This window comes from Pinus tabuliformis, chromosome 8 (genome assembly GCF_031772625.1).
Source record: "Pinus tabuliformis cultivar Carrire ecotype Pingquan chromosome 8, CPIR1, whole genome shotgun sequence".
NCBI lineage: Eukaryota > Viridiplantae > Streptophyta > Pinopsida > Pinales > Pinaceae > Pinus > Pinus tabuliformis.
The window spans coordinates 1,693,465,971-1,693,538,059 of NC_142294.1; the positions used below are offsets into that span (position 1 = coordinate 1,693,465,971).

Sequence of the window (72,089 nt, forward strand, 5' to 3'; positions counted from 1 at the left end):
ATGAAGATGGGCATGGTATGATGGTACAACATGGTGCCACACTATGATAGGGTGATGGAATCATATGAGTCCATATCAGTTACCTCACGAGACATCTTCTTAGAGAAGATCTATGTTTATTTATGTTCTTATCTTGTCAAGTCAAAGTGTTGACTTTTGATGTATATGTACTATCTCTCTCTCTATTGAACTATTGAAGAACATATAAGAATAATTAATCAAGGGTTTCCCCACATTGGGTTTTGTCCCTGGCTAGCGCCACATCTTGTGTCCTCTTGTCTTGGCTTGTATATTGCGATTTATGTTTATGTTCTATCTACAGTTTACTTTAACGCTGATGTGATTGATAATCTGGAAAAGATATCGAGCTAACTATGAAAATTGAAATAAATTGTTCTAAGCATAGAACATACCCAAATTTAACAATTTATAACAAAGGGTGGGGTGACCCTTGACATTCCCCTTTGTGACAGTTCCTCTACCCTCATGAATCTTCATCTACTCTATCATTGTTGCATCTAAATATCAACACTTGACTTACACTTGGCAAGACATTACATTACAATGCACATGTACCCATGTGAGACAAAATGGCTTGAGCAAACCATGCTAGACATCACTATGAATTAGACAACCATGGAAGTCCAAATCCTCAACATCCTCGCGATGATCAACAGTAACGTACTGATGGCAAGATCGGTAGTCAGTGATGGTGTCTGTGTGCGCTCCAAGGTGACATCTTTCTGGAAACTGACTCTTGCCTCCATAGCATCTGGGTACGTTACTCGGGCTCCTTTTTCCAACTCATCTGAAACCATGCACATCATTGTCTTCAATGCAGTTGTACCAACAACATACTTGTGCATGATGTTTGCGTTGATGGGCAAGTCTGGGCTGGTGGCAATGCACATCAAATTGTTGAAGTACGAGTCAATCTCTAGTCGGACTTGTGCCTTTGTCTTCTGCTGGGTGAGAGTCCCAATAGATGGGATCGCATGTGCGCACACCACAACATCCATACTCTTGAATACACGTGCATGGGAAGCCTGTATGCTAGTGGTGAGCTATGGGAGCTCTTCATAGTTTCAGATCTGACTCCAGATACGTGCCTTTAGCTCGACCACTCTGGCCTTCATCATCTTAGGCAAGTGAAGCAGTGCTCCCTTGTATCTCATCCTTCATGTTTGCATGTAATCAACAACAACATGCAATTCGCCAAGATACGTGATATTCTAGCACATCATCTTTTCGATCCTTTGAGATGGATGACTGCCTTATGCATGGTACTAAACTTGGAGTACAATGCCTGCATAACTATGTCAAGGGACAATACTTCATCCAGTATTGCCTTCTTCAGTTCAAATTGGGCGGATGCTGTCACCAACTCTCCTCCTTGCTTGGTCGTCTGAATTTCCTTAGCCATTCACTCATTCTCAGCTGTCAGAAATAGAACACCCGAGCGAGTGACTTCGACATACACTCTGGTAGCATTGGCCAAATCTGCTGGATGCTTGCGCACATTAGACACGATCACCCGTTCCTCAACTTGCGCAGGAGATGTATGATCATTCGGAGTCGACACTCTGCGAGACTACACAACTCTATGTTGAGACTTGTCGAATGAGATTTTGTGCATCTCTCCTTCCGTCTGATCTCAAAGGATCTCAGTGCCTCCTTGGTCACTTGAGACTTGCTCATCTTCTCAATGCGGTGAAGTGGGTAAGTCAACCTCTTTGTGATGAGTCACGAGGTCAATGTCCTGTTCCAATTTCTATTGGTCCATATCTGTATCTAACTATTGAATTGCTTGCTCTATCTCACGAGCGCATCTCTGCTCCTGCGATGGTTTACCCTATCTACCTGATGCTGACTGTTCTGATGAGTCCACTACCTGTACGAGCGATGTTTCATATGTTTGCACATGTTGCACCCCCTGCTATACCTATTTCTATTGCTCTTCCCTCTCCTATTTGCACACCTTCTGGAGTTGCTCCTGTTAACACCCCAAGAAACTCTCCTAGGTTGTCTATCATAGATGCTCGAGAACATTACAAACTCAACAAAAATGTTGGAAAATGGTGGATGAATGAAAGAAATGATGCATATTCAAGCCAACTAACACTTCTACTATGCTTAACCCTAGACATGGGTGAACACCCCCAGACTACAAGATTTTTAGAACACCAATTACTCACAGTTTTAAGGAAAATGTGATGATAGGGAATACTGATCACACCAGCAGATGTGCAGGACCCTGTGATGGCCAGCTGCAACCAGTGAAAAGGTCTGTAAATCTATTTCTTAATGCACATAGAGAATGACAACTCTCTAGCATTAAAACAATAGAAACCTGCATACGTATTCAATAATACATGCTAAATTCTAACACAGAGGTGGGATGACAACCCCTCCAATGCTAAACATCAACAACACATGAATACATGTATAACAGGCACAGCCTGGAACAAAGGAAAAGAAGTGGAAAGTGAGCAATTAACAACAAAAGAAGCTTGCATTAGCTGAAAATGAAGACCAGATGCTGCAAGTATCACAGTAGTTACAGTTTCCAGAAGTTGAACCTTACATCAAAATAACACTCATCAACCATCAACCCCTATTACATTTTGTCTTCTGGATATATATAGAGGTTGGTTACAAAAACACTCTGCTGTGTTAGACGAGAAGGGGTCATAATGGACCACCTAACACTAATTTTTAGATATGGGATCTGTTAAAATCTAAGTGTTTTAATGAAAAAAATCGACCTTTTCTGATGCTCTGTTGTCCTCGTCTAAGCAGGTAGCATACTCCATAAGTGAAACTTCATAAAATGGTAAATTCCTTTGATTGCTCGAACTTCTGGATTTTCCTCTTCGGCCAGGCTTTCCTTTAAACGCAGTGGTTGAAGCTTTATTATGCAGAGTACTTGGTAGCAGATGGCTTCGTCCTTCAGGAGCTCAAGATAGTCAAAGGAGTAAATATAGTATGGTGGAGGCGTGCACAGGACGAGAACAATTAACGGCCGTCGGATCCACAGATGAATGGCAGAGGATGAATTGCAGGGGCTATCGGGAGAAGTGGGTGGAGTGCATCGTGAGTCGTCGGATCATATAAATCAATGGTGGACATCGCATTGGAAGGAGGTATCGGGAGGAAATATAGATGGAGGAACGAAGGCCATTGGATCTGGACGTGGCATATCTGATGGTTGACGGAGGCGGAAGACGCACGAAGATTAACAGGCGGGAGAAGGGTACGATAGCGGAAAGTGGTTTTATCGCACCGCCTATCGGAGGAGGCAGTATTCGTATATGATCGCGCGATTCAGTAAGATCATGACGTGTGGTAGACAAAAACCATCGCCCACGCAGGTTAATGTGTGCGCATGTCACGCGAAGGGGGGAAGCATCCACCATTAGATCTGGCGATGGATGCGATCAATGGTGGGAAAAAGAACGAGGCTTAGCGCGCGCGAAAAAGGCAGCAAAGGGTTATGGAGGGGTGGGTCATGTGGGCACGGGCTCATAAGTTTAGCGCCTGGGGCTTAAAGAAAAGGAGCTATGCAGATTTTATAAAGATAAAACAAAGGCAACGGGGTAAAGGAATTAAGTGGGGAATAGGGAAAGGCGAGGGATGAAGAGGTTTATGAGAGAAATAGAGATAGCGGAGGTTAAGAGGGTGTGAGGAAACCGAGTGATTAAGGAGGAGAACGACTGCTGCGAGCACCCTTCTCGGCACAAACCAACCATCAGTCCTGAATTTGACCTTTTAAGCACTGAAGTTTATAGCAGAGCTAACACTGGCTCCTTCTGGGGATGAGATCCTCCCTGTGAGGTCTCAAGAACTACAAACCAATGCCTTCATACAAAACTCAGCTTTAAAAACATTGCGTGGTATCCATTGGGCATGGAGTCAAATTAAGTCTATACTAAAAGAACACAATTACTCAAAAATTGGCCAACTGATAGGCCATCGAAATTGTTTCTCCTGCTCTCGGCCCCTTTGTTATAGAGATGCAAAACATGATTGATTTGATCATCTACCTTAAACAATTTAGGACATTTGAGCTTTAGAGGTAGATATTGATCAAATTTCATCTCCCTTCTGTGTATTTTCCTCCTTGGACGTTCTTCATGGGAGCTTGTGTACACCTGTTGAATAATCATGACTGCTGTGTACTTGTCTGTGTCTTTTGTAGTCTGCACAACTAATATGAAAGATGCATCATTGTATTCTTGTGCAGGGGACACAGAGACATTATCTGCTCCTTCATTTTTCTTGAAACAGTCCACATCCAAGTAGGAGTTCCAAGACTGTACATCCTCTTCCTCTGTTATCTGAAAAGCTGCCTTTTCAATCTGTGTGGAGGCCATCTGAGCAGGTTTCAGAAAATCAAAACTGAGGTGATCAGTCTCAGCCTTGAGAGTAGAGCTATTTCCTGCCTCAGTGTTCAGGGGGCAACTTGTAGGGCTTCTCCTTTGAGCAGACAGAGAAACAAGAGATGATGGGGAGCTTTCTTCTCCCTTATTGATCACTGTGCTGGGAATGATAGCAGGCTAGCTAATTTGCAGATCTGCATAGCCATGTGAAGATGAGCTGGCTTCGGGCACAAATTCTTGGAGGTTGATAGGACCAGTTGCTGATTGTTGCTGCTGATCAGCTTGTTGTTCTGCAACTACAACAAGTTCACGAGCAGTGCCTTTGGATATTGCTTCTTCATATGCAGCTCTGGTTAAGAAGGGGGCATTGCCCTTATCTCCTAAACCATGAACCTCCTCTTCATCTTCAGGATGCTCTTCTTCCACGACTATATTCTGAAAAAGGGTCTTCACCCCTTTATCTTCATTTGTATCTCTACTTCTTTGCAGAATCTGCAACTGCTCCTGTGTTCCTCCATATGGATTTGACTTTGAAAGAGTAAAGGAACAAGGAACCCCTGCTACTTTAGAATGCTGCTCAGCTTTCAGTGTGGAAACTTCAGAAGCTAATGCCTCTATCGTTCTGGCTAATTCATCAATCTCAGGCTCTGAGGATGATGAAGATTCTCTTCCCTGTCTTCTTCTTTCAGCATCATCTTCGAGTCTTTCTGCAGCAATGATGTTTGCTTCTATTTCAAAGGCCGCAGTTTGCATATCAGCCAAAGAAGCACATCTCCTTTCTCTTAACGACACGCAGAACTGAGAATTGAAGGCATTAGCATAAGTGATCATAGCAGAAGTAGGGGTAGGTCTTACTTCAGCTGGCATTCTGCTGTACATATGATTGAATCCGATGTTGAAATCAGACAATAGTTCACCATCTTCTCTTTGCAAGTTCCCAAATTCAGTATGATAAATGAGCAGATCTTTATTATTCCCCCGGTGATTTAGGAACACATCATCTAGGGCCTCAATGGGGTAATTCTCTAAACCATTTTCTAGCCTCCCCATCTAGGCTTTGAACAAAAACCCTCATCCAGACATCCTCTTCATTGATATCCATGTTATCAACATAGCTGTAAAAGGACTCTAAATGCTCTTCAGCTATTACTCCTTCTGTACCAATAAACTTGGGTATGTATTCTTGATAATCTCCTACATGCATAGCATTCAAAGGGGTAGGCAAGACCAGGGGTCCATACCTAGCAGCAACTATTCTTTCTATCTTTGTAAGAGCTTGTTGGCCTGCCATGGATGAGGTAAATGGAAGGATACTGGTAGACTAAGTGATATGAATCAATGAAAAGCATGACAGAAACAGAGAAATATGATGGACAACATGGATGCTTCTTCAACTGAGGTCCGAAAGGGAAATGAATGAATAAGGAGCTAAATGAATCTCTGAAGGTGACATTCACTAACAAAGATACATGGAACTTCTAAGGCTTACTTGGTCCTGATGCTCCTTACTGCGATATTTTCTTCTGCTGAACGATCTTCTCAGGGTCAGGCACTGGTTCAGATGGTGATTTCTGAAAATATCTCTGAGCATGCCTCATAAACTGAGCCAGAACTTCAATGTGGAGTTGCCAAATGTTGGTCTTCCTGCAGTGGAGTCGCCAGATAGATGATTACAACCAAATTATGTGCCTAGACCTTGTCTATCATCAAAATCTGGAACTGTGTCGTTCTCCTAGGGAAGTTGAGCTTCAATCATCATCCCCCGGCAACATCGCCAATTAATGTTAACACCCCAAGAAACTCTCTTAGGTTGTATATCAAAGATGCTCGGGAACATTACAAACTCAACAAAAATGTTGGAAAATGGTGGATGAATGAAAGAAATGCTGCATATTCAAGCCAGATAACCACTTCTACTATGCTTAACCCCATACATGTGTGAACACCCCGAGACTACAAGGCTTTAGACCACCAATTACTCATAGTTTTAAAGAAAATGTGATGATGGGGAACAATGATCACACCAGCAGATGCACAGGACCCTGTGATGGCCAGCTGCAACCAGTTAAAAGGTCTGTAAATTTATTTCTTAATGCACAGACATGATGACAGCTCTCTGGAATTAAAACGACAGAAACCTGCATACGCATTCAATAATATATGCTAAATTCTAACACAGAGGTGGGATGACAGCCCCTCTAATGCTAAACATCAACAACACATGAATACATGCATAATAGGCACAGCCTGGAACAAAGGAAAAGAAGTGGAAAGTGAGCAATTAATAGCGAAAGAAGCTTGCATTAGCTGAAAATGAAGACCAGACGCTGCAAGTATCACAGTAGTTACAGTCTCCAGAATTTTAACCTTACATCAAAATAACACTCATCAACCATCAACCCCTATTACATTATATCTTCTGGATATATATAAAGGTTGGTTACAAAAACACTTTGCTGTGTTACACGAGAAGGGGTCATAATGGACCACCTAACACATTAATTCTCAGATATGGGCTCTGCTGAAATCTAAGTGTTTTAATGAACAAAATCGGCCTTTTCTGATGCTCTGCTGTCCTCGTCTGAGCAGGTAGCATACTGCATAAGTGAAACTCCGTAAAATGGTAAATGCCTTTGACTGCTCGAACTTCTGGATTTTCCTCTTCGGCCATGCTTTCCTTTAAACACAGTTGTTGAAGCTTTATTACGCAGAGTACTTGGTAGCAGATGGCTTCATCCTTCGGGAGCTCAAGACAGTCAAAGGAGTAAATACAATATGGTGGAGGCATGCACAGGACGAGAATAATTAACATGCGTCGAATCCACAGATGAACGACAGAGGATGAATTGCAGGGGCTATCAGGAGAAGCGGGTGGAGTGCATCGTGAGCCGTCGGATCATATAAATCAATGGTGGAGATCGCATTGGAAGGAGGTATCAGGAGGAAATATGGATGGAGGAACAAAGGCCGTTGGATCTGGACGCGGCAGATCTGATGGTTGACGGAGGCGGAAGACACACGGAGATTAATGGGTGGGAGAAGGGTACGGTAGCGGAAAGCGGTTTTATCGCACCACATATCGGAGGAAGCAGTATCCGTATATGATCGCGCGATCTAGTAAGATCACGACGTGTGGCAGACAAAAACCACCGCCCCCGTGGGTTAATGTGTGCGCAGGTCGCGCGATGGGGGGAAGCGTCCACCGTTAGATCTGGCGATGGATGCGATCAACGGTGGGAAAAGAACGAGGCTTAGCGCGTGCGAAAAAGGTGGCAAAGGGTTATGGAGGGGTGGGTCACGTGGGCATGGGCTCATAAGTTTAGCGCCCGGGGCTTAAAGAAAAGGGGCTATGCAGATTTTATAAAGATAAAACAAAGGCAGTGGGGTAAAGGAATTAAGCGGGGAATAGGGAAAGGTGAGGGATGAAGAGGTTTATGAGAGAAACAGAGACAGCAGAGGTTAAGAGGGTGTGAGGAAATCGAGTGATTAAGGAGGAGAACGACCGCTGCGAGCACCCTTCTCGGCACAAACCAACCATCAGTCCTGAATTTGACCTTTTAAGCACTGAAGTTTATAGCAGAGCTAATAGCTCCTTCAGCTCATGCAACTCCTTCTCTGTTTCTTGCATTATTCTCTTCTCCTTCTGCCTTTGTGTGATTCGCTTGTCGCGCTATTGCCTCTTTTCATCTATAGCCAAATCTGCTTTCTCCACAAGTGGGTTTGCTTGGAACTTGCAACTTTTCTCTTCCTCCATGCGATTGACAATCTTCCTCTTGCCCTTGTTGCGCACTAGTATGCTTGCTTTTGCTGCTACTGTTGCTTCTGGTGTTGGTGCTCTCCGGGATGCTGCTTCACGTTGCTTCGCTAACCACTCCACAATGAAGTCGACCAGTTCATTGAGTCTAGAGGAGTTGTAACAATATCTCCATGGGTCCTTCTCCGCCCATTGACATGACCCGTGGATCCAATTGAACTGTACTCTCATGTAGTGATCTTTCACAAGACAATGTGGGTCATACGGATTGTAACTTCGGAGGTCGAATGGGTACTTCTTCATCTGTTCTGCTTTGACATCTGCTTGCTTGAAACTCTGGATCTCATATAACCAAATCCGCAACGAAAGAGTGGGCCAAGGTGCCTTCTTCTTCCGGTGTAGTCTAGCTGTCAATCCTGCCGAGATGTGATATGCTACTTCCTGCATGATGAGTATGTTCAAGGAAAACTTTGATAGAACATGCGGAGGCTTCTCCACGCTGTACATCCATATGAAGGTGTAGGATAGTGAGGCATACCAATCAACAATGTCTATCAGTGCCTCCATTGTTGCCTTCGACATGCAGGGTTGATCATGTTCGAATATCATCTTGTAAACTTGGGTGACAAAATGATCAGACAACTGCGTGATAACTCCTATGAAGCTGCATTCGGACAACAACTTACAATATGTATTCACAACAGTGTTCGTCGGTGACCATGCCCACTCCAAGCCCAAGAATTCCTGTCGGGCACAGATTGCATCTAAGATGTAGGCGAACATGTAGAGCTCTGCTTGCATACCTTCAAGTGACTTTCGAGCCTTTGTTACCTGTTCCTTCAATTGATGAGCCAAGGTGCTGGACTAGTTACATGGTTTTCCTTTTCTGGCCAGTGGGTCCAACATGATCACCCAACTCTGTGGGAAGGTTTCTGTGCTGTCTTAGCCATACAGTTGACATGAAAATATGACCAAGTATTGATACGCCTTCCGCAGTATCTTAGTCTTGTAGATCTAGTTGGGCGTCATCCTGAATCTAGCTAGTTCTTTTACCTAGTTCTTTAGAATGTCTCTGCAGTTGGCATTGCTGCTGGGTAAGTTGAAAGGAGTCTCCATGATAGTCACGGGCTCCAATATCTGATACATATCATCATAATCCTATGACCAGAAGGTTGCAATCTTCATCCCGCTGACATTGCTCAAAGTCATCATCTCGGGATTAGTGTGCGAGACGATCCAGTGTATCATGTCCGCACATGGGATTGAGGGGTATCTGCATGCAATCCGGTACAAGTCAGACTTGTGAATGTTCACATACATCTGATGGTCTTCGAGGTCTTCCCAAAAGTGCCTACAAATGCTTCATTTACCTCTTTCCATTTCAACTTGATGTCCTTGTCTAGAAACAACTTGGCATCTCCATAGATTGGTAGAATATAGGACACTCGCTCAACTACTACTCCAGTTGCATTCTCTTGGAGGCCATTGATCCTATACTACTAAAAGGTGGATGAACGCCTGCAATATCTGGAGACAAAGCAACATGCATGGTAAGGAATCTATTAGCAAAAACCAAAGCAAATTCAAGAATGACATAACATATACCTCGGGATTGATAGGAAAATATTGCACAATTTCTTATGGGAGGCTAGGAGACTGGCTGCTAGACTTGCACAAAAAGAAATTTAGATTGTCTGGGGAGGCTGTCTAGCTACTAGGTTTGTGCAATGCACAATCCAGGCTAATTGATCACTGCTAGGATTGCGCAATGTGCAATTCCAGCTGGCAATGACTGCAGGCTCAGTGACTGCATTGCACAATTTTCTGGGCAGGTAGTAATTATCCCTCATAAATGTGCAAAGCAGTCATGAAGGATAGTTTTTGGGAAGAAATGTGCATTTCTGGAGAGGAAAAAAGAGCCTTCCTTCCCCGGATTGTGCAATGCTATCTCGGTGAGGCAGAGTCCAGGCCAAGGTTGGCCAAACTCGTCGACGGGCAACTGAAAGAAAATGTGAAAGTGAATGCATGACGATACTAAGTGAAAGTAGAAGTGATTGATTGTGCATGCAAACATTGAATGAAGGATTTAGAAAATAGATCAACATGCATGTGGGTGAAGCGAGTCTCGGATTCGAGGATCGTTCCTGCATAATAGTTTCATGCACGCGACAGTAGTGAGATAGCAACGAAAACTGAAATGGTGCTAGTACAAGCTAGTATGCATGTAAACGACAACAAGCGATCAAAAAAATCAAGCAAACAACACTCACATGAGAGAAAACACAAAAAACTACAGAAGTGCTGAAAAAGACAAGTTGAGACCACTTACCCTTGAATCGTTGCGTCGGATGTGTTGAAGAGTCTTGGATGTGCTGTGGGATGTCAGAGCTCCAAGATTGATGTGAAAGAATGAGCTCTGATGCATCGAATAAATAAGTTTGAGTTCATGACGCTCATGCCACAAATCTAGGAAAAAGCGACACTTGGAGAAAAGATTCTAAAACGATCTTTGCATGTAACCTCCAACTGCTAAAAATAACTCCCTGAATCAAGGGATGCTTTTTCCATGTTTCCTTTATCTATTTTGGGAAAAAGCAAGCCATGCATGCAATTCAAGTTTCCTTGGTCCTAGGTGGAACTGATCAACCCAACTACACATGCAATACGCTGCTCAACTACTGGGAGAAAATGCACATTTCTGGATGGGCGCTGGGTTGGTTGCCCAGGAGATTTGCACAATTTCGGAGCAGAGCAGCTGACTGTTGTGCCAGATTGCGCATTTCCTGGGCTGAGCAGCCCTGCTGGGAAGAATTACACAATTTTCTGGATGAAGCCTGATTGATAGAATTACACAATTCTGGAGCCTAGCAGGCTATTAGACACAATTGCGCAATTTTTGGAGGGAAGGCTGGTTGCCCTCAAGAATTGCGCAATTTTTTGAGGGAGTTGTTCAGCGTGCAGCTGGACCAAGTTCAAAGGAACAACCTGTGAGGGGAATGCATCAAGATTTGACAGATAGGTTGTCTTTCTGCAAGGAAAATACTGAAGCTTGTCTACTTGATGAAGCAAGACAAGTTGTTGTGAAATGTTTGTAGGGAGGCTCCAAAGCGAAGCTAAGGCAAAATTTTGGAGGGTGGTTGTAGCCGCTACAACACTTGGCGACACATTGGTAGAACTCCAGCTCTATGAATGGACCTTGTTCGTGAAAAACAAGCCTAGCACCTCTGGAAGTATTGTTCAGTTCTTAGTTCGACTTGGTTTCACACTAGCTTGATTGTAAGATGTAGCATCTGCCAAGATCTTGGTTGATTGACACACATTCCAAGACAAGGAAACATAGTTGTTTCAATTGGGGTTTAGGGGTCTATTGGTGCACAAGCAGTATAGTCGTCAGAGTCTTAGTTTCATTTCTGGTGTTGTTCCACTGCCAACAGGCTTGGACAGTACCCTAGCAGAGTCACATAGGGATACAAGCATGGCTATGCTGCTAGCAAGTCTGGTCAATACCTCGGTGGAGTTACTTGCATTACCTCTCTGCGCAGGAATCCTTTCTCTTCTTTCGCCTTATTCATTTTTTATTTTTTATTTTTTCACTTTCCATTTTTCATTTTTTCATTTGTCATTTTTTCACAACTATGCATAGCACTTATTCATTTCAGAGGCAAAAGAGGGATACCGACTTATTGAGAGAAGAAGAGGTTGCTCCAACAGATTAGTTTATTATACCTCTGATGTGCCTGTTAAGGTTTTCCCCGTCACCTTACTCTACTTGACCGAGCTAACAAGGGTTAACCAAAAAACAACTGACTATAGTAGGTGATACTAGTTAACATGCAAGCATTGTGTTTTCACCAAGGTTCATTTCAAACAGTACATATTTTCTTTCGATGTATCATGGACTCAAGGAACAAGTTCTTCATATAGAGGCAAGATGACAGATAACCAAGTAGTGATAGCTGTGCAAGGCCTCTTGTATTTTACCCAGCTTGTTTTAAGAGTCATATATGGTTTCATGCGAAATTAACCTACAAACGAAAAAAACAAACAAACAAACAACAAAGCAAAGCAAGAGCAGAAGCAAAAGGGAAAGAAAAGCGAGTAAGAAAACAAACAAACAAACAAACAAAGCAAGCAAACAAGAATGCAAGAAAATTGACTAAAAGAAAACACTACTCCTACTCCTAAACTAACAGTGCATGGAGCTGATCACGTGAAATGATATATCCATTGCAGCCACTAGCGCATTGGTTGACCCATGTTGGTGAAGGCTTGGTCCGTGAGCAACCTAGTTGTGCAAACTAGCAACCAAGAAAGATATAACAATAAAGACAACCGCATTTCGTGTTTCAATGTGTCCACATGACACGAGTGCATGACAAGCAGTCCATGGACTTATCACGATGTTGTGCGACAGTACGTGCAACTTTGAAGAATATTCACACTCTTTACTGTGACATGCAAGCAAACGAAAGAAACAAAGAAAACTTGCGTCATGCATGTGTGCTTACAATTTAAGATTCCTCCAATGCACGCGCGATGGGATCGTGTAGTTCGAGTGGAGGATGCATGATCTGTGTGTGAGATTGATCTGCAATGCATACAGATGAGTGATGAGGACCCTTGGGTGATTGAATAGTTTCCTGATCGGAAGTGAAAATAAACCCAAGAGAGAGAGGGCCTGACATAACGATTAGCTTGGGCTGAAGTGCCTCGACAGTCTTGGTTGTTTCAACTTCATTGTCAGATAGATCATCATAAACTGGTGGCTTTGAAAAATCAACTGCGGTAGAGTCATGATCGTGATCTAATATGGAAGTAAATGGATAACGACAACCACGATCATAAAAATAAATGATTTCATCAACATCCTCATGATCTGATGAATCAAACAGAGGGGTAGATGAAAAGCGGACAAATTCATCTTTTGTGTTTCCGGAAAAGGAAGATGAGAGATCAAGTGGATTTTCAATGAATAACATATCCTCTCCGTTTTCAGATGATGGATTGACATCCAATGTATCCTATGAGTGGTCAACAATGGGTGCATCCGTGGATGAAGATACACATGCGAAATCATGGATGACAAGTTCACCAAAGATGTCAGGAAAGAACGGAGGAGGCTAGGACGGAAGGGAGTCATCCTTCGCTGAGTGTTGATGCTCAAGTTTCCACTCATACTCTTCATGAATGACAACTCATGTTGGTTGTGTAACACCAACTCCGTCAATGGCTTTTTCTTCATTCACAACAAGTGTAGAGTCCAGAATGGAAGAACACAAGATAGTATCATCCAGAGGAACAACCGAGTGTGAAAGGCAGAGGTTATGAAATAGAATGCACATGAAAACTCGATGGACTCACAAACAAATCTTCGTGAAGTGATGCTGGGAGGATGTAACAACGGAACAGGTGCGTGAGCATGATCCTCAACATCACTCTGCAGTGGTGGAGCTGTTCGATGAGGGGATGGCGGACAATCATCTGTGACCACATCCGTTTATGATTACGCAGCTCCATCATTGAAGAATACTTAGGGAGGCTTGATTTCAAACTTCTTCTCGGGACGAGTAGATTTCTTAACACAATAATCGAATTAGTCCCAAAGATAGAAAAATTTCATCTTGGTCTTCGGAGCTTGAAACTGCAAATCACAGAAGCATTGCCAAAAATCCATAGTCGATTCATGTGGAGCCTTCCATTGTTGTAATAGTTTTCGGTCAATATGGTCTGGATCAAAATTATGGAAAGTGTCTTCAATGAGATCACATAAGTGCTCAAGTGAGTGAACGCTGTCAGCCGGTAGGTTGCACAACCATCGATGTGGAGATTTGCGAAGTGTGTATGCAAGCAACAAGCTGGTCTGTTCGTTAGAACATCCATCTTCCTCATGAAGCATGGAAATAAAGTCATGTAAGAACTTAGGCCAGACCATTTCACCTTCACCATCATACGTGTAAGTGGACAAGTGATCGAAAAACTCCCTCGTGATGGTGACATCTTCATGATTCGAAAAACATCGCGGAGGGAGAAGAGTGCAAGAATCCATGATAGATATGCAAAGTTTCAAAACAGGTTGAGAGGACACATATTGTCATCTGTCCCTCCTTCTAGCGACAGAAATGTTGACAGTGTTGGACCCGACAACATGTTAGGGGATCTCCCTGGTAAGAAGTCCCAATTAGACCTCAGATCATTTGGTGTAGGAGTCCCAGCAGTGGGTTGTACAGTAATGCCTTGACTGCGATTTCGCATAGAGGCAAGTAAGACAACTCTGTTGGTAGCAAGGGTGTGACAGTTGCAGTGAGCCAAGGAAAGTGCATGAGAGGTTCTAATACACAGAGGTTGAAATGAGTGCGCCCCTTGGAAACCTGTGATAACTCACAGTTAAGAAGGGAACACACGAGCAAAGATGCATCACAACATGGAAGGAAAGTTAGCTAGCAATCCAAAGTGATGGTTAAACCAACAACACATTTCAGAAAGTGTCATACATACATACACATATACATGCATGCGTAAGTAAACCGATACATATATAATTTAGAATAAACCAGATAGGATAGAATACAATACAACATATGCATGAAGCATACTGGCGCTTGTTATATTAAGAAGTGTAAGTTCCAGTCATACAATACATCCATGTTCAACCACTAGTTATGATAGCGGAATGTTACAGCCACAACCGCCTTCTCCTCCAAAGAGATGTACTAGCTCTGCGTAGTGGAGAAGCCAATGCTCGTTACAATACTATCCAAGCTCTCTCCAAGATAGTATTATCGGAAGCTTGGCTGACCAAAAGCATTTACAATGAGTTATGAGGGAGTATTTATAGCAAAGGGTGGGGTGACCCTTGACATTACTTTTTGTGATAGTTCATCTACTCTCATGACTCTTCATCTACTCTATGACTGTTGCATCCAACTATCGACACTTGACTTACACTTGACAATACATTACATTACAATGCACATATATGCATGTGAGGCAAAATGGCTTGAACAAACCATGCTAGAAATCACTATGACTTAGACAACCATGGAAGCCCAACTCCTCAACATCCTTGCAATGATCAACAGTAACGTACTGATGCCAATATCGGTAGTCTGCGATGGTGTCTGTGTGATGCAAGGTGACATATTTCTGGAACTTGACCTCCATAGCATCTGGGTACACTGCTCGGGCTCCTCTGTCCAACTTGTCTGAAAGAATGCACATCATTGTCTTCAATGCAGCTGGACCAACAACATACTTGTGCATGATGTCTGCACTGATGGGCAAGTTTGGGTTGGTGGTAATGCACATCAACTCGTCAAAGTACTAGTCAAGCTCTAATCAGACCTGTGCCTTTCTCCTAGGTGAGAGTCCCAATAGATGGGATCGCATGTGCGTGCACCACAACATCCATACTCTTGAATACACATGCATGGGAATCTTGTATGCTAGTGATGAGATGTGGGAGCTCTTCATAGTTCCAGATCTAACTCCAGATACGTGCCTTCAGCTCGACCGCTCTGGCCTTCATCATCTTAGGCAAGTGAAGCAAGGCTCCCTTGTATCTCATCGTCCATGTTTGCATGTAATCAACAATAGCATGCAAGTTCACCAAGATACATGCTATTTTAGCACATCGCCACTACCATCTGTTGAGATGGACGACTGCCTTATGCACAATACCAAACTTGGAGTACAATGCCCACATAACTGTGTCAATCGACAATACTTCATCTGGTATTGCCTTCTTCAGTTCATCTCAGGCGGATGCTGTCACCAACTCTCCTCCTTTCTTGGTCATCTGAAGTTCCTTAGCCATTCGCTCATTCTCAGCTATTAGAAAGCGAACACTTGACCTAGTGGCTTTGACATACACTCTGGTAGTATCGGCCAAGGCTATTGGATGTTTGCGCACGTCATACATGATCACCCGTTCCTCAACTTGCGTAGGATATGTATGATCATCCGGAGTCGACACTCTGTGAGACTACACAACTCTATGTTGAGACTCGTCGAATGAGATGTTGTGCATCTCTCCTTCCGACTGATCTCCAAGGATCTCAGTGCCTCCTTGGTCACTTGAGACTTTCTCATCTTTTGGATGCGGTGAAGCGAGTCAACCTCTTCGTGATAAGGCATGAGGTCAATGTCATGTTCCAATTCCTATTGCTCCATATCCGTATCCAACTGTTGAAGTGCTTGCTCTATCTCACGAGTGAAGTCTTGCTCCTGCGGTGGTTCACCCTATCTGCCTGATGCTAACTGTTCTGATGAGTCCACTACCTGTACAAGTGTTGTTTCATCTGTTTGCACATGTTGTGCCCACTGCTATATCTGTTGCTGCTGCGATTCCTTCTCCTGTTTGCACATCTCTTGTTCCTTCTGGAGTTGTTCCTTCAGCTCATGTAACTCCTTCTTTGTTTCCTCCATTTTTCTCTTCTCCTTCTGCCTTTGCGTGATTCGCTTGTCTCGATGTTTCCCCTTTTCCTCTATAGCCAAAGTTGCTTTCTCTACAAGTGGGTCTGCTCGAAACTTGCAACTTTTCTCTTCCTCTATGCGATCGACAATCTTCCTTTTGCCCTTGTCGCGCACTGGTATGCTTACTACCATTGCTGCTGCTGCTTCTGGTGTTGGTGCTCTCTCAGATGCTTCTTCACATTGCTTCGCTAACCACTCCACAACAAAGCCATACAATTCATTTAGTCTGGAGGAGTTGTAACAATATCTCCATGGGTCCTCCTCCACCCAATGACATGCCCCGTGGATCTAGTTGAACTGTACTCTCTTGCAATGATCTTTAGCAAGACAATGTGGGTCATATTGATTGTAAATTCGGAGGTCGAATTGGTGCTTTTTCATCATTTCTTCTTCGACATCCACTTGCTTGAAACTAGATATATCATATAACCCAATCCACAATGGAAGAGCGGGCGAAGGTGCCTTCTTCTTCCGTGCAGTCTAGCTCTCAATCCTATCGAGATGTGATATGCTACTTCCTGCATGACAAGTATGTCCAAGGCAAACTTCGGTAGAACATGCAGAGGCTTTTCTGTGTTGTACATCCATATGAAGGTGTCAGACAATGAGGCATACCAATCAACAATGTATATCAATGCCTCCATTGCTGCCTTCGACATGCAAGGTGGATCCTGTTCAAATATCATCTTGTAAACTAGGGTGACAAAATGGTTGGATAACCGTGTGATAACTCCTCTGAAGCTGCATTAAGATAATAACTTACAATACATGTTCACAATAGTCTCCGCTGGTGACAAAACCCACTCCAATCCATGGAACTCCTGTTGGGCAAAGATTGCTTCTAAGATGTAGGCGGACATGTAGACCTCTGCTTGCATACCTTCAGGCGACCGTCGAGGCTTTGTTACCTATTCCTTTAGCTAATGAGCCAACATGCTGGACCAGTTACATGGTTTTCCTTCTCTGGCCAGTTGGTCCAGCGCGATCACCAAACTTTGTGGGAAGGTTTCCGTGCTCTCTTGGCCATACAGTCGACATGAAAATATGACCAAGTATTGATACGCCTTTCACAGTATCTTCGTCTTGTAGATCTGGTTTGGTATCATCTTGAATCTATCCAGCTCCTTTACCCAATTCTTTAGAATGTCTCTGGAGTTGGCACTGCTGTTGGGTAAGATGAAGGGAGTCTCCATGATAGTCACGAGCTCCGACATATGATACATCTCATAATAATCCTGGGCCAAAAGGTTTCAATCTTCGTCCCACTGACACTGCTCAAAGTCATTATATCGGGATCAGTGTGTGAGATGATCCAGTATATCATGTCAGTGCATGGGAACGCAGAGTATCTGGATGCAATCTGTTACAAGCCGGACTTGTGAATGTTCACATACACTTGGCGGTCTTGGAGGTCTTCCCCAAAAGTTCCTGCAAATGCTTCATTGACCTCTTGCCATTTCAACTTGATGTCCTTGTCTAGAAACAACTTGGTATCTCCATAGATCGGTAGATTAGAGGATATTCACTCAACTGCTACTCCAGTTGCACTTTCGTTAATATCCTTTGATCCTGATCTCTTGGAGGCCATTGATCCTGTATTGCTAAGAGGCAGATGAACACCTGAAAGATTTGGAGACAAAGCGACATGCATGGAAAGAAATCTGTCAGCAAAAACCAAAGCAAATTCGGGAATGACATAACACATACCTGGGGAGGCTGAGAGATTGGCTACCAGACTTGCGCAAAGAGCAATCTGGATTGTCTGGGGAGGTTGAATGGCTGTTGGATTTGCCCAATGCGCAAGCCAGGCTGACTTCTGCCAGCTGGAATTGCACAATGCACAATTCCAGCTGGCAATGACTGTAGGCTCAGTGACTGCATTGCGCGATTTTATGGGCCAACAATGACTACCCCTTAGAAATGTGCAAAGCAGTCCTGGAGGACAGTTCCTGGGAAGAAATGTGCATTTATAGAGAGGAAGACAAAGCCTTCCTTCCCCACATTTTGCAATGTTGTCTCAGTGAGGCAGAGTCTGAACTAAGGCTGGCCAGACTTGTTGATGGGCAACTGAAAGAAAATGTGAAAGTGAACGCGTGGTGATACTAAGTGAATGAAGAAGTGATTGATCATGCATGCAAACATTGAATGAAAGATTCAGCAAACATATCAGCATGCATGTGGGTGAAGCGAGTCGTCGATTTGACAACCGTTCGTGCAAAACAATTTCATGCATGCGACAACAGTGAGATAGCAACAAAAACTAAAACAGTGCTACTACAATCTAGTATGCATGTAAACGACAACAAACATTCAAAGAAATCAAGCAAAAAGCACTCACACAAGAGAAAACATTAAAAGTGACAGAAATGATGAAAAAGACAAGTTGAGACCACATACCCGTGAATAGCTGAGATGGATGTGTCGCCGAGTCCTGGATGTGCTGTGGGATGTCAGAGCTACAAGATCAATATGAAAGAATGAGTTTTGATGCGTCGAATAAATAAGTTTGAGCTAATGACGCGCATGCCACAAATCTAGGAAAAAGTGACACTTGGAGGAAAGATTCTAAAACGATCTTTGCATGTAACCTCTAGCTGCTAAAAATAGTTCCCTGAATCAAAGGATTATTTTTGCATGTTGCCTTTTGCTATTCCGGGAAAAAACAAGCCATGCATGCAAGTCAAGTTTCCTTGGTCCTGGGTGGAACTGGTCAACCCAACTACACATGCCCATGAATAGCTGAGATGGATGTGTCGTCGTGTCTTGGATGTGCTGTGGGATGTCAGAGCTACAAGATCAATATGAAAGAATGAGCTTTGATGCGTCGAATAAATAAGTTTGAGCTCATGACGTGCATGCCACAAATCTAGGAAAAAGCGACACTTGGAGGGAAAGATTCTAAAACGATCTTTGCATGTAACTTTTAGCTGCTAAAAATAGTTTCCTGAATCAAAGTATTATTTTTGCATGTTGAAGTTTGCTATTTTGGGAAAAAGCAAGCCATGCATGCAAGTCACGTTTCCTTGGTCCCGAGTGGCACTGGTCAACTCGACCACACATGCAAGAGGCTGCTCAATTGTTGGGAGAAAATGCACATTTCTGAATGGAAGCTGGGCAAGCTGCCCAAGATATTTGCACAATTTCTGGGAAGAGCAGTTGACTATTGCCCAGTATTGTGCAATTCCCGGGCTGAGCAGCCCTACTGGGAAGAATTGCACAATTTTCTGGATAAAGCCTGACTGGTAGAATTGCGCAATTCTGGAGCTGAGCAGGTTGCCAGACAGAATTGTGCAATTTATGGAGGGAAGGCTGGTTGCTCTCCAGAATTGCGCAATTTCTTGAGGGAGTTTCTCATCCTGCAGCTGGACCATGTTCAGAGGAACAACCCATGAGGGGATTGCATCAAGATTTGATAGACAGGTTGCCTTTCCGCAAGGAAAAAACTGAAACTTATGTACTTGACGAAGCAAGACAAAGTGCTGTGAAAAGTTGGTAGGGAGGATCCAAAACGAAGCTAAGGAAAAATTTTGGAGGGTGGTTGTAGCCGCTACAACAGAACACACTTCTTCCAAGATGTTGTTGTTATATATGTAAGTATCGCAAGTGTTCTTTTGGATTTAATTATGATAACCTTTAATTTGACAATGTTAACAATCATATCCATATTAGAGGAGAAATCCTTGAGAATTTTTAGTTGCTTGCCAAGATCATAGGGACTCCTCGCCATAAGAATAATATTATTGACATAAAGAAGGATGATGACTATTCAAACAAAATTAAGGCTAACACAACTTGCTTCTTCCAAACAATCCTCTAACTTGTGAACATATATGCCGAAAAAAGATAGGGGATAGGGGACAACCTTGTTTGACTCATATTACAGGTGATTTATTCTAATCAATTCTCTTTGGTCCTAAGCTTGGATATAAAATTCTCATGCAACCTTACCTACTTCTTCAAAACAATCATCCAACTTGTCAATATATATGCCAAAAGAGGTAGCAGACTAGCGACAACCTTGCTTGACTCACATAGTACAATTTATTTCTTCCGATCAACTCTCAGTGGTTCTAAAATTGGAAATAACATTCTCATACAACCTTACCACATCAAATCACAACTAGAAAGGAAATTTTATATATTCTAGTCTATTCCAAAGGTTAGTCCTCGATAGTGTCAAAAGCTTTCATAAAGTCAATGAAACAATAAAGGATATTTTTTTTTATTGCAACACTCTTTTGCAATGATATTAAGTGTAACAAGGTGGTGCATTTTTTGTATTTTATTTTCCATGAGAAATATATTTGTATTCCATATGAGAAATATAGATGTTTTTGTCCTCAAGAGATTGCTCCATCTCAACAAAGCTCATCACGTCACTTGTGAGAATTAAACATGGGTGGGGAGTATAAAAATCATTCCTCCCGCTGCCCTGAGATAAACCCACTTGATGTAACAAGGTCTTTCATAGTTGAATGATAGAGCTTAAATTTGTTTTGGCCTTTAGCTCTTTTCCTATTTCTTTCTAGCCATATGGTAATCTTCTTTTCCAAAATAATTCCATATCATTTGGCTAAAATAGGGTCATTCATAATAGTCTTTTTTTCCCCTTGGAAAAATTGTAATTTTCATTAATAGGAAAATTACTTGTTGTAGATGCTGAGCATATGCAAAAGTAGTGGTTGTGTGCCAGTTCAAAAATTTTAAGGTCCCAATATATGTTCTCCACGCAGGGAGATAGTATTTTAATAGTACTGCATAATTGACATCAAAAAATAACTACTCTACGCAGAGAGTATTCCTGAGAACATGTATTGTTATGTGCATATACATAGTTAAAATAAACAGAAATAAAATAGTCAAAATTATCATATGTTTTCAGGCTCCTGTTGAGCTTGTTCTGCATGGTCCATATATGGCCGGTGGTAGTACTAGAAATGTTCACCTCCCCGCTGCTCCTGGATCATCCAGATGTTGCGTGGCTTGATCGCTGCCTCTTTGGAAAGTTGGTCAACGATGGAGTTTCGTTCCCTGTATATGTGATGACAAACGAAATTGTCAAAATATGGGATGTATCTATGCACTTCATCCAAAATATGTCCCAATGTGAATGTGTGGCAAGTTGTGGTTTTGTTAATCCAGTCACAAACAATTTTTGAATCACCGAAAATTTGTAGATTATGACATTCTTTTTCTATAGCAAATTGGATGAGGTAGTTTGCAATGGAGAGTTCAGCAAAGTTGTTGGTGCCATTTCCAAGTCCCATTTGGATGTGATATAGTTTGCAATGGAGAGTTCAGCAAAGTTGTTGGTGCCATTTCCAAGTCCCATTTGGATGTGATAATAATGGGTATCCGATATATGTAGGATAGCCCCGCCTCCACATCCTGTGTCTTGTGCGGAGCCATCAAAATATGCCCAGGGCTTTGTGTGATCGATGGATTCGGGAATGATATTCCTGGGAGGTGTGGCGGCCAAGTCCTCAGGGAGGGAGCAGTAGTCGGCTATAATTCTGGCTGAGATGGATGTCCAATGAGGGGCGATGTCTCGGAAGATATAGCGATTTCTTGCTATCCAGATTTCCCAACATATGAGTAGGGGAAGATTTCTGGCCTTGGGCGATGTAGTAGACGACCACCAATTTTCCCAAGCTTCCTTGGTAGTTTGTCCCCCCCAGATAATAGGCATGTGAGAGTGGGTAAGGGTGGAGGTCCAAAGATCAATAGTGACAGGACAGAAGAGAAATAGATGATCCAGGGATTCAGTGTTGTCCTTACAAAAGCAGCACCAATAAGGGCCATATAGTCCTCTTCTAGACAAGTTATCACCTGTCGACACCTTGTTTTTCAGTATAGACCACAAGAGTAGTCTAGTACGGGGAGGTGCTTTAAGCTTCCACATGTCTTTCCACCATGTTTCAATGTGTTGTGGTTTGTGTCTATTAGCCAGTAGTAGGTACCCCTCTTTTGGGGAGTACCAACCATTTTTGGCAATGGCCCATATGATCTCATCATCCCCTTCTCTGAGTCGAATGTGGGATTCCTGTAGAGCAGTAGTGTAAGTGTGCCAAGCTTGGTGCCATTGAAAAGGGAGGAGCAAGCTGCAGGCTGTCTTCCAAGCTTGATGAAGGAAGGTCGATTGCTCCGAATCCGCTGCATGAACAATCATAATAGTCTTATAAATAAAGAGATTGTGATTATCCCTATTTTTAAAAATAGGTATAATTGGAATTTGAGTCTACGCTTTAGGGAAACCTTGATTGCTAAATTAAATAGATAATGTATGTAGGGGATGAAGATAGATCCTCCAATTTTTAAACTTCCAACATAAAAGATTTCATTGTCGTTAGCTTTCCCTTATATATTATATAATACACTAATATTATAATTCAATATAATTAATAAATTATAATGTACAATGTATTATATTATAGTTATGCTAACAATTTATATCATATAATAACAAATATAGCATATTGTGTAGTATAATTCATTGTTTACAAGTTACAACTATATATATATATATATATATATATACTACTTATATTTTATAATACATAATATAGTATAATGTATATATATATATATATATATATATATTATAATACATAATATAGTATACGGTGTAGTATACAAGTTACTGACGAGTTGAGTTCTTTTATATATATTTTGAACAATATAAAATGTTTATCATATTTCAAAGTGATTTTATTATGATTTGAATTGTATTTTATATTCAGTATTTAAGAATATTAATCACATTTCAACATGATCTTACCATAATCTTAACTAAGGTGAAGTTTATATGCAATTTATTCTTGCTAAATGAAAGTATGACATATAATCATCTTTGATTTTTATAGTTCCAACTAAACTACTATGGTTGACACAACCTTTTGCAATTTTACTAGTTTTTGAATTCCAACTCATTAATCATATATTTCTATATGGGGACCATTTCGTAATTGATTATGATGATATTGAAAGGTGCTAATTCTGTAAATCAATGACGTTGCTTGCTTGTTTTTAGATAGCAAAGATAAGTGATAATTATAAGTTGTGCACATGCAAGGAATAAGACAACCCTAATTAATAAATCTTTCGACGTTGAAAGGTAGTAAAAAGTTGTAATTGCTATAATTCCTTTAAAATGTAGTTAATGATGAAATACGTTTTTTAATAAATAAACAGAAACACATCACCAAACTCAACATCCAGTTAAGAGAGTGGGAGTATCTCATTGCTATCTTCAAGAGAAAAAAGGCATTCTTTGGCACATATACACTATGTGAGGTCATTGGAAAAATGGTGTTCGGGAAAGTACAGAGTAACACCAATGGTTTTGGTCTCATAATACATGCAATAGTAGCATGCTATTGTGAAGGATGATGAAGATTCAAATTTAGAGAGTTAGGAGAGTTAGAACAAAGAATATTGTTGCTTAATTAATGCTCAACATCAACTTTTTTAAAGTGATTCAATGACCATATGTGAAGTTCCAATTTATTTCCATGGATCTATTGGTAGAAAATGTGTATTTGATACTTAGACACATAATGTTGCCATGCAATGTGTGATTAAGATTTGAGTATGACCCCTACCTGTTTTTCAAAGAGCACCAATACATTACAAATTGGTTGAATTCTAGAACACTTATTACGATATAAATTTTTTGATGGTTGGACATTCTTTTCACATCTACTTGTAGAGTAAGGTCCTTAATAGTCTCAAGAACTAGTGAAGCCACTCCAAGAAGACACATAGGAAGGATAGTATCATCCAATACCCTAGGCATTTACCTAAGAAATTCCATAGCACATGCATAAAAGGTTTAGAGCAATCATATCATTGCCATCTATGGCATTACAATTTGTCTTGTGCCATATCATAGTTTACTCTTTGAGAGATCTAATCCTACAACACATGGTGCATTAACTCTAATTTCACCCAAATATAAGCCTAACTATTCACCTTCCAATCCAATTTGATATGTGCATTGTTGTGAGGATAAACCATGTCTCCAAGATTGAGTCCTTCCACTATAACTAAACTCGTGCTTCCTGCAACCTTTGTTTGGTAGGCCAATTATTACACCTAATATATCAGTGTTATGGTTAATCCTTCCTTCAATTGTAATAGGCTTTTGTAGTTTTATATTTGGACTATTGCTAATATGTAGTCAACTACCTACAAATTATCCATTGATAGAAATTTGGAAAGTATGTGCTAAGTATTCTACATAAAGAACTAGTTGAGTCCCATCATGAAGAAGTCATTCATCTTGATAGACTTGGAAAGTAATTATGTACCATAACCAACCACTAAAGTCTTCAATTGTGTTTATCTATTTAATTAAATGAAGCTTGGAGAATGCATAGCTTCCCCAGACTCCTGCATGCTCATGTAGCCAATTCCAATTTGATCCTATATTCCTAAAATCCCATGTTTTCAATATAATGGATCCTATCAATGGCTAATCTACTAGATTCATTTATACAATAGTACTCTAGGAACTGATTTTTGCAGTGTAGAAGCCTATAATTTTATAATCAAGGAGTACATTGATGTGCCACGTGGGAAAATAATGAGAGAGCCCTTTGAATTTCACAATTGCTTTGACAAACATTTTATTCATAGTTCGCAAGAAATGTTGCACATATTTTAGGTTTGATTGAGTAAACATGTCCATATAGTGAAAGACCATTTTTTTTGTATTTAGGATCCACATTAACCAATGTTGCTCCAAAAAATTTAAAGGCTTTGTGTAGCTCATTAAGGCGATCACATTCATGTTGTCTCAAAATACCATACCCATCAATGAAAGCATCATAATAATATATATTAATGATAAAAGGGCCTCATATTGCATGATCAAAATTTCTTCCTCCATGATAGATATAATACTATAATGCACCCCCTCTTTGGATGAATTATACAACAAAAAAACAAGGTCCTATATATTCTTAACAATGACAATATTTTAATAATCATAATTCTAAAAAAACATTCATTCAAATCAACAAATACATTTCATGCATAACAATTTTATTAAGTCTATAGAAGTGTACATACCTTACTGCCATTTAGATTCAAATCTATCATGGAAACACATGTTCTTAACTGTTAGGTATAGTCACACATCTCATCCATATTATGTTGTGGAGTGCACCTTGATTCTCTAGGTGCAATAATACCATTGACTTAATTCAATTTCTATAGCAAAGGAAAACCAATACCAATATTCAAAGTCTTTTATTTTAGAAATTATTAGATTCCAACATCACAAGTCCTTGTCACATTAACCCAAGTATAAAAAAATTAGCAAAAATAGGAGCACAAATATGAATCCATTTGCACTTTAAATGTTTCCAAACATTATAGTCAAAGGGATGGCACGTTTTCCTCTCCCATGGTTCATAGAATTTTATATTAGTTTTTCAATTCTTTACCTTCATCATACTTGAAATGTAAAGCATATCTTAAACAAATTATAACTACAGTTCGTTCCAAAAGTAGAGATCCAAATTACCAAGCAAATATTTTCTACATACTATAAAGAAACTAGAATTGAGAAGAACATTGACTATGAATGTTGAAGCACAACCATTTATAACCTTAACTTAATCTAATTTAAGGGACACATCAGTGTAACAAGCTCGAGAACTTGCAATGAAGCTTAAAATTATTCATTTTCAATTAGCACTACAATACCATAAACAAACGTTCAAACTCTTCAAATTCAACTAGCACTACAACACCATAAACAAACATTTCGTAAAATTAGGTTTTAAAAAAAGCAAGCCATATTGAATAGTGTAATGAGAACTTTAAGATACTTTGTTGAATGAGACTAATTCATATAAAACTCACTAGCCATCTTGGAGATTCTTAAATAAAAAATTATCCTAAAATGAAGAATGTGCAAAAAATTACATCTATCCATCTAGGCAACAACACCAATGATGATTTTTCAAAAGCATCAAAAGATAAACAAATGAGTAAACTCTAAAATCTTGCTTACTAAGTCGACATATCAACAATTCCAAAAGGCTTTTAGGTAAGGAATAACCCCCATAAATATGCTAACATGATACAAAAATAGAGAGTTTCTTTAGAAATACAAATGATTATATAATAATGAGAATCACAATTTAGTTGCAATGGCCCTTCTTGTAATATAGTAATATATCATAACAATATCAACTACACAACTATGCTCATGTTTCCCCACAAGTTCTTGGGACTATTTAAGCTATGTATACTAGTGCCTAGAATGATTATGCCGCGTATTGTGTATTAAATTCATATTAGACTATTACTTTTTTCAATAGCAAAAACATAAAAATTAGATCAATAATTCTATCCATGACAAAAACATACAAAAGTGTAGAATACATATAAAGATGATCATAGTGAAACTAAATTAACTCACACTAAACTGAATTATTTTACATAACCTTGGGTATGCCTTTATCTTGCCTTCATACTTCTCATTATTTAGACCATTTATATGTTGGTGAAGATTAAAAATCTATGTGACTTAACAAAGACAAACAATGTGGCTAAACATGTATATCTATATTTTGTGATCAAATTGACTAGCTAGAACATTGCATTGATACAAAATGATTCAAAAGAGAAATTTGAAGGGCATCTTGAAATAGAGAGATGCTAAAAAAATCTATGTGAAAACATATTTTCCAACCTCTCTAAGTAGTTAAATGACTTTGGAAAATGCTCATACAAATTCCATGTTCTTAATATGGGAGGATTATGATGCTCCCTCAAGGGTAGAATATTTTATTACAACTGCATCGATTATGGGAAATCATTGTTGTACCATTTACATGATGATGCTATTATATGTTTCAAGTTTTTTAAAGTTGTTGTGGCTTTGATGGCAGAGTACCTAGCTTTATTGGTTTAGTGTTTTCAAGAATATGAAGCTCTTATTGATGATTAATTAATAAAAAAAGACAAGAAGTTGCATTTTCATAGCTATAAAGTGGAAACATACATCACTTAACATATCAATGTGTTATATTCATCTAAGCTCAATGATGTGATTCATACATATTTACACATTAGTGCATTTTAATGAGTCTTATGCAGTGGTGTGAATAACTATAATAAATGAATCAATGCTCACAATGACAACAAACACACTATTTCCTTTAGTGATATTATTACCATTGTTGTCATTGTTATCATAACCTTTACAAAACATAATGATACATAAGGTAATATAGCATATTGCTATTAAATATGTACCACACATCTATGTTTTCATTATATAAGATACATAATGGGGTATCCGATTTGGGTGGATATTAGTGGTCACCCACCTATTCCATTGGTTCACAACACAATTTTCCTATTTTGACAACTTTTTATTTTCGACAATTTTTAGGTCTTGAACTTTTGGAGTTGTTTTGAGGCCCTAAACGACATTTTTAAGGAAATGAGTTGATGGTAGTAAAAAAATCGTACTCCACACATAGACCTTTCCAATAGGTTATCATGCACCCCAAACAAAGATCATGTCAAAGTTACGACCTCGAGAATTTGACATTCCAACCTACTCTATCAGGGCCCATAAGCCTTTGGTGCTTCTATCTGATAGGGTTAGGTTTTTAGATGTTTGGGGTTTCTCATTGTTTCTTAATAATACAAATGCCTCGAAGCCTCATTGTAACACAATTTAGGAAGGCGCATAACTGTCACATATCTTCTCAGAGATAGCTACCATCGTTCTAGCTAGTTTTATTTCATTCCGCATGTATAGAGTTTCAACATTTTCCATTTATTAATTGAAGTCGAGTTTCACTGTATCTCTATATTTTGGTTTTAAATATGTATTTCATTTTGTTCCCCTGATATATACAGATCAATATAAAACATATATAATATACATTAAAATATACTATATAATTTTAAAGTCTCAATGCTTTTCAAATATTAACACATTGGTGCATATTATTAATACAGACACACCCATATATATATATTATCAATATAAACAAACTAATACTTTCAATATATAAACTAAGCACCAAAGACTTCAAAAATATATTATAAATATTAGTGGGTATAATATATTGTTTAAGCCCCTTATATAACAAATATTAATACATAGGTGAGCGGAGAAGAAGAAAAAAAAAAAAAAACTTTTTACTATCCAAAAGTCCTAATTATACATACACACAAGTCTTTACTATCATTTAATGACTTTTTTTGTTTTCTTTTTAATCTTCACTGATATTATGTAAAAAAAATTATAATTTAAAAATAATATATAATAACATATTGAAGTAAATAAAATGATATTGAAGTAGAAAAAAAGCTCCTCAAGGAAATGGTGGTAAATATTAAATTCAAATACCAAATTTGTTGGAGTATGGTAGTCAATCTAAGAAAGCAAAATGATGCAAATGAAAATAATCTAACCTCCTCCTAGATTTACGTTTTAGAAATAAATAAATAAATGATTTCATATAATTAACTTCATATTCTCCCACTCCATTAAGACAAGATGCATTTGGTTTCTATAGGGTAAGTTTAAACATTGTTCCCTTTAGATTTTATAACCATTTATATTGGTACAAAATAAAGGTAGCTTCCAAACTATTAAGGTTAAGGTTGATATCCATGATTTATTTTCATATGTGATTTGATAAGATTTTTGTTGAGGGCTTTTTTTAATATGCAACATTTATTGTGGTTTGTGATTTATTTGAGTGTTTTTTAACAAATAATTGGTATAATTATATAAATTAGATTGTTGATAAATGTTAATAGGTATCAATCTATAATAAGCATCAAAATGATAAAAAATTGAAAAATTGACTAAATTGAGAGGGGAGGTGTGAATCAGTTTAGTACATTCACAGACCTTAAATTTCTTTTCTTGTAACTGATTAAATGAGCAATTTAATACATTATAAACAACAAATTTAATAGGTGAACAACAAGAAATATGTGAACTAAAACATCACATCAACGCATAAAAGCATCACATATGAACACCAAAATTAAGTGGAAACCCATAAATGGAGAAAACCATGACTTTGTTATTGTTGTGATGCAAAGGCAAACTCCCATTCCCTTATTAAATATGATTTTATGTAGGCTCCAACCTCCAAGAGTTTTCTACCTCGATTTTTCTACAAGCTACAACTCACGTGGAAGCTCTAACTCCCATATATTTTCTGTAGGCTTCAACCCATATGAGGCTCCTACCTCAACAAACTACAACCCGTTTTTTTATAAATCTACAACGTGAAAGGATCCTGATACATACATAAAATAACATGTTGGTTTACGTGGTCTATAACTTTGCATACCTCCATTTATGTCTCAACTTCTTTCTCTCCCCAAATTTGCTTCACATTTGCTCTCTCTATGTACTAGGTAATTTATGAACAATTCTACACTCAGCTCTCACAATCTCTCATCTAACATATCAACCTTTCAAGAGTACATATTTTTATAAGGATAGTCTGTTGGATTTTAGTATTCCACACAAGAATATGAAGTGAACAATCTCGCGTCTTTGCATTCCACCAATTTGTTTCACAACTTTTCAGATTTTGGATATTAAAACAAAAATAAGTGTCCCATCCAATATTATTTTCAACCACATTGTTGGGCCTCCAAATTAACCTTAATTTTCACTCCATTTTCACCTTTTATCCTCATTTTGTCATCTCATTTCACCATATTATCATTACATAACCCTATATTTCCATTACCATATGAGTTTATATTCTCATTTTCCAAAGTTATTAATTTCATGTATTTAGAGTGAATTTATGATTAAAAGTTAGAGAAATAACATGTATTTGCTTATACCTAAAAGTGGCTTGAGTTTGATGACATGTGTAGATCATTTGGAAGCTTCCAAGGCACCCTTATGTGGCCTCCCAAGATCAAATTCGAATTTCAACTCAAGAGGTGGACCATATTTCAAGGAGAAAGATCATGGAGATTTTGATGTGTCATGGGATTTGTTTCTAGTATTTAGGGATAAGTTGAGACAAGTGTGGGTCTAGTAGATATTTAAGGGATCTACATTTATTGAGTAGATATCCCTAATTCATGTATAAATAAGAGGAGCATCCTCCAAATCATGTAATGAAGGAGGAGGAGGGAGAGAAAACAATTATCAGTTATTCATTAGCATTAGATTTTTGTTCATTCAACATGAATAATACCATTTTCTCCAAATCATGAGTTATGAGTGTTGTTTGATTCTTAAGGTGTGATAATTGTTCATGTGTGCTCATTGAGGAATGGAAGGATCCCCATACTGAGATAAGTACACTTTGTTGTAGAATAATGTTGTGAATATACTAATTTCAATTCTAATGTTCATCTTATTTCTTTCTTGTAAATACTTGTAGATAATTTTAGTATGAATTCATGTTGTGGCCATGTTTTGTTGTGTGAAGGTTGATCTCCTTTCAATAGCTAGTTTTGATGTGAGAAGGAAAACCAGGAGCTCCTAAGTTAGGAGTCCCTTCTTCATGAGCTAGATTAAATTGAAATAAGATTTACTTTCTTATATGCTTTCCTAGATTACATTTATGTGAATATTGATTCCCTTTCAATATCTAGAGATCAAGTCCTCCTAAGTTAGGAGACTCTTCTCCATAAGCTAAGAATTGAATTGGAAACAATATTTACTTGCTTTCATTTACATGCTTTCTTTCCTGCTTTCTTAGGTGTTTCGCAATGTTATTATAGAAAGATGGTAGAAGGACAACCAGGACTCTTGAACAAGAGACTCTTCTCTATCTTCTAAAGTAAAATAATTCCATTGATCAGACATTATTTTTATGCTTTCATAGAATAGATCTGATAGTTTAGATTTGTAATATGCATTTCCATTCTAAACAAACTTTTTACACCAGTTTCATCTAAGGTCCCATATATATTGGTTTGCTTCTAAGTTTACGATTCCCCGGATTGATAAATTAAATGACAGGGATTTAGCAGACAACTAAATCGCCCAACACACATGAAATGATTAAATACACCCACATAGTGCTAAGACCATGTAACCTTATAGAGATAACAAAAGACCATGCAGTTGAACATTTATACTCCACTCACCAATCATCAACAATATTTTTGCATATCAAGCATACCAACAACATATCCTTTGCAATTTATGCAACTTCATACATCAACAACCTCAACATAATATATTAACATAAAACATCATTGTGTTCATCAATTGTGCACACACTTTGTCATCACCCTCTTTTGCTACTTTGTTTTGTTGTCAAGATAGTATGTAACATTTTATGTCATCAACACCTTTGCCTCTCCTTTGCCATCACACTTTGCATCATAACTTTATGCCTTTGCCTTAACCTTTCATCACAATAGTGATCATGCCTTTTCCTTTGCCTGACATCATTTCTTTTCCTTTCCTTGCCTTTGCCTTGCATCACAACAATCTCTGCAACATCTCTGCAAACATTTTTCAGAGAGACATTTACAATGCATACATTTATATCAATCATGAACATATCACTCAACTATGACATTCTTTTGTCAAGCATCATAAGCAACATATGCAACATAAGCATTCAATAATATTCTATGTTCTACTTTGTTGCTCATAGGTATACCTCTATTATGTGATCATGCCTTGCATCACCTTTACATCATATATTTGCATACAACATAACTCCTTCAAGTCAACAACACTTTGTTGCTCATTTGTTGTTCCTTTGCCATTGTAGTGCAAGCCATTGACTCTGCAACATATCACATACAAGCCATCAACTCTAACAATCATACCTTGTTGCTCACAACTCAACAACACTTTTTGTTGAAAATGAAATAAGAAAATCCCGATTTAATTTTGTCATTGAATTAAATTAGGAATAAAATTGTAATTCCACATCACAAGACAACTTTTACGAGTTAACTAAGTTAATTTGACTTAGTTGGCTCAATTAATTCGAGTTGAGGGTTTAAATTGAGTCACGTAGTGTGTATCTTACTTTATAGGAGACTTGGTTGAGTTTACTTTGAGTTGTAATTAATTAATTCAGTTTAACTGAGTTAAAGTCAGTTAAACTAGTTCCAATTGATGGAGGGACTTGTAGGAGGTCAGACAGTGGGGTCCTGCTTCATGTGTTCAATCAGTTAACTGATGATTCACCCATAAATAACTCATGCATGTCATATCTGAGAGTTACCCAGTTGAGATTGGAGTTCAAGGGAAGTGTACTATCAGTTGTATAATCATAAGAATTGTACAGGTGGTGCATGTAGTCATAGGAAGGCCTATGAGGATTGCGCAATTCATATTGAGGATTTTCCCTAATTAATAGAGGAATAATTTCCAAGAAAACAACACAAGGAAATAAGGACTTAGTAAAACAAAAAAATGGTTTAAGTATTGGCCAAGGCTTATCTCAGAAGATTTGAGACAAATAGAGACAGTGCAAAGATTGCTCGAGCTTGAGCAAAGCATTGTAATCTTCTCATATTTTCTGAGTAATGAAATATACAGATAGTAGGGGTTTTTCGTTGTGGCTTTCCCCAATAAAACATCATGTAATGTGTTGATTGATATATCTCTCTTGTATGCTTTATGATTTCGTGATTGTTTAATTGTTTCCGCTGATGAGTAGAGTAGATTCAAGTCTATTGTTTTATTAAATTACAATTAACAGCTTGAATCTACAGAGAATTTTTACACTTTTCTACTCGTTGTTCACAAACTATTCTTATTTTCATATCCTCTTATACATATGGTGGCCACAAGCTGCATCTCTTATCTCAAGCATCACAACAATGCCTCTCTTGGTGACCTATCTTGTTTCTCTTTATTGCTCCTATAATGGCATATCTCTTGCTGCTCCTTTACTGCTCCTTTTCCTTTGCTACTATTTTTCCATCAACGAGGGGCCATATCTCTTTCTACTCCTTTACTAATCCTTTTGCTTTGCTGCTCTTTTGCAATCAATGAAATATCATACCTCTTGTTACTCCTTTGTCTTTGTTTATCTTTTTCCATCAATGACGATAATACCATCAAACTCCCCCTCTGGAATTAATGGCAACACTTTGATCCTCTTGGAAAAAAAAATAAAAATAAAATAAACATATCCTCCATTCCATAGTTCTACTTACCTCCCCCTTTGACGTTAATGGAAAGTGGTTTGGTTCAAAATCTTTCTGCTCTTCTTGCACTTTTTTATAGACAATAATAGTGGTCTATGAATAAGTGTTTTGATATGAGTGTAGAAAATTTGGTGCAGGTTAACCCGATAATGCAATATAAATCAAAGAAAAATACTATCAACTACTTCTACTATCAATTTGCGGAAGCTTAAAGATCAAGCTAATCAATATAACCAAAAGAAAAAGAATCAATCACACAATACACATGAAAATACTTTGGGGAAAGCCTTAGCTAAAAAATCCCACTATTTGTATTATTATACAAGGTGGAAATGCATAGGAATTATACAAAGCCTTAGCTCTCACAGCTAGCCATCTCTCAATACAATCCTCACAGATGCTCACACACAATCTTGGCTTCTCTCATGCCTTCCTCTCTGCCCTCCAAGCTCCTATTTCCTTGCGCTGTTCCTCTGGGATGATTCTCACCTCACTAAGTGGAACACCTCTGATCTCACACACTGTTAGAATTGCACAATCCTCAAGGAATGATGCCTTGAATACATGCATGAGTTTTATTTATAAGAAAACACATGCAACTGATAATACACCGTCCTTGTCTTTAATATCAACTGGGTCTTTCTTAGAATAGACATACATGAGTTTCTGATGAGGGAATCTTCAGTTATCTGGAGTACACTAGTTGAGTGCATGCATGCATCAACTGACTCGTAACTCTCTATTAGTTCCTCAAACAGTTTGGAACTAATTTAACTAGACTTAACTCAGTACACTGAGTTAACTAATTACAACTCAAATATAACTCATTCTTATCTCCTTAATTTAAGGGATAACTCTTGCATGACTTCAAAAAGACTTCTAACTTGAATTTCTCCAACTAATTAATTTAAAATAAATAAATTAATTATTTCGAAGTAGCTGTTAAGACTAAATTCGATTTTAATTCACAATTTAATTTAAGGACAAATTAAATTGGAATATTCTTGTTGCCATATTTCAAGACTCCCTCTCAATAAGAAAGAGGGATTATCTACCACCTTGATCCTGTCTCTATGGAACTCAAATTTACACTTTGACAATGCCTTTGCCAAAATGTCAACATCTTGCTCCTCTGTCGAAATACACTGCAACAACATGATCCTCTCAATCTTTGGAAAGCCACAGACAATAAAGCTTGCCTTATGCTTCTCCACACTACCATCGGTAGCCTGCTTTACCTTGTAAAGCCAACGAGAACTCACAACTGACTTGTTCTCCGGTCTCGGAATCACGTCCCAAACACTATTACGTACTATGGAGTCATACTCCTCCACCATAGCATCAGCGCAAATCGGCTGCTGCACTGCTTCCTCAAAGGAAGATGGCTCGATCTCAACACATTCCCCAGCAAGGGCCATGTATCTAGTGTACCACTTAGGTGACCTCCTCTGTTTGCGCTGAGAAGATGGTGCTCCCACATTCTCTCTCGCATCCTCCAACAATCTGTCTGCTTCTCTTGTGCACTTCCGTCCATCTCTGGAAGACTCTACTTGAGTGGATGTCTCCACTCCTAGAACCTCTGCATGCAGCTGCTCCCTATCAGTCTGAGGCTCCTCCTCCTTAGGAACCAATAGTTCCTCCACAACTTGTAGTTGGAGCTCCCTCTCAAGGTAAACTCGCATGACCTTCTGCTCATCAAACTTGAGATCTCTGTGAACCATTGTCCTCCGACTAGTAGGCAAGTACACCCGATAGTTGTGAGGTGTATCAGTGTACCCCACAAATATTCCCAACTCTGCTGTTGGCTCAATATTCTTCCGTGCATATTTTGTCACATGGTAATATGCCAATGAGACAAAGATCTTAAAGTGACCCACATCTGGTCTCTTACCGGAGAAAGCTTCCTTTGGTGTCTTCATCCCAAGTATGCGATGCGGGCTTCTATTATGCAAATAGATCGCTGTGTTGCATGCCTCAGCCCACAAATGAAGTGGTAGGCACTGGTCATGTATCATTGCTCGTGCTGCCCCTACAATAGTTCTGTTATTCCTCTCAGCCACCCCATTCTGTTGTAGGTTATGAGGTACCGTCAATTCTCGTTTAAATCCTTCTGTTGCACATAAGTCCTTAAACTCTTGAGAGACATATTCTGCATCGTTGCCACTTCTCAAGGCCTTGATCTTATTCCCTAACTCTTTCTTGACCAAAGATTTGAACTCACAAAACTTTGTGAAAGTTTGGTCCTTCCTCTGCATGAAATAAATCCAGCATTTACAAGAATAGTCATCAATGAAAATCAAATATTACCTTTTCTTTGCTGTGGATGCCATCGAGAATGGTCCACACAGATCAGTATGAACTTGCTCTAAGATAGCCTTTGCTCGATTGTCTCGATCATGAAAGGAAGACTTGGTGTACTTTCCCAAGGTACAACCTTTACATGTGTCAACTTGCTCAAGTTTACCTCTGGGAAGTCCTTTAGATAACTGCTGCATTATCTTCAAAGCCCCATGATGCAAATGGCCCAACTTCCTGTGCCACAACTCGCCAATGTCTTGGCTTTGCACCAATTCTACTTTCATACTCAATGTTGCACAATCATCTACCTCTAGTTTATAAATATTCTTCACCCGAATCCCTATCCTCTTGGTCTAAGCCATGTCTATGTGTCTTAGGAACGCCTTTACTGAAGACAACATCGTAGCCTTTGTCCTTCAACATCGTGACTGATACAAATTTCTTCTTCAGTCCAGGCACATATTTCACATCTGTCAAGGTGATAGGAGCTCCATGCTCCCTCTGAAAAGCAATCGTGCCCACTCCTAAAACTCTATACCTTCCATCGTCACCCATCTATATGCACATCTTGAGATCTTTCTCCTCTAAGGCACTGAATAAACTTTTATCACCAATCATGTGGAATGAGGCTCCACTGTCAAGATACCAGACACAACCCATCATCGATGACACCATGCATGTGATGAGGGTAAAGTCCATTTCGAATTGAGAGGCGAATGCCTCACCTTCCTATCCTTCCGAGGATCCCTTCTTGAACTTTTTCGATGGGAAATTACTCGCACAATGTCCCATCTCGTGACAATTAAAACATATCACTTTAGACATGTCACCCTTCTTCCCTCCATGAGAAGAATTCGATTTGAAATGGGAAGCCTTACCCTTCCCTTTCCTTTCCTTACTTGCTAAGGCCATATTTTCTTCATCATCATTCTTGGATGAAGAACCATCTCGTGTGCTCCTCCTGCATAAGATCCAACCACAGTCGTTCCTAATCTGGCAGTTTCTCCCTTCCATTCACAGAGTCGTGGTAGCTATTCCAACTCTTTGGAAGGCCAAGAAGAGTGAGGATCACCATATCATCATCAGTAGTAGTTATTCCCACACTGCTAAGCTCATCTCTGCAGGTGGTGAGCTTGTTAAGATATGTGGAAATAGTATCACCCTTTTCCATCTTGATTCTTCGAAGCTTACCCTTGAGCGCCAATTTCCTCTGGTTGCTACTGTTCTAGTAGAGGTCCTTCAATGTCTTCCACATTGAAAATGGAGTATCCTTCCCATGGAGACTCGAGACAATATGGTTTCAAACTCCCTCAAGGATGATCCGTCTCGCCTTCACCACACACTTCTTCCACTCAGCCAACTCTTGTGCATTAGTTGAAGCTGGCTTTTGTATTTCTTGATCAATGAATTCCTTCAAGCCATTGTTTTCTAATACAACCTCCATTCTATCTTTCCATGCAATGTAATTCGAGCTACCTTCCAAGGCATACTTGAGTCTCAAGCCATAGAATGCCATTAGCCAACCTTGAAGTATGATATGAATTTGATTTGCACCTGCAACCTCGAACTTCAAACTTCGAATTCTCTTCTTAGTATACTATTCACAGCTCCGATACCATGTGGAATTTTCTACAAATATCGCTCTAATACCATGTAGAAATTTCTACAAATCCAGCTCTGATACCATGTCGAAAACTTCTACAAATCCAACTCTGATAACATGTAGAAAATCTGGTGCAAGTTAACCTGATAATGAAATATAAATCAAAGCATAATACTATAACCTACTTCTACTATCAATTTGCGGAAGCTTAAAGATCGAGCTAAAAAATATAACTAGAAGAAGAAGAATTAATCGCACAATACACATGAAAATACGTTGGGAAAAGCCTCAACTAAAAAACCCCACTATCTGTATTATCATACAAGGTGGAAATACATAGGAATTATACAAAGCCTTAGCTCTCATAGCTAGCTAGCTCTTTGTACAATCCTCACAGATGCTCATAGGCAAACTTGGCTTCTCTCAAGCCTTCCTCTCTGCCATCCAAGCTCCTATTTCCTTGCGCTGTTCCTCTGGGATGAATCTCATCTCACCAAGTGGAACTCTTCTGATCTGACACACTATAAGAACTGCGCAATCCTCAAGGAATGATGCCTTGACTGCATGCATGATTTTTCTTTATAAGAAAACACATGCAACTGATAGTACGTTGTCCTTGTCTTTAATCTCAACTGGGTCTTTTTCAGAATAGACATGCATGAGTTTCTAATGAGGGAATCTTCGGTTAACTGGAGTACACTAGTTGAGTGCATGCATGCATCAACCGACTGTTAACTCTCTATTAGTTCCTCAAACAGTTTGGAACTAATTTAACTGGACTTAACTCAGTAAACTGAGTTTTTTTTTCCCATAGAAAAAAGTCGTAATTTCTATTAAGTCAAAAGAAATTACATTCTGTAGATGTCTAAGCATATGCATAATGAGGCTGGCTGCCTCTCGGACAGTAGCAAAAAATAAAACAGTTTGTTTCAACCATGTACAAATAGCACAAAAGATCCCCTGATTTTGCCTCCACGCAGGGAGTTTACTGGCCTCATTTAGAGATTGTATCATAAAAACAGAGATAAGCATGTATATGAACTCCACGCAGGGAGACTTTAGAGTATAAAACTGGAAAAAAAATACTAAGAAACTCCAGGCCTGTAGCAACCTGAAAAAAGTGTCTATAATGAAAGCTGTCAGCTGTTTACAGCAGCTGCATCACCGCTGCCCTGTAGAAGAAGAACCCCCGTGGGTCAAAAAACAATGCAAAAATACACAACAAAAACACACAGTGTGGATATGATGGGACCGTCTTCATAGCTGTATCTCCCTTTGTGCATGTAGATCTACAAAAGGCCTGTGATAGTGTCGATGGAAAGTTCCATCCACTTCTTCCTGTATTAACCAGTCCTCTTCTTGCCTTTGCGCTGCCTGCTTGGATAGGAGGTCCGCCCTTGTGTTGCGCTCCCTGTAAATGTGATAACAATCAAATTTTTCAAAAGCTGCTATAAGCCTGTGTGTCTCATCCAGAATATGTCTCAAAGAAAAAACAGTGCAGATAGATTTTCTGTTGAGCCAGTTGCAGACAAGTTTTGAGTCTCCAAACAGTTGTAGTTTGGTGCAGCGTTTTCCAAGTGCAAAGTGGATGAGGTGTTTGGCGGTGGATATCTCGGCATAATTATTTGTGCCCCTTCCCAGGTATATTTGTAATTTGAAGCAGTGATCTTCCCTAAGGAAAAGGAGGGCTCCTCCCCCACAGCCCTCTGCTTGGGCTGAGCCATCAAAGTAGGCCCAGGGGTAAGATTTATCAATGTGTTCTGGGGAAATGGATCGAGGAGGGGCCTGTGGGGGGTCATCAGGGATGAGAGCGAAATCTGCGAGGATGTGAGTGACGATGGTTGGCCAGGATGGTATTTTTTGGTCAAAAATTACGCGATTCCTCGCCGTCCAGATAGCCCAGCACATGAGGAGGGGGATGTTCCTATCTTTGCCCGAGTGGTTCTCCAGCCAATTCAGCCAGGCTTCGATGATTGACTGTCCTTGCCATCGATTGAGGGAGGGGGATTGAGAAGTAAGGAGGGACCATTGTTCAATGACTACAGGGCAGGACAGAAAAAGGTGTTCAGTGTCTTCCTCATTGCACCTACATAAATGGCACCAGAAAGGCCCATGGAAGGATCTTTTTTTCAAATTTGAGCCTGTGGGAATTTTGTTGAATAGGATGGCCCACATAAGCATACGCGATCTGGGAGCTGCTTTGAGATGCCATATAGCTTTCCACCACTGCTGAGCATTTTCTGGCTGAAATTGTTGCATGAGCTTTTGGTAACCTTCCTTAGGAGTGTATGAACCATTTTTTGCAAGTGCCCAGACTATCTCATCTTCTTCTTCCGTTATCCTGATGTGTGCTTGTGTGAGGGCTTCTGTGTAGTTCTCCCATTCTTGCCGCCACTGTTCCGGGATGTGGAGATCTAGTGCTGTCTTCCAGGCCTGTTGGAGAAAGGTGGAGTTTTCTAGGTCTGCAATATGTGCTATATGAGAGACACCCTGGTCCATAAGATAAGCCGTTAGCTGTGCTGGAAGTCGATGGGCATTGCCACATCCAATCCAGGGGTCTACACCTATGCGGACTGCGTTCCCCTGATGTATTCTCCATGTTAGACCCTCCCGAATGAGAGGGAGGGAAGTGAGAACCGCTTTCCATATGTTTGAGTGTCTTCCACTTCCCCTGTGTTCCCTGCGAATCCAGCTGAAAATGCTTTCCGGGGCAATATATTTTTCCACTACTACTGTTTTCCAGAGGCTATGGGATGTGATCAGTTGCCATCCTAGCTTTGCTGCCAGAGCTTTTGCGAAAAAATCCAGTCTTTTTATGCCCCATCCTCCCCATTTCTTGGGCCTTGCTATGGTGTCCCATTTTACCCAGGCAAAGAGGTTCCCCTGTTTGTTCCCCTTCCATAGGAATCTGCAGCATATCTTTTGGAGTCTGGTTAAGATTCCTCTTGGTATCCAAGCCAGTGACATCCAGTATACAGGGGTTGCTTCCAGCACAGCTTTTATAAGAGTGAGTCTCCCAGCCCTGGTGAGATATCTATTATACCACACATTTAATCTCTTCTCCACCTTTGCAATTAGCCATATCCAGTCAGCTATTTTGTATCCCCCGTGTTTCACTCGGAAGCCAAGATATTTCAGCCCTTCCTCCATCGGGTGTAGTTGGAAAGGGAACCGGTTTTTTATGTAGATGACCTCATGATGCGAGCAACCAGTTGCTGTAAGGGTGGATTTATGAACATTTATAATCATTCCTGTAGCCTTCTGAAATAGGTCAAAAACAAATTGTAAGGCTGAGGTGTCGGCCAAGCTTCCGTTTAAGAAGATGAGCACATCATCCACAAACAGGAGGTGAGTGAGAGAGCAATTTTCCGTGATTTTTATCCCATTGATCCTGCCCCTCCTGTGTTCTGATGCTATCAGCCTGCTAAGCCCTTCCATGATGAGAAGGAACAGTAAAGGGGATAGGGGGCATCCTTGCCGTAGACCTCTTTCGGCAGAGAAGAAAGGGGTGGGGGAACCATTAAGTAGGACACTGTACGGCACATCAGAAATACAGCTCATAATCCTCTTGATGAACATATAGGGAAAACCCAGATGGGTGAGAAGCATTCGGATGTAAAGCAGGTTTGCCCTATCGAAAGCTTTTGAGAGATCTACCTTAAGGATCATTCCTTTCAAATGCTTGCTCTGCATCGAGTGGAGAAGTTCTTGTGCAGTACCAATAGCTTCATGGATCTGACGGCGATGGAGGAAAGCAAATTGTTCAGGGGATATATGGGCTGAAAGGATGGGCTTGAGCCTGTTCGCAAGGATTTTGGCCATAATCTTATATAGGCAGTTGCAGAGCGAGATTGGCCTAAAATCATTGAAAGAAACTGGCTTATCGGTTTTGGGGATGAGGGCAATGAAGGTGGCTTTGATGGCCGAGGGGATTTTTCCTGAGAGGCTGCAATGATTGATCACTTTGAGGAGGTCCTGGCCCAGAAGCTCGAAGAAAGCTAGATAGAATTCGATGGACCAGCCGTCAGGTCCCGGGATTTTGTCTCTTTGGAATCCCCGGATGGTGGCTTCCAGCTCTCCCAATGTAATTTCTTTAGTGAGCTCAGCTGCTTCCTCGTCATCCACAAACCTGGGGAAGAGCTCAGCCACTCTCATGATCTCTAACAAACTTGCTTCTCTCGGGGCCCTGTATATGTTCCTGAAGTGTGAGGAGGCTAGGAAGGCAAGTTCTCTGGAGGTGTGGACCTGTTGGCCCTGTTCATTTTGCAGCTCCCAGATAGTATTGATCGCTTTTCGACCATTTGCAAACCGGTGGAAAAACTTTGTATTCTCGTCCCCTTCCTTGAGCCAGATGGCTCTACTTCTTAATCTCCAGCTTGCCTCTCGGTCTCTGAGAACTTGTGTTCTCTGATTGATAAGGCCTTCATACATGGCTTTCTGTTCCGGGGAGATATAGGTTCCCTCCGAGTGGGATTCTAGGTCTGCAATTGCTTGCTCTGCTAGGGAGATCGTTAGGTCATCCTGTTGCCTTTTCTTGTGAGCCCATTCTCTGGATAGCACCTTGATTTCAGAGAGGTTCCTTACAAAGCAAGTAGCTGGGTCTTCTTCCTCAGGGATCGGATGTGATTTCCAGTAGTCTGATATTAGTTTAATATAGGAGGAGTCCCGGAGCCAAGTGGAATTGAACTTGAAAGGGGCCTTGAGTTTCTGTTGCCTTGCTCCAACTTCGAGAAATATAGGTCTGTGGTCCGATATCCCTCCACTTCCAACCCATTGCCTGGATCTGGGGTGATTACTGTGGAAAGCCTCCTTGATAATAAAGCGGTCCAGCCTCCTGGCAAGGCTTTGTTCACCAGTTCGATTGTTCTTCCATGTGTGCTGTATCTTAGCCGAGGGGATATCGATCCAGTGATGATCCTCAAGCAGCTGCTCAAAGAAATCAGAAAGCGGGTCGATCTGCGCCATATGTCCCCAGGATTCTGAGAAGCCCATAGAGAAGTTCAAATCTCCTCCTATAATTGTATTCTCGGCTAGGAGGAGAGGGGAGTTGAAAAGCTTTCGCCAGAAGAGATCCCTGTTGAGGCAAGGCCCATAGACATTTATGATTCTTAGATCCTCCTCCAGGTCCTTGGAGTATATGTCCGCACCCAAAAAACCTCCTCCACCCCAGATATTCTTCAGATTGATGGAGCAGTTCTTGAAGCCAATAGCTATACCCCCAGATCGTCCAGAGACATCTATGGCGTAGAAAGACCATCCTGGCATCCAAGAGCCGAGGATGGAGGTGGCCGAGTCTGCTTTGCATAGGGTTTCTTGTAAAAAGATGATGTCAACCGGTTCAGAGAATAAGAGTCGCTTCAGGGCCAGTTTTTTCTCTGGGCTGGCCAGCCCTCTACAGTTGAAAGATAAAATCTTCATGGAGGGGGGTGGGGGAGGGTGTCCTTTGCTCTAAGTACCCTTTCAATGGTGTGCTGTTTGCCCTGGATGACATCGTCCCCAGCTTGTTTCTGAGCCTTGTGGAAGGAGGAAGGTCTGCCTCTTCCCTGCTTGGGCGAGAGGATGAGAGGCCCCGCAGACAGCCCAATGGCGTCCGGCTCTTTCTGCTTGGTGATCGAGCGGGTGGAGTACCTCGGTGTAGAGTTTACCGAGGGGGAGGGCGAATGAAAGGAGAGGGGAGGGAGCAGGAGGCAGGTAAGCCCGAAGGCTGCGGGATGGGGCAAGTCATATATAGGGAGCGTGTAGGGGGAAGGGGCGGACGTGCGTCCTTTACCAGGTCGAGGGCTGACGGGGAAGAGGGGGGGGGAATCCTGATCGGGGGGGGCATGTGGCCGGGGAGTGATAAACTCAAAGAAGAAAGAAGCGAAGCAGAGACTGATAAAGGAAAAGACGTACCCGATGAGAAGACGACTCCTTTTGCAGCCTTTGAACGCGTCATAGGAGGAGATGGAGGCCGGATCGGGATCGTTCCTTGCTTCTTTTGCCGAGGTGCAGGTGGCGCTTCCACCGTGTCAGAGGTTATATTGTGCTCCATTCTAGGTGCCGCCGCTGCCGGAGGGTCAGGTAGACCTTCAGTAGTGGGCTGGTCCTGTATTATGGGAGCCTGCTGGACTTTTTGGAGGAGGGGGCAGTCTTTGTAGAGGTGTCCCACTTGATGGCATCTTCTGCATCGATAAGGGATTCCTTCGTAGTCGAGCTTCTGCTTCCTTGAGGAGGATTTCCACTGGATGGTGATGTGTTCCGGCAAGCCCCCTCTGGTATCTAGATGAACAAGAACCCTGGCGTACGCCATCATCCCCGTCGAGAGGTAAGATTTGTCAGATTCCATGAAAGTGCCCAAAGAGTTCCCTATTCTCCTGAAGATGTCCTCGGACCAATACTGTAGAGGCAGGCCCGGTAGTCTGACCCAGACTGGCCCGACCCCAATCTGTTCCGTCTCCGGGTCAAAAAGGGGCGTCCATCGTTTGAGGAGTACCGGAGCTTTTTCAAAATGCCAGAAAGATGACAGTACCCAGCTCGTGTGGTCCGCCCTTGCGAACCTCAGTGCGAACCAGCCTCGCACGAAAGTCTGGACAGAGGGGATTTCCGCCAGATATTGGCCCCAAATCTCCGTGGCCCAGGTCTTCAGTTTTTCCGCTGAGATATGCCTGCCCCGAATGCGACCTACAAGTACTCTGTCCGCTAAATCCATAGCGTCTCCCCACTGAATGTCTTCTTCAAGTCTCAGGATGACGTCCTCAGATCTGGATTTGAAACAACGTTGTTTCTTTAAGGGGCGGGAGGACATGCGGCTAGGGTTTTCAGGTGCCCTGGATCCTGCCGGGGGGGAGCTCGGGGGGGGGGGGGGGGGGGGGGGATGGCCTCCGGGAGAGGGGGGATAGCGTGGTAGCTTCCAGAGGAGGCAGGGGGAGCAGGGGGGGGATTGGGGAGGGAGGGAAGCCCCGGCTGAAGAGAAGGACCAGCGTCGGTAGGGGAGGATTGAAAGCAATCCGCAAGGAATCCAAGGGAAGCCGGGGATGGAGCAGAAAAAGTGGCCCAGGAGGAGGGATCACCAGGGAGCAGAGAGGTGGGAAGAGACGGATCGGTCGTCTGTGTAAGGTCCTCAAAGCTGGCGGACAAATTTTCACTGTACATACCTCCAGAAGTCGAGAACGTGGATCGCCAGATGGAGCTTTCTGCCAGCGGGGAGTCCGAGTAATCCACCTCGTCAATGTCCATGTCGCCAGCTGCTTGAAACTGCCTCGAATCCAGGTAACCGCCAGAGACCGGCACCGACAGTAAGGTAAGACCGTTAGGGTTGTACAAGCTGGAGTTTGTGGATCAGCAGAAGCACAGCCAGGTCGCGCAGGCGGGAGGATAGCGACTGTTCCAGCCGTTAGCTGTCGGCGAATCTGTAGAGCCCTAGCGCCGTTCGGAGAGGGGTGAAATGCCTGAAACGGGGTGAAAAACAATAAGGTAAAAACGAGACTGAGGGTGATAAGGGGAGAGTTCAACCGGGCGGAGAGACAAGGGGGGAAAAGCCCCCGCACGAAGACCAAGTGAGAGTACGGGAACGGGGGAGGCTACAGGGCCGTAACCGGCCTGTAACCCCGTTCATGCAGGTTCCCAACTCAGTAAACTGAGTTAACTAATTACAACTCAAATATAACTCAATCTTATCTCCTTAATTTAAGGGATAACTCTTGCATGACTTCAGAAAGACTTCTAATTTGAATTTCTCCAACTAATTAATTTAAAATAAATTAATTAATGATTTCCAAGTCGCTGTTAAGACTAAATTCGACTTTAATTCAAAAATTTGTTCAAGGAAAAATTAAATTGGAATATTCTTGTTTCCATATTTCAACAATGAGAACAATAGATATTGTTTGATTGTTTAAAATTCACGGTTCAAATTTTATCTTTGAACTCCCTTGTACTTCTTTTGATGTATAGAAATTCATATATTATCTTCTTAAACAAATATATAACTAAATGCTTTACTCTTCATTTCCTTTCATTTATTTAATCTTTCTAAAAATCCACATTTATCCTCTATCAACCCCTGAACTTGAAATATATCTTATTTGCTGCAAACACTAGAACTTGCCTCAAACAAATCAACATGTGTTAACCTCAAAGCCTTAATAATATGTCAGTGAAGTCATTTAGAACCATTCATTATTCACATCTTTTGCAGATTGTATATAACCCAGTATTCTTCTATGCATCTTCGCTTGCATTAATAATTTTTACAAAGCATATAATATATTTACCATATAATTTTGTCTTATACAGAAATTAGAGCAGAAAACCCTAATGATAACGCACCAACAAATAACACACTATACATATAAAGACACTGATAACACACCATAATCAATACTTCACTACACCGAAATGCCAAGACCACCAATGTTTTCATATAATAAAATATACCAATTCAATGCTCATAACCACCATGTTGTTCAATTCAATGTTCACAACCACCACGCAAATCGCGACCACCATTATATGCCAATATATATTATAATGAAAATGCCATACCTCAATCTCTGTGTTTGGAAATAATAATACACGTCAATGAGGTTGGCCATACTGCAATAACCTCCTTTCTTTATTATTACGTTGTGTAAATGTCGTCCTTCTAGCGCTACTAGACTAGTCTTCGCTTGAGTTTTGAGTTGCGCCTATCGCAAATAAAAACTCGACTGGTGCTAATGAAATCCACTAAAGCAATATACGTAGAAAATTTTGTGCGTTGCATCAAGTCTAACCAACCAACTCCCTGTCACTTGCATTTGAAGACTTAACCATTCATATATGTTATCATCCAAATTTTGAGCATAACTTGACACATCATTTAACTGACCATATATCCCAACGTTGTATTCTAATAATTTGAGAATAATATCAATGCAATATCAATGCAATATATATATATATATATATATACCCAAGCTACTCAACACAAATGCAAATATGTCAATGCACTGGAGGTCTGAGTATATCAATGCACTACATGTAAATAATATATTATTCGATAATATATCAATGGAGGTTGGAATATATCAACACAATGCATATCAACCAATGGATAACCATATCAATGTTGTTGCACATATCTATCAACGTTATGCACCATCAAATAATACATTATGCACCATTATATCAACGCTATGCACCAAATCAGTTTCGAGGGTACTGAAATCTCCGTATCATCATGCATTGCAATACATGTATGCCAACCCCTGGTGTCCACCCATCTATGTATATGCCAACACATTATAGCCATATATAAATCATTAAAGCAACCCTGAGGTAACCATATATCAAGCATTAAAGCATTAATATATCATATTTAAAGTATTAAAGTATGCAATAATATATCATTGCATCAACCATATGGTTATAATAACATTGCATATTATATTTTGAGCAATGACACCAACCATATATCAATAGATATGATTAACATTGGTATTATATTTAACATTGAATATTCAACGCATTTTATCAACATTGTACATATATAGTTGCATATTGTGACCATATATCACTGCATATAACCATACCAATGCACATTACATTATAACTCATGACCAACGCACATTACATATAATAACCAGCACATTACATATAATAACCAATTCATGATGTGTATTGATGTTGCGATATATGATGTAATTGACGCTGCATAAAATTCCATTTGATGCTTTGTTTGTCCATCTGACACTTATGTTACTATCCATCTGTATTATTAAAATTTAATTCTATATGGTCCAGTGATTCCTTGCACAGGGTCATAGGTTTTCTAAGAATCATAGAATTTTCTATGTCCATGATTATAAGGAACCATAACCCATGCATAACATCCTTGTCGCCTCTATCACTCATGGTCATTCGAATTAACACATTACCATTCATAATTTTTTAGTGTTACTGTCGTCCAATTGTCTAGTTGTCATTACTTTCTATGTGTTAGCATAACATGCTCTCTGCTGTTCATCTATGCACCAATTTCTCTGTCCATTATATCAATGCCTATTGTCACCTCTGCTCATTCGGTCTCGATTCCCTATTCCTCATTCTCGAATGCTTGGCTCTACATCCCTGTATCTATTATTACCCATTGATTCTTTGTTCTACCTGTCACTTCTGCTCTACGACTACTTAGTCCTTAGTCATTGTGATAAGTAGTCATTGTGATTTCTTGAGTTATCCAATCATTTCTGTAGATTTTCCTTGCTAGCTCGTATATCTCTTCACATTTTTTAACCATGTATTCCTTTTATTTCCTTAACAAAATTTCCTACCATTCAAAGATATAGCTATTAAGTTTATAGGATGAGTTGTTGTTGATTTATTCTCTTATGTACTCTTTTTCCCCAACTGTAAGCCTAGGAAATAATCCTCTTTTCAGTCTCCTCATCTAGTTTCCTATTTTCTTCTAGAAAAAATGGAACTTCATATTTCCCTAGAGTTGCCTTCAAAATACCTTTCATATCAACTCCTTGATTCTTAATTAAGGAAGAAACTTTTCCTTTCCTCTCTTAAGAACCAACCATTCTAAGACCACATCTAATGCCTTCTAATACTTGTAATCTCCTCTGAAGCCTCCATTATTTCCATCTTTGAATTTACCTCAATATATATACCCTTTTTCTCTTCAATTCTCAGTACCTATGATTTTAGTCTTACCATGTGGAGAGATACAATATAACTTGAACAATAGTGAGCTAGTCACCTCATTTTTCAGATTAAGGTATTTTCCATTGACTTTATCTGCGTTATTTTCCTTATGTAGTTGTCTAAGCTCTTAAAAATAATTCATATTTCTCTCATTGACAATATGAAATCCTCTATTATATCTTATGTCCTTGTAATTTTTTTCTTTCCAGATGCAGTATTAATATCTCACAGATATATTTTCACTTTGTTTGAGACACTTAGTAGTAGCCTTTGATTGACGCTTAAATCTAAGCTCATTTTTTTCACTGCAATGACAAATGGATTATGTGGTATATATCAATCCTGGTAAAATTTTCTTTCATGATTAATTTGCAAGGTTATTTGTAACTTGGCTTCAGTGGATTTAAAACTTTCAATAGTACTACCTTTAGAGTGTTGGAAAAATTAATCAAGGTGCATAGACAAAATTTATTTCTTCACACATATTGATAATTGTATTTGAATGTTCAATGTTCAACTTGTTTTTGTCTTCTCTAATTTTTATTTCAGGTCATTTTGAGACTGTTCTTCCCTTGAGATGGTGTTGCTCAAACATTAATCATATTTTGTTATTCTTGAGAAACTCCCCCTAAGGCCACAATAACTTCATTATGTCACTGAGGTCACATGATTCTCCTTTTCTTCCTCTTGCATACCTTAGTTGGCTACCTTCTTTTGTCAACATTTCCTATATTTTTTGGTTTGCAATGTGAAATCATTTGCTTTGTGACCAAGGTTATCACACACAACATCTTGTGTGGCTAAGAAATGTAGGAAATGGGTCGTTTCTGATGCATGAGCATCTAGCTGACGAGTCATCATGACAGAAGGTTGTTTGGTCTCTGAGAGGACTGAGAAGGAAATTGCAAGTGACACTATAGCTTTTTGTTATTTTAATTTTGTAAAGAAACAATATTTAGGAAGGTAGGAGGTTAATTAGTCAAACTGTTGCAAGTTATTATTTTTATTTTCATGTTAACTTTTACAGATTGTTGTTATAGACATTTTTTGGCACTACAACCCCAAGCATGAAATGTCCATAAACCAAGGGCTCCTAAGTCCCTAAAAGTGTTGTTCTAACCCCTAAAGGAACAAGGTCAACTGATTACAGCTTCTCCCAGAAGTTCTCCATGAAAAACTGCTCAAAACTGGTCAAAACAGGATCATTTCAGCTGCTCCATAGGCAAAGTGCGTTGCATCTCACCTAAGTACACTCTGTGGGTGTGTTGCATTTCAAAAAGCCCTTCTATGGGGTGCGATGGGCGAGAAGTGACAAATGGCAGTGTCAATCTGCGAGGTGGAGAGGCATGGAATCTTCCAGAAACTTCTCCTGTGACACTTGCCTCTCTGAATTCGACCAAGGATGAGTAAGAGATCATCAATCTCCAAGTGGAAGCAAGAACTATCAGAGGGAAGACGCTAATCAAATCACAAGCTGACTCATCTCTCTTACAGATATCTATATATGGATCCCTCATCCTAGAGACCCAGAGGCTGGAATTTTGCATCTTGTAAGGAATCACTGTTGGTTTCTTGAGACAACATCATAGTGTTGGGTGATCTAAGCTTTGTATGAGGTGAAGAAGGGCTTACTTGCTGAGAGGATGATGCTAGGTCAGAACAACTGGTTGTAACTCCCTTAGCTTCTTCTTGATTATCAATAAAATCTATTCAAGTTTTCCTCCATACTCTTGTATCATCAACAATGTTAAAAGCATTTGATGGACGATCATACTCCATACGAGATTTTAAGTAACTTTCAAGTTGAACTAGGGGGAAAAACAATAGAAATTGATGTTGAAGTAATCGACGGAAACCTCAATTACAACATCCTACTGGGAAGGCCCTGGATATATGCCATGGCTGCAGTTGTGTCGACCTACTTCAGAAAGATTGCATTTCCCTTCCAAGGAGGAATTACAATCGTCGACCAACAAACATTTCTCCCCAACAGTTCACAAGTTACGGGAAGCATTCCAATGATCCATGGAAGCAATCATTCACTTCAAAATATTGGAGTAGGCCTCCTAAAAGACCCTACCTTAATGGGTACTTTTGCCCTACCACCTCCGAGTAATTTGGCGGAAGTGGCCACAATGGAAACCTGCAATATGAAATCTTCTATATCTAATGGATTCAGAAGGCTCCTAAACATTTTGTCAGCATGGATCATCGCCATTTTAGAAATATTGTAGCAATCAATTTTTTTTGGCTTGGGGGGCAAACCCAAATCAACGCTTATCGAGTGTTTGGATAGATAGGTCTAAGGAATATGGCACCTCTTCAGATCCTTGGTCGCATGTACATTCTACAGACGAAGGAATCATTCAATCAATGATGATAGGAGAGGCACCATGGGAAGATTACCACCATCGCTCCCATCTTCCAGATTACCACGAAGATTATTCCAGCAACTTTAAACATCCATCAGTTTTTGATTTTCTATCAAATACTGTAAATACGGTGGATTTCTAGGATGGTTCTTATCTCGTGTGGACCTCGTTAAAAAATGAAACAAGGCATCATGAGGATAGTTCTTTTACTGTGTCAACCTCATTAAAAAATGAAACAAATCCCCTTTCCAAATCTCAAAGGTAAACCTTCATTCCAACCACTAAGTTGAATGCAATGAAGCTTGGGGGGCATGCACCTAGATTTGCGTTATTATGTTGGGGGTAGGAAAACTTATCACGAGCAGTGTTACTGCAGGGTTCAAGCTCGTTAAAAAATAAACCCGCCATGAGCAGTGTTACTGCAGGGTTCAAGCTCGTTAAAAAATAAACCTGCATCGAGCAGTTTTAGCACATAGTTCAAGCTCGTTAAAAAATAAACATAAGTCCTGAGAAAATGTTTCTCCCCGCGTTTAAGCTCATAAAAAATGAACTATTTCCTGGTAAATAACCATCGTGAATGTAGTACTTCAGCCTTTAAAGCCTTGGTCGTGTTCTCATCATTACCTCCACTCTATATTGGCCGATCATTCACCTCCATTTGATTGTTTACCCCTTTTGAGGAACAGCTGCGAAGAGTGATCCCACTAGCCATCCTTGTAACACTGTCATGATTGGAAAATTCCAAACCTTACCTGGAATCAGCTGCTACCCAATTTTATCACTCGTTCCTAAAAAACGAGTCTCCTTTAAGCTCTTTTCAACTGACTCGTAAAATATGAAAAGATTGCCGAGCCATTGACCTCTCCAGCTCGTTAAAGGGACCGGAAGTGCTATCCCTCCTTTAGATTTTAATCTTTTTGGACCTGAGGGATTATTACACAAAAATATTGAGCGCTTGTTTTGTTCGGCTCGTTAAAAGTATTGAAAATTCATCCCTTCTGTATTGTTTTATACTTTTTCGGACTTAAGGGATTAGATGATGAAAAAGGAATTTTGGAGTTTCCTTTACGTTTCTTTTCAGACTCTCTAAAATTGAAAAGGACCGAGTTATCTTTGTCGTTAAACTCGTTAAAACTTAATAGCGACAAACTTGTCCATAGCAAACAAGAACGAGTTTCACTATCGCTAGACTCGTTAAAACATAGCGGTGGGTTTGCTCGAAGGGCAAGTTATAGAACAAGCATATGTTATCCTCCTCAAGGTTGACAAAAATAAAGAGGTACTAGTCAGCAATGACTGGGGAAAAATTGGGAAGAAAACTTGAAGAAACTTTGTTGGTAGCAAGTCGCTCTTGAACATGACACTTTCACTCCGCATCCAAGTCGGGTTGGGTTGTTTCATTCACCGGTCACATCACCATGGTCCCATCACACCATCCGCATTTGGGGTTAATGCTACCAATCCATCACGTCAGTGTCGCTGATATGTTCAAGAGAAGTCATTCAGATAATTCACCTGTGTCTCACCCGCTACAATACATTTACACTCCATTCTTTCATGACCACCACCCTGAACTTTATGTCATCAAATCGTTTTCACCTCCACTAAAATCATTTGCTCCGTTCCGTGTCATTGATGTGGGATGCATTAAGGCCCTCCTGTGATGGATCGCTTCTTGTCGACATCAGATCATTATCCAAGAAGTCGATCTAGGAACACCCCGTTCAGTACTTTGAAGCTTGCATGCCTCAATGGCAAGTTTCTCACTTTCGGCAATAGGTTTACATCAATGGCCTTCGACTGAAAGATTTTGCGTGGTGTTTGACGCCAAGTCCTTTATTCAAACCATGTGAATTGTACTGCAGTACCTTGAGGGTCATTATCATCATCGGTGATTCCTCTCGCGCCTGTTAACAACTTACATCATTGGTTGGTAATCAGGCGATGTCTTTCCATGTTCGACTCCAGAACATCTCTCACATGGATAGACTTGTACTTCGAGTGAAGATCGAACGAGATTGAAGACCCCGGATCTAGTTTCATCGTTCTGGGCTGCGATATATATTCAGGGAAATAAAGACATCAAATGTACATTATTGTTGCACAGATAATCATCCAATCAAAGGGATGATGACTCTACCAGAATCATTAGTCTACACTCAGACGATTGTCTGTCCTATGTACATGAAAATGAATTTATAAAGCTGAGCATGGGAATGCCCGCCTCAGCTAGATCATGAAAATATTATGAAGATAATGTATTGTATTGTATCTTATTACAGGTCTCCTCCCAGCTTGAAAGAACTTCAGATCCTCATAATAAAGCATTTCACCCGACATCAAAAGATTAACGACCTCATGCTTTAGGGGGAAACTGTTATAGACATTTTTGGGCACTACAACCGCAAGCATGAAATGTCCATAAACCAAGGGCTCCTAAGTCCCTAAAAGTGTTGTTCTAACCCCTAAAGGAACAAGGTCAACTGATTACAGCTTCTCCCAGAAGTTCTCCATGAAAAACTGCTCAAAACTGGTCAAAACAGGATCATTTCAGCTGCTCCATAGGCAAAGTGCGTTGCATCTCACCTAAGTACACTCTATGGGTGCACTGCATTTCAAAAAGCCCTTCTATGGGGTGCAATGGGTGAGAAGTGACAAATGGCAGTGTCAATCCGCAAGGTGGAGGGGCATGGAATCTTCCAGAAACTTCTCCTGTGACACTTGTCTCTCTGAATTCGACCAAGGATGAGTAAGAGATCATCAATCTCCAAGTGGAAGCAAGAACTATTAGAGGGAAAACACTAATCAAATCACAAGTTGACTCATCTCCCTTACAGATATCTATATATGGATCCATCATCCCAGAGATCCAGAGGTTGGAATTTTGCATCTTGTAAGGAATTGTTGTTGGTTTCTTGAGACAACATCATAGCATTGGGTGATCTAAGCTTTGTATGAGGTGAAGAAGGGCTTACTTACTGAGAGGATGATGCTGGGTCAGAACAACTGGTTGTAACTCCCTTGGCTTCTTCTTGATTATCAATAAAAGCTATTCAAGTTTTCCTCCATACTCTTATGTCATTTATGTTTTATGCATTTGTATGGTCAATTTACATTTGATCCTAGATTTTTTATGATTATAGATCCATGTTCTTGTATAGTGCTATGTTACTGTGATCCTACAGGTACTCTGTGAAGCTGGGCGTACAAGGGAGCAAGTAGCGAAAGACTATCAAGAGAGAGAGGAATCGAACTAGGAAATAAGCGCAAGATAGAGGTTGGTCTTCTTTGCTCTTCTCTCATCTATATTTCATAAAGGAAAAACGAAAGTAGCTTTACTTTGTTTGTTTCTAAGGCAGCTACCACACCTTAGTGGGATAAGCAGTTCTGTGTAGACACTTTTCCTTGTAACAATTGTAGTGTAGGGAAATAAACAGTTTTAGAACTGAAAATGAACTATCAAAATGTAACCAACAGAATGTAACCAACAACAGTTAGGAAAAACTGTTTCCAGGCAATTATTGAAAAAGAGATAGAATGCATTGTAACAGGTTCGACCTTTTTAGAAGGAGAAATATAATAAAAACATCTTTGAGCACACAAGTTACTTTCTAACATCCCACAGCTGTCTATCTATCGTTTGTTAAATTGCCTGATACATGGAAAGAACATTCTTTGGTATCTATTCCACAAGCATATCTATATATATATATATATATATATATATATATATATATATAGATATATTGTTCTATTTGTACTGATTAAAAAAGGTCGAGAAATCAACAAAGAAATCTTGCAAATATAGCCACGAAGGACATTACAGAGACGAGGCCGCATGGTTCCAGAAATTACTAGTCAAAAGAACGAAAAGGGTTCCTGGAAGTTTTACAAATTTCGAGCAACAAAGACAGAGACCAGTCGCACAGGTATTTTTTGAAGACAAATCCTCTCTTTTTATTCACAAAAGTAACCACAAAATCTCTGTTCAATATACATACATTCCAAGCGAAATAACGTTGTACAAATTTAATGAGTCTGTAATAGTGGACGGGTTTAGAAACCCTAACCGAAAAGCAAGCCTACAACAACTATCTGGAAAATGAAACAATGCAAGTCTAACAGACCTTGACTACATACTAACAGATAGTCAAAAGTCTCCACAACAGACTACTGTAACCCTAACCAGCGACAGAGATAAAACAAGTGCACAAGATTGACAAGGAGCGACCCTACTCGGGTCTAGCCAGCACGCCCAAAAGCCGAAGCCAAAAACCTCCAGAACGAACCCACCTGCAACGAAAGACACCAACAGCAAAGCATGAGCATATAGTGACAGAAATAGAAGAGACGAGAAAAGAAAATACAAAGACAAGGGATTCAAACTTACTAGTGCTAGAACAGGGCACCTAGGTTGCAGTCACCAAGGGTCACTCTGCTCACGAAGGAGCAAGTGAGTTAGACAAAAGCGTAAAAAGGAGGGAAGAATGATAGCAGAGAACGAGACCTTACCTTGCCGTTGAAGAAGAATCCGAAGCCGAAGACCCTGAGACCACAACATGTCCAAGAAGCAGAGTAATATGACCAGAGGGCTCAAAGAACGGTTGAACAGAAGAAGCCAAAACAAGAATAGTTGCATAGTCCAGTAGAACAACCAACATTAACCTTGTACACAGAAAAATTCCTAAATCTTTTCAAGTAAGCTACTGTCCATAACTCAGCAGAGTGATTAAGCGCCAAGGCAGGAAAACAAGCAAGAAAAACCGGTGTCGAACAAGAGTCTCTTACCAGACAGAGAGGCCGAATAAGTTTCCAGGTCGAAGACCGAACCAAAGTACAAGGAGCAGCACAAAACTTACAGTGGAAATCGCACAGAGGGACTATACAGTGAAACCCTCAATCTCAACAGCAGGACGAGCAAAATGACCGGGAGATAGGGTTCGTGGGTCAATTACCAAAGCGGGAGTGATACTTTTGAGGAGTGGACACTTGTCCAAGAACCAGCGGTGCAGGTAAAAGTCACAAGTACTGGGAACCAAACAACTATTAAATCATTGCAATCATTCGCCGAATGAACCAATCTTTCATTTAATCAAAACTACCAATCATTTAAATCAATTTATAGTACTTTATTAAAGTTGGTGAGTGTAACGAGGGGCTGGACCCATCAAGTGGTCCCAGGATATGGAAGTTGGAAGACGAGGATGTGGGAGAGGTGTGCGCAGAGCAGCAAATGAAGGATTGAGGGAAGAAATAAGGATCCTTACTGCTTGTTTGGAGGCAGTGGAAGCAGGAAGGAGAAGGGATCCAGAAATAGGTGATGACAGTGAGCAAGAAGCCATAGTTACAACAGACGGATCGGATGAGGAAGGGCCAGAGATGAGGTTGTTGAGATCGGTCCTGTTGGCTAGCAGCAAGACCAAACTAGAGATTCCAAATTACGATGGAAACCTATCCATAGAATTTCTGTTGGACTGGATAAGCGAGTTGGATAAGCATTTTGAAAGTGAAGAGGTCAGCGAGGACCGGAGAGTCAAGTTCGATACAACAAAGTTGAAAGGACACACAGCCCTGTGGTGGGACAGTGTCTAAGCAGAGAGAAGAAGGATGAACATGTTACTGATAAAGAAGTGGTCAAGGATGGTGGCCAAGCTGAAAGGCAGATTTCTGCCTAAGGATTATCAGGTTGCACTGTATCGACAAGTGCAGAATTTGAGACAAAAAGGGATGATAGTAAGGGAGTATACAAAAGAATTCTATCAGGTAAACTTGAGAGCTGGTTACACCGAGGACACCCTGGAGAAGACAGCAAGATACATAAATGGTTTGAGATAGGAAATACTGGATGAAATCAACATTCTTTCCACGAGAAATATAGAATAAGCCTATCAGAGTGCTGTGAAGGCTGAGGAAAAGATTACTAGAAAACAAAATGCTAGGAGAGGACGGGGAACCGACAGAGGAAGAGGATAATCCTATGGCAGAGGACGAACTGCCAGTAATAGCGGAGAGGGAAGCAACTCCAAGGTTTCAGGAATAGTAGAAAAAGGAGACAACACTAGAGGTGGCAGGCCATATCAGCGAGGAAGAGGGAATGCTCGAGGTAGAGGAGCTAATTATCAGTGCTACAGGTGCCACAAGTGGAGGCACAGATATTTTGAATGCCCTAAAGCGAAACAAGCTGGCCAGAGAGGAACGTTTATTGCACAACTTAAGGAAGCTGAGGCACCACCCCAAGAAGTAAAAAATGTATCGGAAACGGGGGAAGCCTTAGTTCTAAACAAAGTGTTGCTGAAACCAGCCAAAGAAACAGCTGAATAGACCCAAAGGAAAGCATTATTCCGGACAGTTTGTAAATCACACGGGAAGTGCTGCAAGTTGATCATTGACAGTGGGAGTACAGATAATTTGGTTGCCACCAAGATGGTAGAGAAGCTGGGTTTGAAGCGACTAAAGCACCCCACCCCTTACAAGGTGTCATGGCTGCAGAAAGGCCACTAGCTGTTGGTTGACGAACAATGTGAAGTTGAATTTCACATTGGAAGGTACAAAGACAAAGTTATCTGTGATATTATGCCAATGGACGTGTGTCACATACTGCTAGGAAGACCATGGCAGTATGATCAAAAGGTAGTACATGATAAGAAGACAAACTGCTACAGGTTTGTAAAATATGGGATCAAGCACATGCTTATGCCCATCAAGGAAGAGGAGACAGTAGAAGTAAGCGGGACGAAAACATTACTAATAGGTGTATTACAGGGAAAAGTGTCTACACAGAACTTCTTATCCCACTAAGGTGTGGTAGCTACCTTAGAAACAAACAAAGTAAAGCTACTTTCGTTTTTCCTTCATGAAATATAGATGAGAGAAGAACAAAGAAGACCAACCTCTGTCTTGCACTAATCTCCTAGTTCGGGTCCTCTCTCTCTTGATAGTCTTTCGCTACTTGCTTCCTTGTACACCCAGCTTCACAGAGCACCTGTAGGATCACAATAGCATAAAACTATACAAGAACATGGATCTATAATCATAAACAATCTAGGATCAGATGTAAATTGACCATACAAATGCATAAAACATAAATGACACAAGAGTATGGAGGAAAACTTGAATAACTTTTATTGATAAACAAGAAAGAGCCAAGGGAGTTACAACCAGTTGTTCTGACCCAGCATCATCCTCTCAGCAAGTAAGCCCTTCTTCACCTCATACAAAGCTTAGATCACCCAACACTCTGATGTTGTCTCAAGAAACCAACAACAATTCCTTACAATATGCAAAATTCCAACCCCTGGGTCTTTGGGATGCGGGATCCATATATAGATATCTGTAAGGGAGATGAGTTAGCTTGTGATTTAATTAGTGTCTTCCCTCTGATAGTTCTTGCTTCCACTTGGAGATTGATGATCTCTTACTCATCCTTGGTCGAATTCAGAGAGGCAAGTGTCACAGGAGAAGTTTCTGGAAGATTCCATGCCTCTCCACCTCGCGGAATGACACTGCCATTTGTCACTTCTCGCCAATCGCACCCCATAGAAGGGAATTTTGAAATGCAACGCACCCACACAGGGTATGTAGGTGAGATGCAACACACTTTGCCTATGGAGCAGCGGAAATGATCCTGTTTTGACTTGTTTTGTGCAGTTTTTCATGGAGAACTTCTGGGAGAAGCTGTAATCAGTTGACCTTGTTCCTTTAGGGGTTAGAACAACACTTTTAGGGACTTAGGAGCCCTTGGTTTATGGACATTTCATGCTTGGGGTTGCAGTGCCCAAAAATGTCTATAACAAGGTGGAAAATAGTTTTTGAAACAGATCGAAGAAAGTGAAGTGAACTATGCTGTTGTGAGGAGGGCAAAGACAATGCTGTTGCATACAGAAATGTTTGATTTGCCTGTATAAATCTAGTAGATGCTGTAGGGTTTTAGTGATATTTTAGTTGACGATTTGCCAGACAAGTTGCCTCCTTAAAGAAGCATCAGTCATCATATCTAATTTATACCCGAAGCAAGCTTACCAAATAAGGTGGCCTATTGGATGAGGCCCAAAGATAAAGAGGAGATCAGGGAATAGGTGTAGGAGTTGCTAGATAAAGGTCTGATAAGGGAAAGTTTGAGCCCTTGTGCGGTACCAATAGTTCTCACTCCCAAGAAAGGAGGAGAATGGCAAATGTGCACTGGACGATATGATGGACTGCCTGAGTGGGGCAACATACTTCACAAAGATTGATTTAAAGAGTGGCTATCATCAGATTCGGATCAGGGAAGGAGATGAGTGGAAGACAACCTTCAAGGCTAATGAAGGGTTGTACGAGTGGTTGGTCATGCCGTTCGGTTTGAGTAACGCCCCTATTAATTTTATGCGACTGATGAATGAAATGCTGAAAGTGTTTATCGGAAAGTTCGTGATAGTGTACCTTGATGACATATTAATTTTCAGCAAGACTAAGGAGGAGCACTTTCGACATGTTCGAAGAGTGGTGGAGAAATTGCAACAGAATAAGCTACTGATAAATTTGAAAAATTGTACTTTCCTACAAAGAGAACTGGTTTATCTGGGCTTTGTAATTACAGAAAATGAGTTGAAGATGGACCCAGAAAAGATTGCAACAATAATTCACTGGCCATCCCCGAAAAGCCTGTTTGAGGTACGTAGTTTTCATGGGCTGGCAAGTTTTTATCGCAAATTTATAAGAAATTTCAGTGAAATCTGCGTGCCTATGTTGGACACTATTAAAAAGGCAAGTCAGCCTTTTCGCTGGATCGAGGCAACAGAGAAAAGCTTTCAACTCCTAAAGAAGAAAATTACAGAAAGGTAAATTTTAAGGTTACCAGATTTTAATAAGCTTTTCCAGGTTTGCTGCGATGCAAGTGGTACAACTATTGGCACTATACTCAGCCAAGAAGACAAACCTGTTGCATTTTCAGCGAGAAGCTGAACGAAAGTAGGCAAAAGTATTCATCCTATGATAAGGAATTCTATGCTGTCGTCCAAGCACTGAATCATTAGAGACACTATCTGTTGGGGAGTGAATTTGTGTTATTTTCTGATAATTCTGCGCTGCAATATGTGATGCAGCAGCATAAATTAAACCACAAGCATGCCAAATGGGTTGAATATTTGCAGAGTTTCACCTTTGTGTTGAAACACATCAGCGGGCAGGACACAAAGGTGGCAGATACATTGAGTAGAAGAGCCTTTCTCTTACAGGAAAGTACGATATAGGTGCTGGGCTTCGAGCATTTGAAAGACTTGTATTAGACTGACACAGATTTCAAAGAGGCTTATGAAGCCTGTCAGAACCCCTTGTTGAGGAACAATAGTCCATGGTTGGACTACAACTTGCAGGAGAAGCTACTGTTTAAAGGGGGACAGTTATGTATTCCTGATTGTTCGATGAGAGAAAATATTATTTGGGAGAAGCATAGTGGAGGTCTACCCAGACATTTCAGCATAGACAAAACTTTAGATCAGCTCAGACACTTCTATTACTGGCCAAGAATGCGAAGGGATGTGCAACGATATGTGAGTAGGTGTAAAGTCTGCCAATTGGCGAAAGGACATAGTCAAAACACCAGACTTTACACACCACTTCCTATTCCAAGTAGACCATGGGACTCAGTCAGCATTGACTTTGTCTTGGGACTACCTAGAACGCAGCGAGGTTATGACTCAGTGATGGTGGTGGTAGACAGGTTTTCGAAAATGGCGCATTTCATCCCTTGTCGAAAAACTAGTGATGCCACTCATGTAGCTCACCTGTTTTTCACGGAGATTGTTAGATTACACGACCTACCCAGATCTATTATTTCTGACAGGGACATAAAATTCACGGGACACTTTTGGCGCACCCTGTGGAAGATGTTGGATACACAATTAAACTTCAGCTCTACATATCATCCGCAGACTGACGGGAAAACGGAAGTGGTGAACATGAGTTTGGGGAACTTGTTACAGAGTTTTATTGGGGAAAATTCTGGTTATGGGATCGTGCGCTCGCTCAAGCAGAATTCGCTTATAACGATTCACCGAACCGCAGCACCGGACACAATCCATTTCAAATCCTGTATGGCATGCATCCTTGCAGAGTACATGAGTTGTGGGATCTGGGAAAATTGGAGAAGAGAAGTGCTGATGGGGAGGATTTTTCCAAAGCGATGAATGAACTACATGAATAGGTGAAATCAAAGTTGCAGGATAGCATTCAGAAATACAAACAGCAGGCAGAATTAAAGCGACGGGAAGTATAATCCAATGTAGGGGATGAAGTCCTTGCACACTTACAGAAAAAAAGGTTTCCTAAGGGCGCATATAACAAGCTGAAATTTAAGAAGGTTGGCCCCTGTAAAATTCTGCGTAAATTCTCAGCCAATGCTTATGAAATACAACTGCCACCAGATATAGGCATATCGTCTATTTTCAATGTGGTAGACCTGTTCCCATATACTGCTAACCTGGAAGATGACAGTGTGGTACAACCAGAACGGGACACCCAAGTTGAAGGCGGTTCTTGGATGAGGCAAATGCCTTTGGCTCAACCCCATGAGACTGAGAAGATTCTCAACACACAGGTGGCCAAGAGGACTCGTAGGAAGGAGTATCTATGATACCTTGTCAAGTGTAAGAACTGTCCTATCAAGGACAGTTCGTGGCTCAACACGGCACATATACAGAAGGCAGGTTATTCTGTGGAGGAGCTCATGGAATGGAGCCATGAATTTTCATTACCTCGAGAGCCTGATGCAGGAGCATCTAGCTGACAGGTCATCATGACAGAAGGTTGTTTGGTCTCTAAGAGGACTGAGAAGGAAATTGCAAGTGAACACTGTAGTCGTTTTCTTGTTGTTATTTTAATTTCGTAAAGAAACAGTATTTAGGAAGGTAGAAGGTTAATTAGTCAAACTGTTGCAAGTAATTATTTTTATTTTCATGTTAACTTTTACAGATTGTAGCATAGGGAAATAAATAGTTTTAGAACTGAAAATGAACTATCAAAATGTAACCAACAACAGTTAGGAGAAACTGTTTCCAGGCAATTATTGAAAAAGAGACAGAATGCATTGTAACAGGTTCAACCTTTTTAGAAGGATAAATATAATAAAAACATCTCTGAGCACACAAGTTACTTTCTAACATCCCACAACTGTCTATCTATCGTTTGTTAAATTGCCTGATACAGGGAAAGCACATTCTCTGGTATCTATTCCACAAGCATATATATATATATATATATATATATATATATATATATATATATATATATATATATATATATATATATATATATATATATATATATATCTATATATATATATATATATATCTATATAGATATATATAATTCTATTTGTACTGATTAAAATAGGTCGAGAAATCAACAAAGCAATCTCGCAAATATAGCCACGAAGGACATTACAGAGACGAGGCCACATGGTTCCAGAAATTACTAGTCAAAAGAATGAAAAGAGTTCCTGGAAGTTTTACAAATTTCGAGCAGCAAAGACAAAGACCAGTCGCACAGGTATTTTTCTGAAGACAAATCCTTTCTTTTTATTCACAAAAGTAACCACAAAATCTTTGTTCAATATACATACAGTCCAAGCGAAATAACGCTGTACAAATTTAATGAGTCTGTAATAGTGGATGGGTTTAGAAACCCTAACCGAAAAGCAAGCCTACAAAAACTATCCGGAAAATGAAACAATGCAAGTCTAACAGACCTTGACTACATACTAATGGATAGTCAAAAGCCTCCACAATAGACTACTGTAACCCTAACCAGCGACATAGATAAAACAAGTGCACAAGATTGACAAGGAGCAACCCTACCAGGGTCTAGCCAGCACGCCCAAAAGCCGAAGCCAAAAACCTCTAGAACGAACCCACCTGCAACGAAAGACACCAACAACAAAGCGTGAGCATACAGTGAGAGAAATAGAAGAGACAAGAAAATAAAATACAAAGACAAGGGATTCGAACTTACCAATGTTGGAACAAGGCACCTAGGTTGCAGTCACCAAGGGTCACTCTGCTCATGAAGGAGAAAGTTATTTAGACAAAATCATAAAAAGGAGGGAAGAATGATAGCAGAGAACGAGACCTTACCTTGCTGTTGAAGAAGAATCCGAAGTCGAAGACCCTGAGACCACAACCTGTCCAAGAAGCAGAGTAATATGACCAGAGGGCTCAAAGAACAATTGAACAGAAGAAGCCAAAACAAGAACAGTTGCATAGTCCAGCAGAACAACCAACATTAACCTTGTACACAAAAAAATTCCTAAATCTTTTCAAGTAAGCTACTACCCATAACTCAGCAGAGTGATTAAGCGCCAAGGTGGGAAAACAAGCAAGAAAAACCAGTGTCGAATAAGAGTCTCTTCCTAGATAGAGAGGCCGAATAAGTTTCCAAGTCGAAGACCGAAACAGAGTACAAGGAGCAGCACAAAAATTACAGTGGAAATCACACAGAGGGACTATACAGTGAAACCCTTAATTTCAACATCAGGATGAGAAAAATGACTGGGAGATAGGGTTCGTGGGTCAATTACCAAAGCGGGAGTGATACTTTTGAGGAGTGGATACTTGTCCAAGAACCAGCAGTGTAGGTAAAAGTTACAAGTACTGGGAACCAAAAAACTATTAAATCATTGCAATCATCAGCTGAATGAACCAATCTTTCATTTAATCAAAACTGCCAATCATTTAAATCAATTTATAGTACTTTATTAAAGTTGGTGAGTGTAACGAGGGGTTGGACCCATCAGTTTCTTCTTGAGTTCATCTTTTCTTTGCGTACAATTTTCATTTAAAATATTTATGTCCAAGTTCATTGCACAAATAACAATAACCATAAAAATTATTTGTGTACCTAGTGGATGACTGTATTCTCCCTTTGCTTGCTTGAGGGAGACTGCTTGTTTGCTGCATTTTTTGTTGATTAGTTTTTATTTGATTTCTTTTACATTTTGTTGCAACATGTCCATGTTCATGGCAAGAAAAAAATTTGACATATTTGAAGGGAGCAAAGAATCTCGTTTAGGATCTCCCAAATTTTCTCAATTCATCTCTAGGATCAAATGACCTTTTTGCAGAGGATGCTTTTTTAATCTCATTCTTTGGATTTTGATATTGGTGCTTGTTTTTGTTTTCTTCTTTACTAATCATGTTGCTTGTCCCTTGTCCTACAAGTATTTTAAGGGTTGTTTCATTATCCTTTATCATTGTCTTTTCTAACTTTTTCATGGTAATAACCTTCTCCGGTAGTTTTTTACACAATTTGTCCTTTTCATCTAACTCACTTCTAGCTGAATCAAACTCAACCTTTAGTCTTTCACACTGTAGGTGTCTCTCATTCAATTGATTTCACATCACCTCTTCTATTCTCCTTGCCTCTTCAAGATATTCCCTAAGGTTAATAATTTCATACTTGAATTCATGTTCTCTTTCATCACATATCTGCAACAATTTCTTATGGTCTCTACTCTCATTCCTCAGTATTTCTATTTCAACCAAGAATAATTCAAGCTTGGATTGTTATTCAACTAAATTTTCTTCATGAGAATTAGATGCATTCATAGTAGCAAAACATGTCTCATTTGATTGAACACTTTCCTTTTGGTAGGACTTTTTCTTCCTTCTCTTTTTCTTCTCCTTTTCTATATTTTTGCTACTAGTATGCCCATGCATGAATTACAATTTATGCTAGATTTATTTTGTAGATGTTAGATCTATCATTGTTTCAAGATCCATATTATGAAGGTTTTTGTACATTACACATTTTTCTTTAGCATTCCATTTTTTTTCTTGAGTAGAGGGGGAGCCTTTGCAGTATCCTTCACACACTAGCTTCCATACACAGGGTCCATAAGCTATCAATTTTTCTTTTACCTTATCTCTCCATTCATGAAAGTTTGTTGTACTAAGCACAAGTACACTTTGATAGTCCATGACTCAACCAGATCTACCTTCCAATTGTTAGGCTTACATGGAAGGACCTTGGCTCTGATACCAATTGATGAAAACTTGACTAAACTAAGAGGGCAGGGAAGGGGAGAATCAATTTAGTACATTCATGGGCCTTAAAATTATTTTCTTTTAGTTGATTAATTGATAAATTTAATACATTATGAACAAAAAATTTAATATGTGAACAACAAGAAACATGTGAACCAAAACATCACATCAGTACATAAAAGAATTACATATGATCACCGAAAATAAGTGGAAACCCATAATGGGATAAAACCACAAGTTTGTTATTGTTGTGATGCAAAGGAAAGCTCCTATTCCCTTATTACATCTGATTTTTTGTAGGCTGCAACCTACAAGATTTTTCTATCTCATTTTTTCTACAAAATACATCTCACAATGAAGCTCCGACTCCCATATATTTTCTACAGGCTTCAACCCACAAGAGGCTCCTACCTCAACATGCTACAACATGTTCTTTATCAAGATACACCATGAAAGGACCCTAAGACATACAAAAAATAACATTCTAGTTTACCTTGTCTATACTTCTACATATCTCCATTTTTGTCCCAAATTCTTTCTCTCCTCAAATCTGCTTCACATTTTCTCTCTATGTGTACCAGGTAATTAATGAACAATTCTACAATAAGCTCTCACATTCTCACATTCTCTAACATTTCAGCCTTTCAAAAGTACATATTTTTATAAATATAGTTTGTTGGATTTTAGTATTCCACACAAGAATATGAAGTGAACAATCTTTCCTCTTTACATTCCACCAATTTGTTTCACACATTTTCATATTTTGAATACTAAAAACAATTTGTTTCACACATTTTCATATTTTGAATATTAAAAACAAAAATAAATGCTCCATCCAATATTATTTTCAACCACCTGTAATGATTAAATACACCAACATAATGCCAAGACCATGTAACTTTATAGAGATAACAAACGACCATGTAATTGAACATTTATACTCCACTCACCAAGCATCAACAATATTTTTGCATATCAAGCATACCAACAACATATCCTTTGCAATTTATGCAACTTCATACATCAACAACCTCAACATAATACATCAACTTGTTCATCAATTGTGCATACACTTTTTCATCACCCTTTTCTACTCCTTTGTTTTGTTGTCAATAGTTATGTTCTATTGTCAACACCTTTTCCTTGTTGCTCCTTTTCCATCACCCTTTGCATCACAACTTCTTCATGCCTTTGCCTTAGCCTTTCATCACAACAATGATCATGTCTTTTCCTTTGCCTTGCATCATGTCTTTGCCTTGCATCACAACAATATTTGCAACATTTCTGCAAACATTTCTCACAGATCCATTTACAATGCATCAAGTCATATCAATCATCAACATCATCACTCAACTAGGCCACTCTTTTGTCAAGCATCACAAGCAACATATGCAACATAAGCATCCAATAATAATCTCTATTCTATTTTGTTGCTCACAGGTAAAAACAATGTAAACTTTGAAACGAGAACTATAAACTCAATACGGGAACTCTGGCAAAAAAACCCCGAAAAAACATGAAAAACAGTGCTAAAAACGAAAAGTGTGTATACTGGAACGATAGTTTTTTTTAGGGTCAATTTTGAATATGTTTTAAAAATGGCAGTGAAAATGATTTTTTTGTGCAAAAATTGTGCAAAAAACAGCGTGAAAATGAGAAGTGTTGATATTGGAATGATGACTCTTTTTTTAGGGTCAATTTTCAACATTTTTTAAAAATGCGAGTAAAATAGATTTTTTATGTGCAAAAAACACCCTCAAAACGGAAAATGTTGATGTTGGAATAACATAATTTTTTTGTTTCCTAAGGTAAATTTTCAAATTTTTGAAATAATGGTATAAAAGATTTTATCATGACTTTGAAAAACATTAAAATTTAAAAAAATAATGAAAACATAAAATTAAAGATAAAAACAAAAATAAAAAGAATGAAAAAAAAGCTAAAAAAAATAGGAAAACCTAAATAAAAATATATATTAAAAAAATGTTAAAAAAAAAATTAACCTATAAAATATAAGAATTAAAAAATAAAAAATTTAAAGAAACAAATAATAAGAAATACATATTTAATAAAAATAACATTTTTTTTTTAATCTCGTAAACCCTAAAAAAAAATTGGAAAAAAAGAAGCAAAATAATAAAAAAAAACTATAAAATTAAGTAAGTAAAAATAGGAAATTTTTAAAAAGCATTAACAAAAACTAAAAAATAATAAAAATAAAAACAAACTAGATTAAAAAAATAGAAAATTAACAAAAAAAAAAAAACAAAAAAAAATTTAAAAAACTACTAAAATTAAGATTTAAAACATTTTAAAAATACCTTAAAAAACACAAAAATATGCTTAAATTAAAAAAAAAATGAAAACCAATTAAGTTTTTTAAAAATATACATATTTTCAAATTAACAAAAAAAAAAAACATTTAAAATTAAAAAAATATATTTTTGATTAAAACAAAAAATTTCAATTTTATATTAAAAAAATTAAAATCTAAAATTTGGATTTGACAATGATTTAAAATTTCGATTTAAAAAAAATAAAAATAAAAATACATTTAAAATTAAAAAAGCTAATTTTTTTTTTTGATTTATTTTAAAATAACATTTAAAATATTTAAAAAATACATATTTTACAGTTATATATAAAATTAAAAAAACATTTAAAATTTAAATATATATTTTTTAAAAATACAATTAACATATTTAACAAAATTTATTTTTTATTAAAAAAACAATTTTATCGGCGACCAACCGACCGCCCGTGGGGGCGCTGTCTTGGGTGGCGCTCCCATGGGTGGTTGGGCGGTGGCTATTTGATTCTCGGATTCAAATATCCACCACCTGGCCACCCCCACGAGCGGCAGAGCGATGGCTATCGGAATCAGATAGCCACCGCCTACCACCCCCACGGACGACCGGGCGATGGCTATCCGATTCTCAAACTCCGGGGGGGGGGGGGGTGACTATCCGACTTGCAATCGAATAGTCACTGGTCGACTGCCCGTGGGGGTGGTCGAGCGGTGGCTATCTGATTCTCAAACATATAAAGTACAAGCCATCAACTCTAATAATCAACCTTATTACTCACAACTTAACAACACTTTGTTGCTCCTTGTTGTTCACAAACTATTCTCATCTGCCTCTCCTCTCATACATATGGTGGCCACAAGTTGCATCTCTTCTGTCAAGCATCACATTCATACAAGCATCACAACATTGCCTCTCTTGGTGACCTATCTTGCTGCTCCTTTATTGCTCCTACAATGCCATATCTCTTGTTGCTCCTTTATTGCTCCTTTGCCTTTGTTGCTCTTTTTCCATCAATGACATGCCATATTTCTTGCTACTCATTTACTGCTCCTTTGCTGCTTTTTTTCCATCAATGACAACAATACCATAAAAAAACCACTCACTTCATGATACATCTCACATTGTTAAAATTTAAAAAAATCATAACACTAACTAAATTATAATTTTATTTTAAATTATTATTATTTTTCTAACAATAACGAGAATTTATGGAGAATTTGTAACTTTGAAAAATCGACTTCCACTATTACACTAGATACGACTATTCATAAATGGCATTAATGGGACAGGAAATATGGGAACCAATTCCTTAATTTAGAAAATTGCCATGTTTTATTGCCTTCTGTTAAATCAGTTTGTTTGTATCCAAAATCTTGGGAAAATCTCTGAAATTGACCGGCTAAAAAGAGATGTGAGCTAAACATAATTGTCATGGTCTTGCAAGGTTGTTCGGCATTTCTGGATTTAGACTCACCTTTTGTAATCCGCTCTTTGGCATTAAGGCCAAGTTTCTAATATATCCACTACCCGTTTCTGTAAAAAAAAATAACACGTCTTTGAAGACGAACCCACACAACTAGGGATACAAATTGTTCACCAAACCACTTGAGCTAAGATCCATTGACATTTTAATTATTATTATTATTATAAAAAAATTATATATAGTTACACACACACATATTTATTTAAAAAAGCATGGAACATGATTCTTAACTATCAAAATTTACGCCCACCTTACCATGGATATTCTTGATCTTAAATAGGATTTGTTATAATACCATGGGCCAATATCATGAATTATCAATACCACTTGCCAAAAAAACTGTAACTCACTTCATATGACACTTGTTCATATGAGATTTTTTTTTAATTAATCAATTTAATTAAAAGAGAAAAATGACATAATTGCTTTGGATACAAATCTCAGCCTTTGATTTGTGTATACTATTTAGTATATTGTAGAATATCCCATGGAGGTTAAATCCCTACCATACACCTAATAATAATTGATAATTAAATTTAAATTGTGGAAGCTCTATTCCAAAATAGACAATATAATGATAATGGAAGTATAAATTTAAATATATTTTAAGTTATATTTTTAATATTTAAATGACATGAGTGATTTTTATTAGGGATAATTTGAGTAGTTAAGATTAACAACATTAATGTTTTTTTTTGGGAGTAAAAATTATATTACCTTCTGAACATGAGATTACATAAAAATATGTGAAGTTTAGATTTGTCGGTTACTCAAAATCTTAATCAAATCCAAAATGAGAAGACAAGTTAACCAAAGATTGAAAATGCAAAATACCTATACAAATATTCTGGTCTTTAAGGCCATAAATGATCATGGATTTTTCCAAAGGTCTTTTCTTCCTTTTTTCTTACGAACGTCAATCCATCCCCAAGGAGTTGTCGGGAACAAATGGCAAGGAGACAAAAGCTGCATTTTCTTGTGGCATTACCATTTACAGAGGGGTTGCAATAGTGGTTGATTCCTTATCACTATCTGAGTGATCTAATTCACGAATATGTTTATGCCTGCTCATGGACGAAGCCAATATCATGGTTGTGCCTCTATCTTCTCCATTTGAGGGATACAAACGAGAGTGGGGAGATAGAAAAGGAGGAGGGACCCCAGAGCCTATGTGTAATGTCCTTGGCTCCCAACCGGGCAACACCACTCAACCAACACTACTTAAATATCATCAAAACAACCGCATAAGCAGTTGTACTTAAATCTACCATTATTTTCATCATGTACTTTGCATATTATAATTGTTATGAAAAATAGTACTCCATACAATGCAAGCATTAAAGATCATGTATAAATGTAATTACATAACCACAATGGAAGTAATAAAACATACACAAAATATGAATAGTCATGTACAATAATCAAATACTTCATGCATAATACAACAATACTCAGCTAACATGTACCAAACAACAATTAACCATTTATTCATACAATTCAACCAAATAGCTATTCCCATATCAAGAAAGCATGTACATAGTGGAAACATTATGTATGTAATCTAAACCCTAGTTAGGATTTACAACCAGATATCACATATAATTAACACATGGCACAAAAAGACCACAGATACCCATTTTAGGGTTATTATTAATATAATAGAAATGTCTATAAAAATAAACATAAAGATATCATGGAACAAGAAACACTTATCTAGTAAGGAAGAGTTGATTGTTGTGAGCTATCCATGTCCCTTCGAGTCGTAGATCATGTGGCTCAAAATCTCAACTATAAGTCACCCTTGAGCTCGGTAGTAACTCTAGGAAATAATTGTACCATAAACACCAAAACCCTGGCTACAACACTGACCCCAGAAGCCTCAGTCTCTAGCTATAAGTTCTTGTCCCCCTAACCATCACCCAGGTGGCGCAATTTGAATCCCTCAACAATACCCACCTTCCACATTGACTTACTGTTATCGGGAAAACTAGTGTCTATGGAGAGCTGCTAGTCCCACTAAGGCTGGTAGCTACCTTAGAAACAAACAAACTAAAACTACTTTCGTTTTCCTTTATGAGAAATAGATAAGAGGGGAATAAAGGAGACCAACCTCTGTCTTGCGCTTGGTTCCTTACTTGATTCCTCTCCCTTCTGATAGATCTTTGTCACTCGCTTCCTCGTATACCCAGCTTCAAAGAGCACCTATAGAATCAAAGCAACATAACGCTATCCAAGAACATAGATATATTATCATAAACAATATAGGACCATATATATATTGACCACACAAATGCATATATCATCAATCATACAAGAATGTGGAGGAAAAATCGAATAGCTTTATTAATTATCAAGAATAGCAAAGAGGATTACAACCAATTGTTTTGACCCAACATCATCCTCTCAGCAAGAAAGCCCTTCTTCACCTCATGAAAAGCTTAGATCACCCAACACTATGATGTTGCACCAAGAAACCAGCAACACTTCCTTACAAGATACAAAATTCCAGCCTTTGGATCTCTGGGATGAGGGATCCATATATAGATGTTTGAAAGGGGGGTGAGTGAGCTTTTTAGATTTGATTAGTGTCCTCTCTCTGATAGTTCTTGATTCCACTTGGAGATTGATGATCTCTTACTCATCCCTGGGCGAATGAAGAGAGGCAAGTGTCACAGGAGAAGTTTCTGGAAGATTCCATGATCCTCCACCTTGCGGATTGACCCTGCCATTTGTCCACTCTCGCCCATTGCACCCCATAGAAGGGCTTTTCAACATGCATCGCACCTCCTGTGTGTATTTAGGTGGGATGCAACGCACTTTGACTATGGAGTAGGTGAAATGGTCCAGTTTTGACCAGTTCTGAGTAGTTTTTCATGGAGAACTTCTGGGAGATGTTGTAATCAGTTGACCTTGTTCTTTTAGGGGTTGGAACAACACTTTTAGGGACTTAGGAGCCCTTGGTTTATGGACATTTATGATTGGGGTTGCAGTGCCCAAAAATGTCTATAACAGTTGCCCCCTAAAGCATGAGGTCATTAATCTTTTGATGTCGGGTGAAATGCTTTATCATGAGGATCCAAAGTTTTTTCAAGCTGGAAGGTGACCTTGTAATAAGATAAAATACAATACATTATCTTCATAATATTTTCATGATGTAGCTGAGGCGGGCATTTCCCATGCTCAGCTTTATAAATTCATTTTCATGTACATAAGACAGACAATCGTCTGAGTGTAGACTGATGATTTTGGTAGAGTCATCATCCCTTAGATTGGATGATTATCTGTGCAACAATGATGTACATTTGATGTCTTTATTTTCCTGAATATATATTGCAGCCCGAATGGATGAAACTAGATCCGGGGTCTTCAATCACGTTCGATCTTCACTCAAAGTACAAGTCGATCCATGTGAGAGCTGTTCTGGAGTCGAACATGGAAAGACATCGCATGATTACCAACCAATGTTGTAAGTTGTTAACAGGCGCGAGAGGAGTCACCGATAATGATGATGACCCTCAAGGTACTACAGTACAATTCACGTGGTGTGAATAAGGGACTTGGCGTCGAACACCACGCAAAATCTTTCGGTCG

At 39.3% G+C, this 72,089-nt stretch overlaps 1 protein-coding gene across 1 annotated transcript; it reads right to left on the bottom strand.

Annotated features, from left to right (window-relative positions):
• Positions 1 to 4,556: 4,556 nt before the first annotated feature.
• On the bottom strand, positions 4,557 to 44,339 carry LOC149242771 (uncharacterized). Its single transcript, XM_089371006.1, has 4 exons — positions 43,544 to 44,339; positions 41,615 to 42,945; positions 4,944 to 5,177; positions 4,557 to 4,814 (listed from the first exon to the last, which is right to left on the bottom strand). The coding sequence occupies exons 1-4, from the start codon at positions 44,337 to 44,339 to the stop codon at positions 4,557 to 4,559; spliced, it is 2,619 nt and encodes an 872-aa protein (XP_089227132.1).
• Positions 44,340 to 72,089: the final 27,750 nt, after the last annotated feature.

Coding starts and splice junctions, on each gene's coding strand:
- LOC149242771 (XM_089371006.1), bottom strand. CDS start 44,339: ATGGATTTAGCGGACAGAGTACTTGTAGGTCGCATTCGGGGCAGGCAT. Junction 5,178..41,614: donor TGGGCCAGGACCTCCTCAAA/GTGATCAATCAT, acceptor TTCAATTCTCAG/TTCTGCGTGTCGTTAAGAGA. Junction 4,815..4,943: donor AAGCTGAGCAGCATTCTAAA/GTAGCAGGGGTT, acceptor ACCCTTTTTCAG/AATATAGTCGTGGAAGAAGA.